Source organism: Tuber melanosporum (assembly GCF_000151645.1).
Source record: "Tuber melanosporum whole genome shotgun sequence assembly, scaffold_72, strain Mel28".
Classification (NCBI taxonomy): Eukaryota; Fungi; Ascomycota; class Pezizomycetes; order Pezizales; family Tuberaceae; genus Tuber; species Tuber melanosporum.
In genome coordinates this window covers 362427-428214 of record NW_003299120.1, presented here as the reverse complement: position 1 = coordinate 428214, position 65788 = coordinate 362427, and the positions used below count along the sequence as shown (strand labels likewise).

The window sequence follows — 65788 nt, the reverse complement described above, 5'->3', positions numbered from 1 at the left end:
CCCAGCAAGCAAGACCCAAACCAGTCCAACCAGGTGGTTGCAACCCACTATCTGCACAGGTGGCCATCGACCATCCGGGTCATCGAGGAGCTTTGCAGCACTCAGCAGCTTCACCCAACAGCCCCATCAGGCTGGAAACACTTAATTAGACATTGCCCAACCTGATGCATGCCTGACTGGTACTCACAAGCGCCTCTCCCCCCCCAATCAGCCCCTCCCAAGCACCATACACCAGGTGCCACAGAGCCCATCCAGCCCCCTCAGCCCCTCAGACAGATCAACCATCCGATAGCCACCGGACAGCGTATATCCAGCCCCGCCAGGCAGCTATTGGTCTTGGCCACACTAACAGAGCCCCAACCCTCAGCACAGTATAGCCGAGGGAGGCCCACCAGCCACAGCCTGGAGCCACAAAGGAGGCAGCACCAATACTCAAAGGCACCAGCACCAGCCACACCACCCAACCCAGCCGAACTGAAGTCTAACCAAGCCGAGAACAGGTAAGCAGAGCCAGCCAAAGCCAGCCTCACAGGTCCGGCAACAAATACGGACCAAACAACGGGCAAGAGGCATCCCCAACTGACGCAACAAGAAGGGGGAGGGCAAATGAACAGAAGCAGACAAACGGAAGGTAGGCCCCACTTGCAATGGGTGAAGCCGCCAACTACAGACCACAACCGAACCACCCAGATGCACAGACAACGCGAGTGCCTTGCAGCCAATTGTCCCACACCACCCCAGGCGGCAATAATAACCATACCAGGGGGCAAGAGTTTTCAGGGTCAAAGTCATCCCCACAAATGCGAGGAGAAGATGCCTGACTGAATCGCCGTAAATGCCGCAAGGACAAAAACTCCAAGGGAACGGGGAAAAACAACATCGTAAGATTCCGACCATAGAAACGAAAACGTAATGAAGAGGGGCTGGGCGGGTACTGCCCTGCCACCTGAGGAATAATGTGGCCAGTACAACGAGTTGATACTTAGGAAGGTCATCAGTCTAATACAAGGGCGTTTTGTATCACGAGAACTAAGGACTCCATTAAAACCCAACAAACGACATGATCTGGCCCAAAGAACAACACAGGTGATCCCCCCAAACACAATGTTTAATCCCCCCAATCAAATACGAAACCTGCGAGTAGACGATAGACAGCAAGCCGTAGACATTTTACTGAAAGGGGCTCATATGCGACTGTGATGAAGAGCTTAAAGTGACAGCATCATGAGAAACCATCAGGCGACGAAACGAGAAGCAAACAAGTAGTCCGACATGCAACACCGAACAGACCTCAACACCAAAGACCCCAGGAACTACTGAGCAGACTCAGATGTCTCTCCCAGAATCCAAGGCATCAAGGCCCATCATGATAGCGAAAGAAATCCTCAAGGCGAAGCAATGGCAAGGACGAGAAAAAGTACTTAGAACAAAGCGTGAAGAACCTATCTTCCTCGGCGGCATCGGCCTCCTTATAGAGTATTCTTCCCACCCGTAGTCATGTGACCTAAAGTGGTCACATGTGCAAAACCAAATTATAACAAACTAGTCATGTAACCAAAGTGATCACATGCTCAAAACCCATGATCTCATAGCGAGGTTATGTACAGAAACTCATAAACCAATCATAACACAATAAACAAGTCATGTGCGTGAAACCCATGACCTCATAATGAGGTCATGTGCAAAACATAAGTCATATGTACAAGGCTTACCCGCAAGGCATACTCGCCAGGCATACTCGCCAGGCATACTCGCCATGCGCACATCCCATGACTCCTATTTGAGCCATGTGCGAAAGCATCACAAATCCCACACATAACAAATCATATGACCCGAATGAGTCATCTGTGTGAAACAATAACATACCTGTGACTCATAACCATGTGTCACATGAAAACCTCTTTTTATGCCAAGCCACATTCGTGACATTATCCGATCTTTAGAGTCTTTAGACTTGTAGCCCCATTCTCAAGTTGAACTGAGTTGACTCCAATTGTCTTCATTATTAATGAAATGATCAGTTTCATCTGAGGGTTGCATCTGCGAAGGTTGTCATAATCACAAAACTTTTTTAGTCACCTGACTTTGAACCTCTATAACTCCTTATCCAATAAATGAATGTCTTCCAAAAAACTTCCTACTAATTCGCAGAAAGCTATTCTACCGGATTGATAAATATTCCCATAGTCGGCAATTTTTACTTGCTCTGGGTAATAGGATTTCAATCACTATTGTAGTATTGAAAGTTGTCTTCAAACTATAACCTATACCGAAACCTAGTTACAACACTTCGTGAAGTCTAATAACTTCTATAGTAGTGTTTCTCTAAGTTCTAAACACTTCTAAACCTTGTAGGGTAGGTGTGAATATATTGGTCTCTTGCTGAGATTCTTTACTATTCAATACCATCTTTTTGTGCAAAAATGTCCTGTTACCTACAGCCCATGCCAAAGGTATCATATTCTTGAAGCCTAGTAACCTTCTGAGTAGTTGATAGATTTACTCTGTTCCACTTCTCAGACCTAGCCGAAGGTCTCCTCTCACATATTCTGTGAGCAGGATCCGGTCAGACAGATAGTGAGGACCTATACGGTATTATTCTGATACCTTCAATTCTGAGGTATTATAGTCACAGGATGCTACTGAGATTGATATGGATAATGACATGTGGGTCCCATAAGGGGGCCAGAGGTAGGTATTGGAGACCAGAGATTCCAATTCCAGGTGAGGTTACTCTACTTAGGGTGACTTCTGGGTATCGGATCCCAGTATTCCTAACAGTTTTACAGTCAATATCGCTGTAAAGGAATAAACTTTTTTATATCTTATTAACTGAGTTTATATCCACATTGTACTGATATGCTTAGGAGTATTCTGACTGATTCAAGGTGAGCTACTGAAGTGTATACTTCTTTGAAGTCTTCCCCTGGTACCTGGTTGAATCCTCTTACACGGTATCTCACTTTCCGTTTTTTAATAATTCTGTTCTTTTTAACTTTAGTTTTTTAGACCTAAAATTCCGATATTACTCGTCTTCTACTAGGTTTCTCAACTTCTTCCTCAGCTCTATATTTGTTCAGAACTTCCATTTCCTCATCTATAGCCTTTTCTGTTCTTCTTTTTTTAGTGAACTCATCGCCTACCTATATGTATTAGGATCAGGTATATGGTACATCAATCCCGCGAACTCGTCTGCTTCTTGCATTTTCTTTTTGAGACATTCATATCCTTCCATTAGTCTTTGGTGTTGATCTTGAATACCTTGTAGTTCATCATCATCAAGGTCACTAATTTCAAGTTCTTTTTTAGTTTCTTGAACTGCTTTGTTAAACTTGTAGTTTCTATCGCTTAGCTCTTGTAGTCGTTGCTATGTATTAGCTTTAGTTTTCTTGGTAGATTTACGAACTCTTAATAATCGTCTTGACTTTGATGGTTGGTGAAGTGTTTTGAATAGTCTCTTTTGTTCGGATGATTGTTGAAATTAGCCAGGTATAGTCATGATTGGTTTAGGAGATTTTGGGTTTTAAGGTGCATTTTTGGGTGTGTCTTCATCCTCTGAGTCTGTTGTCCTATCCGCTAGTAGTTGATGATATTCGAATAATACTCCTTTCATTTTGGCAAATTTTACGTCTCTTACTTCGGTTACTGTATGCTGTTCTGGTATGTAGATTCAGTATATTATTGGAATTGAAGTGTATCCAATCAGGTAATCCTCTTCAGATGTTTGGTCAAATTTTCTGCTTTTCTCAGCTGGAAAGTATATCAAAACATTCGTGTGAACCAAGGATGTAAGTCACTAATTATAGGTTTCATTCCATATAATTGCTCAAAAGGTATTGTTTTTATTTTTGAATACCAGTATCTGTTGTATAGGTAGGCAACAGTGGAGTAGACTTCCCCCCATAAAGACTTTCAATCTTCTGACATCATACACCATATCATTATTATCAGGACTCAATTTATCCTTTCTGTATCTCCGTTAGATTCAGGATTATAAGCAGAAGGGGTGGTATGAATGGTTTTTTTTTAATTCAAAGAATTGGGTAACATTTTGGTTGACATATTCAGTGCCTTAATCACTGTGTAGTCATTTGATCCTTTTACTAAATTGTATATTTATCAGTTTCTAAAAGATCTGTATTGCTGTGGCAGCTCCATCTTTAGACTTCAGTAAGTATATTCAATAGTATCTAGTATAATCGTCAACAAATATCATATAGTACTCATTCTTGCCAAGAGTAGGTACTAACATATGACCACTCAAATCGGAATGCACTTTTTCAAATTGTGATTTCGTGCTTATTTCTATAGTCTTTAGTACCCTATGAGTTGATTTATACTTATTGCACATGTTGCAATCAAAGTATTAAGGTGTGTCAATAGGAGAGGTATCCTGGTAATTATTCTTAATTACTTTCTGATGTCCAAGGGCCTGGTGACTTTCTTCATAGGAGGAAATCATAATGCTTTCTTTTTTTATTCTTATATACTATAGTCCTTCTTTCTTATCTACTATTATGAATATTTTCCCTTTTTTTTCAAACAATTTCTTCTCCATTTCCAACACTATCCTAACTTCAACATCATCCATTCAAGATTCTGATACTAATGAGTATCAAAAGAAGGAAATATACAGTCTCCGTTTAAGGATGACTGTGTGTTAATGTCTATCCAATAGGTGTATGTTGATTCTTGCATCTCCTTATACTGTTACCTGATAAATTCTTCTGTCAGTGGTTACTATAGTTTCAGAGGAAGGTGTAAAATTGAGGAAATTACCTGAGTTTGGCGAAAGGTGACTTGTAGTACCTGAGCTGCATAACCAATTCATAGAGTTTTTACCCTCTACTATTTCCAAATTTAATGGTATATTTTGAGTCCTCAATATCATAACATTTGTATCAGTTGTCGCAGTCATTTGTGTTTGTTTTCTGTTTTTTTTTTTTTTTTTTCCCTTTGTAGACTTCGACATTTCACTATCGTGTAGTTGTCACTTGTTTTTTCTCTCTTTACACAATCACTGTAATTCTTTTTCTAACTTCTAGGTATACTCAGTATCTTTTCTTCTTCTTTTCCTTCTGACTTCTCAGCAGCCCTTACAATAAAGTAGTCTCTAACATCCATATAGTGAATAGTTTTTCATGCTGTTAACATGTTACATATGTCAGGATGTAGGTCACTTATGGATAACATGAACACTATTCCTTTTACTGACTCAGATTGGGTTCACGATCTCATTGCAGTACAGAATTCGTCAATGTTGCCTTCAGTCAGTATCATTAGTATATCATTGGACAAATTAGTTCCAATCGATTTCAAATTCAGTTGTATGATCAGGGATTGATTATCCGGAGGTGAGTTTAATCTTCCAGATAGCTTCCATGAAGATCATGTTGGTTGCAGGGGTTTCTTTGTCAAATCTATCTTTGAAGGCTTGCTAAATGCCTTTGAAGGTTACATTGACAGAAATGTCAGCATAGAAGGTAGTGTCAACAGCTTTCTATAGGAAAAACTTTGCTCTTATGTCTTTCCTTGTCTATTCCTTGACCCGTGTGATTTAAGTTATTGCGCTACCTTCAAAAGGAGGTTCTGGTTTCACAGATTCACCTAATACTACATCTCACAAATCCAGGACTTCAAAAGCTACCTCCTAGGTGTCAGTCCAGGTTTGATAATTTTCTTGACCATGGAGTTTGGTGTAGTCCTTGACAAAAATGCTAAAGCCAGATTTTGTGTTGATTTCAGATGACATCATGATGTAAACCATTTAGTTTTTTTCTTATGTTAGGAAGTCATTTGTATCGATTGATATCCTTGAGATAATCTAACATGTAACCTATAATATTTTCATAGTAAAGTTCACAGTATACAGGAAACAAATTATCAAAGTCTAGCAGTTAAATTTGATTGCAGCATTTGCAGTGGTGAAGGCCGTGTTTAGAAAGAGTACATAGGCACTAGTGTAGATCTTAAAAGAAAGCTTTCATCACAATGAAATAGAGGATTGATTGAGGGTAGGAAACGGTAATGTATTCACTTAGAGTGCTCCAGAAATCTTCTGGTTTATGGTGGGAATGTGAAAGTATTTCACAAACTAGAGCTCATAACCTGAAAATATTTGTATCTATTGTACTAATTGTTGTGATAATGAAGTAACAATGATAATGACAATAAAATCTGAAGACCAAAAGATTAATCCAAGCTTGTACGCTCTCTCTGAGAACAGGACTAAACCTGCTCTTTATATACCAGTTTATCATTACACAAATACTACCTCATACTAAGGAAATCTCTAAAAGATGCTAGAATACAATAGCATATATACTCAGCCATGTGGCTGTGTCACATGACCAACACAGCCCCATGACTAGATAGGAAAGGAATAACGTAATTTCCAATACTAGCTCGCGTATGTACTAGTACTAGGTGGTCCTAAATCTCATTGCAGTTCTAGCATTGTAACAGGGGCTCCCTCTGGGAAGATGGATCCCAAGGTTGTGACCACACTGAAATGAATTCTTCCGTAAAGTGAACAAATATAATAAATATCAAATGTCTCAACAGTAGAGTTTGAAGAAACAAAACAGTAAAACTCAATATCGTTAAGCCACAGCTTTTTACTCAATTAAGTCCTGATCTCGAGAGGTAGTTAATTGTCAGAGTAGAGGAGAACTCACATATACTTAAGTAGATTTCATATACTGCCAGTTGCTCCCCATCACTACTCTGTATTTGTGAGCACCCAACTCCCTTGGGCTGCCTAGCTAACCTCCACAAGTCAGACTAAAGATCCCCGGTAGCAAACTAGACTACTCTTGTAGTTTGCTAACACCTACGCGACAGAAGTATTTTAGTCGCTGCATCTACAATACAACCGCAGGAGTAAAAACTCTTCATATCGCAGACATATCAGTGGTGAGCTGTCATGCCCGAGTAGATACAATATCAACTATAGAACTCTATACCCATATACACTTAGTTTTCTACAAGCATCCGCAGCCCCTGAACATCTATCCAGTTCTACTCAATTCCATATCATTCCAGATGATGGCCACGTAGCTCCCCCGATAGACTCCTTCGAATGTTAACTACCAATAGGCGCTACTCACAGGCAACCCTCCTAGAAACAGGTCTTATCATGATCTTAGACTAGTGTCTCAGAGTCCCTAACGATTCACCAATACTATTACACTTTTAGGGCAACGGACTTCGCTTACCTTGCCTACTGGCCTTTAGTAACCTCACATACTACCTTAGACTTCAAAGTAGTATTACTCCGTCAGTTCTAGTCCGTTTTACACGAAACTACCTGGAGACCATTCTCCAAGTTCACCTCTACACCCTCATATATCCTGCGGACAGCTTCCAGATGAACAGACGGCTGGAACATATACAGTGTTGCAGGAGCATCTCCACCTGAAGACATTTACTAGGCTTACAGCAACTCTCCAAGCTGTAGCCCATAACGCCAGGGACTTATAGTGGGGCCGGAGGGGGGTGTTAACCACCACACCTTCAAGTTACAACTTGTTCAGAGCTCAACTGGTTGTGCCGAAGTGATCCGTACAACTTGAGATTCGAATATCCTATGTAGTTTCGCATGACAAACAATCTATTAACTTCCCCCGAAGTCCTGTGTAACAAGTTACTTTCATGGTAGGGTAACTTGGCTCCATAACAGGGTAACCCATAGCCCAAGGCATGGTTACTTTAGTCCAAAGATAGGGTAACTCTACTCAGACTCACCGTCGAGTAATTCAGGGTAACTCCTAAATTGACTACTTAAGTTATCCTACTGAGTAGGGTAACTACCGCTCCTTACTAGTATCCGTATACTTCTTAGTATGGTATTGTATGCCCAATCGAGGTACCTAACCAACAGTACCTCTAGCCAGTAGACTCTAGTCTACCACCATTCCTACCACGGTAGTCTCTTGATACTAGTATGGGTATAGGTTTGATTAACTATAATAGTACTCCGTGGAGTCTCATTACAAGCATACAATAGAGTCAGCCTACTGAAACTCCAATTTCACTTGAATGATCGAGTCTTAGGCTAAGATGTTCAAAATTCCCTCTCTTGTGTAGGGGCGAAAAAAAGAAAAAAAGTGTCAGACCTTACTAACAAAGGCAACTCCAATATCCAGTACGAACTTCAGTTATATAAGTTCCTACCTATACATTCTTGCTCATATCTATGGTACCGTATCATGTCTCCGGGCCTAATCTACGTAGCAGTTCCATTTGTAGCTTATTCCAGAAGCTGCTCAGTCGTGCTTGGAATTCGCTTAGTCAATCAGATGGTTGCTGCACTATGCTAATCTTTGACCGACCATTGATCCTAAAGTCACCAGTGGCATTATCGTAGGAACTTTAGCCCTATTCCAAGAAGGTTTCAGGAAGTGAAGAATTTTTAATCTGACAGATTAACCCAATTTGGGGAACACTTCATGTAATCATATACCTACCTACAATCAATGGACTGCTAAGGTGTTGACACCTTTTGTCTATTATTTGGCTTTTGCTGTCCTCTTGACGATCATGAAATTCGAGTTTTCTTAGCTCACAGCTACAGATGTCATAGGTGACCTAGCCAAGAGGCCTACGAGTGCTCGTAACTTTAGATAATTACAAAAGAAGCCTTGTATCTGGCATGTTGACATATACAGTACTCATATAATAGGGTAAATGAAAGAACCGGTAGGGAGTACAGTCGTGTCTGAAAAGTCAACATACCCCTGCTTGGCAATACTGCAACCAATGATCACCTCAATATCACTCTCTACCATGACACCACCACACTCCCAAATTCCCAGAGAAGACCAGAAAAGGGAAATCTATTCCCTCTATAAATATACTGATATGGGGTATGGTAAATTTTCAAAGCTTATGAACCTCTCCAAGTCAACTGTTTCAACAGTAGTCAAAAATGCAAAATCCAGAAATGGAAATACCCATGATGCTCCCAGATCTGACTGACCAACCAAGATTACTGAAGCTAAAAGGCAAGTAATTTGTGATATTATTGATGCTGAGCCTTATTTATCCCTAAGAGATATTACTTAAAAAGTCAATATTAGACTTGGCGAAGATACTATTAGCAAGATATTCAAAGAAGCTAGATTTAAGCTCAGGATACTTAGGAAAAAGCCTTTTTGGAGAAAAGGACAGAAGGAGAAGAGAAAGGAGTTTGCTAAAGTGATGAGGAACTAGACAAGAGCTTGGAAATAGGTGGTTTTTGTGGATGAAGTTACAATTGAATATGATCCAAATCCAGTGAGAAGAAAGGTCAGACTTAAACCAGGTAAAGAGTTAGAAGAAAAAAATATAAAGCCTAGCTTTAAGTCAAGGTACACCAACATAGGTGTATATACTGTAATGATACATAGTGGGAGGACTGAGCTCATTCTTGTGAGGAAGAGGACTGAGGAGGAAAGGACCAGTAAAAGAGACAGACTTGGTCTCAATTCCCACCAATATGCAACTGAGATTCACCAACCCTACCTCATCTCTTTCATAGAAGCCATAGACAGAGCTCCTCAAACCATCTATATGGCTGCTGAAAATGCATCATGGCATAATGGAGCAGAAAACAAAAAATTGCAAGAGGACTGTGGATATCAAAGATTGGCTTGGCCTCCCAACTCACCAGATCTCAATCCTATTGAGAATGCCTGGGAAATTCTCAAAAGAGTCCTCAGAAAGCGATTCTCCAAGGTTGAGAGCAGGACCCATAGTGCTGCTGAATTATTTCAGGCAGCAAAGAAAGAGTGGAACCTCATTCCCCAGGGGACATTTGATGGATGGATTTGAAGGGTGCCTGAGAGACTTCAGGCTGTATTAGATGCAGATGGAAGCCATACAAAATGGTAGCATTGGGAAACTGTTTTTTTCTATTTCTACTATTATCTATTTTAAAATTGTACTCATATCTTTTTTTTTGTTGTAGTCAATATCATTATTTGTAGTGGTAGTGCCGTTGCCATGAGGGGTACGTAGACTTTTCAGACACGACTGTACAAACAGAAATTGCGAGCCAAAAACCCAATTGTGATTTGCTAAGTACTGTCCCAAAGCAGAGAACTACTCGAGTATCAAATTTGCCGGATAAATCCTTTCTAGTGGTGACTTTGCCCAAGTTGGCATTTGCTGGCTAATTTTGCGGTACTGAATATACCCTACATAATATAATGCTCGTATCATACAGTGTATCATATGTACTTGTATGATACAAGCATGGTATCATGCCGGCACTGTAAGGAACAAGTATGCTCCCTCCCGGTAAGTGCCGCTTCAAGGTTACCCCACATCGTCGTTGGTCGCCCCACTGCAAGAAGGGAGAAAAGCTTCTCCCTTCCATCCCCTTCCTTCCTCACCCAACCGACAGTTTCCAAGCCTACCAAACGAATTATGTCTACCTTTGGATCCCAGTTTCGTGTTACTACGTGGGTGCTCCATTCTACTTTTCCCTTCCCCGTTCCCTTTTTTTTTTTTCATAAATTTTCCTATAGAGACTGCTCTGTTTTATGGTTTTCGTGGGTGATGAGCCAAAGACTAACACCGCACTAGCTACGGTGAATCCCACTGCCGTTCGGTCGGCTGTATTGTCGATGGCGTTCCTCCTGGAATGCCACTGAGCGAAGCCGATATTCAGACACAGCTCTCTCGTCGCCGTCCCGGCCAGTCGGCACTAACTACCCCCCGTAACGAAAAGGATAACGTGCAGATTCAGTCTGGGACTGAGTTCGGATATACACTTGGGACGCCAATTGGTTTGATGGTGCAGAACCAGGACCAGAGACCACACGACTATTCGGAAATGGACTTGTATCCGAGACCTAGTCATGCCGATTTCACCTATCTCATGAAGTACGGAGTCAAGGCTAGCTCGGGAGGTGGTAGAAGTAGCGCTAGGGAAACCATTGGTAAGCTGCCCTATGAAGGAGTTCCCTTGAGCGCGCTCCAGGGCTACGTCCAAGTGACCTTTTGTACAGGTGCTAACGCGCTTTTCCCGCAGGTCGCGTTGCTGCTGGCGCCATTGCTGAAAAGTATCTTGGTTTGGCTTATAAGATCGAAATTGTGGCTTTTGTGTCAAGCGTCGGACCCATCCATATTCCAGGGTCGTTAGATCATACCTCTCCTCAATACATCGCCTTCCTTTCGGGCCTCACTCGCGAGAAGGTGGATACTTTTCTACCAGTCCGATGCCCTCACACCGAATCCAACGACAAAATGGCCAAGTTGATTGCGGAATATCGTGATAAGAGCGACTCCATCGGGGGAACCGTCACCTGTATAATCAAGAACGTTCCCATCGGCCTTGGTGAGCCATGTTTCGACAAGCTCGAGGCAAAACTTGCACACGCTATGCTCTCAATCCCCGCAACTAAAGGCTTTGAAGTTGGCTCGGGGTTCAAGGGCACTGAGATGCCGGGATCTATCCACAATGATCCCTTCGCTTCTGCTCCCGATACGAATGGAAGGTTGGGCACCACGACCAATAACTCGGGTGGCATCCAGGGTGGTATTAGCAACGGAGAGAATATTTACTTTAAGGTTGCTTTTAAGTCGCCCGCTACAATTGGTATCGACCAGCCCACCAGCAAATACGATGGAACTTCTGGTGTATTGGCCGCTAAAGGAAGACATGACCCATGTGTTGTTCCTAGAGCGGTCCCCATCGTTGAGGCTATGGCGGCTTTGGTCATCATGGATGCCGTTCTTATTCAGCAGGTGAGTGTTTCCGACTCCATCCATACTTTCGAACATCGGCCTCTAATGCCATTGCAGCAACGCGAGACGTCTAGATCTCTCCTCCCACCCATGCCCCAACCCATTGGATTGAAAACCCCAGCCGTAGTTGATGGCAGCGAGAAAAGGGTCGACCCATCTAATGTTCCAGAGGCTGAAAGAACCAAGTTGGTTTCTGACCCCAAGGGAGGTCAGGTAGTTGGCGGTCAAGGAGAGGTATTTGGCGATGAGTAACGCTATTGAACTAGTATACTATCTTCTATCGTGCGGGGTTTCTTAGACAGTGGGGGATATTCGGCATAAATATAAAGGCAAGACACTAAACTCTACCCTGTTTTCCAGTAATCACAATTGATCTCGCATGGTCGGTATGATATGATACGATATCATACGGTAGCCTTCTCCAACCTTACCAGCCCCCGTATCAACCTTCTAAGCCCCTTGTACTGTACAGTACCTATGACTCATAACGCCCATGGTGGAATAGGGACCAAAGGTACAGTACCCTCTCCCCCGTAAAAGCAAATTCGGTAGCAATAGCTGTGATTTCTTATTGGACGGGTAAGTTCGGCAAAATCGGTCATATGAGGTATGTGATGGTCTAGAGCTCGAAAGCTTGTTTTTTTGCACTTTATCCACAGTTGAACTCCACGAGCCTGTGATATCTTTCCCCTGAAGGCCTTTTCGCAAGGTTCTAAACTTAAAGAAATGAGTCATATTCAAGGTCTAGAAGGGCAAATCCATCAGAGCCCCGAACGAGTGATGAATGGTGAATCCAGACTTCACATCCGGAGCCCCATGACCCTAGCCTCTCTCCCGAGGAGGAAAAGCAAAGAGGAAATCAAATTCAACCCAGCGGCTCTGCGGTTAGTCATTGGTTGGTCGCGTCACTACGCGTTTTCCCTACTGGAAGCTCCTCCAAATTTAACCACAACCGTTTCCTCTCTCTGCATATATAATATATATATCCTGACAATTCTTCACTCAACGCATCCTCCCCACTGTTACAGCGAACGGCCGTTGCCATGTCTTACTTTACAAATAGTTCCGGGTCTGCTTCCACCGGATCCGCTACCACCTCCAGTAGTCTGGGAGATATTAGTGCCGATATAACGCTGTCCTCACCCCCGGAAGACAGTATCTCTGACCTAGAGTTCTCCACGAAGTCAGACCTTTTGGCAGTCGCTAGTTGGGACAAGAGAGTTCGCATTTATGATGTTTCTCAGACCGGGGCGAACTCCGGTAAAGCGATTTACGCACATGAAGGGCCCGTTCTCAGTGTGGCTTGGTCAATAGTATTTAAACCAACCCACTATTTTCTTTCGGAATCGAGACTAACCTGTTTCTCGATCGCAGGATGGTGATAAACTCGTCTCAGGAGGTACCGATAACGCTGCAAGACTGTGGGATGTTGCTACAGGTCAAAGCACTCAGGTCGCCGCCCATGATGATCCAATCCGCTCTGTTCGTTGGTTTACTCCGCCAGGAGCTAACGCCCAAATGGTGGTCACAGGATCATGGGATAAAACAATCAAGTACTGGGACCTAAGGCAGCAGCAACCTGTTTGTTTGGTGAAATTGCCCGAGCGGGTTTATACGATGGATGTTTCTCGGGACTTACTGGTCGTAGGGACTGCAGAGAAGCATCTCCAAATCATCAACCTGAAAAATCCGGAAACCGTTTTCGAATCAAGGATTAGTCCGCTCAAGTGGCAGACCCGCGTAGTTGCCTGTTTCCCAGATGCGTCGGGCTTCGCAGTCGGTGGTATCGAGGGGAGGTGCGCTTTTGTCTATCTTGACCCCAAAAATACCAAGTGAGTTTCCCCCTTTTCCCTTTTTTCTCCCTGGATCACTTCATCACCAACGAGGGACGGACCCGTGCTAAGTTTTCTCCCTTATCAGGTTGGATTTCTCGTTTAAATGCCATAGAACAGCTAGAACTAGAGGCGCCGGCGCTGATGTTTATGGAGTGAATGCTATCTCCTTTCATCCTGTGCATGGAACTTTCTCCACTGCTGGCGCTGATGGAACCTTCCACTATTGGGACAAAGATTCCAGAAGCAGAACCAAAGGGTTTCCTCCTGTCGGTGGAATAATCTCCGCCACCGGCTTCAATAGAAATGGCTCGATCTTCGCCTACGCGGTTAGCTACGACTGGAGCAAAGGCCACCAACACAACACTCCAACATACCCGAATAAGATAATGCTGCATAGGGTGGGCGATGAGGAAGCAAAGCGAAAGGTTACCTCGAAATACTAACAATATTTCACTCTCTATTTTATCCTTTGTCGTCGTTAAACAGTATATCTCATGACGCTTGAACGATGTACTGTACCGGCTTTTCACCCGGTTGCTATAGAAGGGAATTTGTATTTCAAGTATAAAGTTTGGGCGCGGTAGTTTCGGTGGATCTGGTGTGAAGCGTATTTTCTATATTATTGTAAAGTCCTCTGCCGGTAGAAAGTGCGTTATGAGCGCTGTATCATACCAGCACAGGCTGTACCGTACAGCAGAAATGTTTGAGGCGTGAGCATTGAGCTCGAGGCTCGAAAAAGGTAGACTGTCATATCACATAAATCAAACTCAGCTGCGCAACGTCCGGCATCCAAATGCGACCCCCCAGCGAATCCCCTGTTACCTCAAAGCTACCCCGCCAGCGCTTGAATCAGCAACCGTCGACCACTTTCCCATCCTCAGAAGTCTCCTTGCAATCCGGCTCCACACAAACCGAGCAGCTGTCAGAACTTGCAAAAATGACAATAGCTGACTCCCCAAAATGGTAACAATTCGCTCCCCTACCGGAGATTTGAATGAAAGTTAACATTCTGTAGGAAGTACCTGGATAGGATCCTCAGTCGGAAGGGACCCTTCACCGATGAGGACTATGACACCGAAATGCAAAAGACATTCCTCGATGATTTTAAAGTCTTGTAAGCTCCATAAATTCGTATTGGCATATACTCGAGGAGCTAATGTTATTATCAATTAGAGTCATGTTTGTACCATACCCTCCAGTGGGAGAACAAACAATTACGCTAACAATAGAATAGCGGAGCGGGAGGTCTAGGCTGCGAAATCCTGAAAAATCTCGCCCTCTCTGGCTTTAAAGATATTCATGTAATAGACATGGACACGATCGATGTCTCGAACCTTAACCGACAATTTCTCTTTCGAGCCTCCGATGTCGGAAAACCGAAAGCTACGGTGGCAGCCTCGTTCGTAATGTCCCGTGTCAAGGACGTCACCATAACCCCATACTACGGTGCAATTCAGGATAAGGATCAGGAATACTACATGCAGTTTAAGCTCGTTATCTGCGGTCTCGACAGTGTTGAAGCAAGGAGATGGATTAATGCTACCTTGGTCGATATGGTGGATATCGATAACCCGGAAAGTTTGAAGCCACTAATTGATGGTGGGACGGAAGGCTTCAAGGGGCAGTCCAGGGTTATTCTTCCCACGCTCACGAGCTGCTATGAGTGCTCTTTGGATATGCTCACGCCACAGACCGCCGTACCCCTCTGCACGCTTGCTACAATTCCCCGGCAGCCGGCACATTGTGTTGAGTGGGCGAGTATTCTGGAGTGGCCAAGAGTGTTTGAAGGTATTTTTAGCCTTTCCCTAAGGAGTGGGGTAGGAGCGGCGGAAGGCTGACGGGTGGGACAGATAAGAAGTTGGATAATGATGATCCGGAGCATGTCCAGTGGATCTACGAGCAGGCATTGCATAGAGCCCAGGAGTTCAATATTTCCGGCGTCACGTATTCCCTAACCCAGGGCGTAATCAAAAATATCATCCCGGCTATCGCTTCGACAAACGCCATCATCGCCGCTTCTTGTTGCAATGAAGCTCTCAAGATCGCGACAGGGGCCAATCCATATCTTAACAACTATATGATGTATATCGGCAATGAGGGTGTCTACACTCATACCTTTGAGCACGAGAAAAAGGACGATTGTCCGGTTTGTGGAAACTTGGCGACTGATTTCGCGGTTGATCCCGAGTGGACACTTGAAGAGTTCATCGATAGACTTAAGGAGCAGCCGGAAGTGTAAGTCTCCCCCTTACATCCATCTAATCCGTAATTAATACTGTAAGCAGTCAAATCAAGAAACCGACCTTGGTCACCGAGCGACGGAGGCTATATTACCAGGGACCACCACAGTTGAATGAGCAGACGAGGCCAAATCTTGAGAAGAAAATGAGGGATCTTGTGGACAACAGAGAGGAGATAGCAATTACCGACCCTGGGCTACCGTTTAGCTTGCGATTGAATGTTATTTTCTCGTAGATTGCAAGATCATATGGTTATATTTTGTCAAGGTCAATTGTAGCCTAAACCTTATAGCCTTTTCTGGCGGCGCTCTCATTCTACCTGAATCAGTGCTTTAGGAGAAGTCTTGAAGGTTGATTTCCTTGCTTATGATGTGCGCTGGATTTGGGTTTTCGAGTGATGGTTAGTGATGGCGCTACTTAATACCGGAGTCAGCTCATTGCCGTCCAATAGCCTTGATATTGTGATCTTCCAGGAAGGCTCCGGCAGCAGATATCTTTTTAGTTATCAAATTCAAGTTATGTGTGTGGTTTAAGTTCTCAGCAAACTGTGTTCTCCGTTTCAAATTTGTGCTCGAGCCATCCGGCGCCTTCCTATCGCCAAGCCGGACCACATCTTAGACTACCGTATGCTTCCAAATGGCAACACCATGACTTGATGCCCGTTGTCAACAACTCGTTTCCGCCGACTCCCCTATCCCTCAAAAATGTCTGAAAGATTGGGGCCCAACGTCGTGGCAACAATTGCCAGCGCTGCTTCGGCGGTAGCTGCGGAATCGAAAATACCCCCCGAGTCCGCCGCTTCTGTTTATCGGAAGAAAAAGCCACCTCCTCCCGACACCCCCGAAGGCACACGCACCCGATCACTGGTGATCCTGTCATTCTGGATTGTGGTCATAACGGTCGGATTACCGTTATGGTGGATTACGACAGCAATATACCGTGCCCCGCTGCCGTTGAAAGAGATGCAGAGCTGGGCTGATGGGAGGGTGGGTGTTTCTTTCCTGTTGCCTTCAACCCCCTGTTTTTTTTCTTGCTGACAGCTTCGAAGGCTTGCAGGGCGGAGTTTCCATTACTTATCGAGGTTGAAGCACCTACACTGCCTGATCCGGAGAATCTATTAAAGACGGTCCAACATGCTCTTGACGACGCGAACGATTTCTCCGCCCACCATTTACGGCTACGGCTTTCCACGAATTCCTCCCAGGTTGAAGATGGGGAAGAGAGCGTTGCGGCGACCCTGCGACTATCTCAGGGAGCTACGGGATCTCCGCATTCTTATGTTTTGAGTCCTTCGTCTAGGGCTATCGATTTGTTCTATTCGCCGTCTTACAACCCTACTAGTTTGTCGGCTTTCGTGGCCAGTACACTCCAGGAGATCTTTGCGGAGGAACAGCAGATGATTTCGTATTTGCTGGCTTCGTCTGCCCCTGCACCTTCGCCGTCACCTTCTTCCGGGGGTGGAAATGGCGGGAATGGGGTTAAAGTTGTTAATAAAGTTAACACTGTTGAGATTGCTAGGAAGATGAGTCGAATTGTCAAGTACTCGCCTATGTACCACTTGACATTTTCGCTGTTCACCGCTGCTGGAGATCCAAGTAGCTGGGAGATTAAGGAGGCGGTTTCGGAGTACCTGCAACCACTGCTTGATGCTCTAGGCGGGATTAGTGGGTTTACGGTGGACTCGCAGATACAGTTCTACGCCTCGTTGTCTTCTAGTGTTGTTCCGACTTGGGTACCGGATTCGGAGGAGGAAGGTTCTAGCGGGAAATATTCCTTGAAGAAAGAGGACCTGAGTAGCTTTATAAACAGTGCTGAGTGGCCATTGGTCAGCATTACAAGCTATCCTACTATCAACTTTATCATTTATATCCCGGCGACCGACCAGTCGCCGCTCATGATCCCGACGAGCTCAACCAACGCGTTCTTGTTACCACAGTGGGGTGGTGTTATGATCCACAATCCACCGGCTGAAACTGATAATACGCATTTGACCAAGGAGGCACTCAAGCCGGCCTTGGATATCTTTGCGACACAACTTCTTTCACTCCTCGGAGCTCCTACGCATCCTGCCTCGCTGCCTATCCGTCTAGATTCCCTTACCCGTCAGCGCTCTGCCGAGCTGTTGGTTTCCGCTTCCTCTACCTTGGGATCGCTGTACCGCCTAACGCTCGCCCTCCCATCCATCTCGATCCCTTCATCTGTGTCTACATCTGTCTCATCAACGCTCACATCTCTCACTGCGGCTTGCCAGGAGCTCCGCCACGGCCGTTTCGGCGACGCTCTAGAAGAAGGAAGGAATGCCGAAGAACAAGCTGAGAAGGCTTTCTTTGAAAAGAGTATGGTTGGGCAGGTATACTTTCCCGAGGAGCACAAGGTGGCTGTGTACCTGCCACTGATGGGCCCGGTAGGGGCTCCACTGCTCATGGCTGCTCTGAAGGAAATTTCGAGACTGGTTCGGGCTTGGAAGGCTAGTAAACTTAAGAAGTAATCGGCTGCGCTAAGGGGAAAATGGGTGGATTTCTTGTAAACTATGATTTATGGAGTTTTTAGTTTTTCGTTACTTTTTTCTCTTTCTTTTTATGGTCCTCTTATTTTGATACACTCGATACCGCTTCTTGCCCTTGCTAGTGCATGCATTACATTCACCTAGGGAAGGGCATGGTATATCACAGCAGACAGGGTGGCCCAACTGGGAGGGTTTGTGCTAGGTCTGACAAGTGTTAGGAGTTGAGGGCCTAGGGGTGCGGTACTCGAGTAGACTGCCGGTATGATTACCATGGGCCTCACCAAAGGAGAGGTGGAAAAAATTAGCTTGGCAGTTGACGGGTGAACCGTTGATTAGGACCCTTTTTTCAACACACTTACCCGCACACCAACCAATCACCCTTGACGTCAGTGCCTAGGTTGTTTCCACGAATATAAACTTTTCCCTTGGAATCAATCGCTCGGCCACATAAGTTATTTACTCCTTTTCAACCATGGGCCCCTTTAAGAGAAAAATACCAGCACTCAGGGCGGCACGAGTATCTACCAGCGCGGGAATACAAAGCAAACAGCAGGTTCATCCACTACATGGTTATTACAAGCGTGCTCCCCCACCTCTTCCCACTATTCACTCCCGCCCCACCACAAAAGCTAACAGATAACTCCAGTACTCCTCGAAAACCCGATAACACCCGCGAACACCCTCCCGCCCACATCTCCCGCTGCCTCCGACATATCCTCCAAATCTCGTGTAATATTCGGGACCCGCCTCGCCGGCCCAACTGAGCGGCGCGAGGCAAAGCGCTCGGGCGGGCGGGTCGTAGCCGGCGTGTGGATACCGCCAAAGCCAGTGGAGCCGGATAATTGCTGTATGAGCGGGTGCGTTAATTGTACTTGGGAGGTGTTTCGCGAGGATTTGGAGGAGTGGAGGGGTGCTGAGGGGAGGGCTAGGGCTGCTCTTGCTAAATTGGAAGGTAGGGGTGGGGGAGGCGGGAATGAGGGGGGGCTTTGGGAGGGGTTTGAGGATATTCCGGTTGGGATAAGGGCTTTCATGGAGATGGAGAAGAGGTTAAAGGAAGGAAAGAAGGTTTAGATTCGGTGCTGGGGATAAATGGGTTTTGTCTGTTTGTTTGGGATCGGAGTTTTTGGTTGGTTGGGTATATATTTTGCTTGGTTTGTCTTGTCATGATTGTATCATAACTATAACCGCACTAGACTACCCCCTTTGAAAATCCATGATATTACTTTAAGCGGTATTTCATGTCCTTTCCGACTTTCTCCCTGACCCAGTCCTTCATCAATTCTCCGACCTCCAGACACTTCTTCCTCCCCACCTCCGAGGCCGCCACGAATCCCTTCTCGTCAAATACCCCATCACTCTCCACAAATACCAATCCCTCCTTAATACCTCCCCATCCTCCGCCACCGCCCGTAATCGCATACCCGAAAACATGCGCCGCACTCCCATCACCCTCCTCCACGAAGGCCGCAGCCAGCATCCCCCTCATCGGGACCCCCGCATCGACGAGCGCGAGCATGACAACCACTATAGCCGAAGTCAACAAAGTATGTAATGCGTACGCCATGGACGCCTGCTCATGCTGGATAACCTGTAAGGTGATTTGCAAAAGCGTGCGGGGGTAGGCAGTACGTATTATGAGTGGGGATATGGCGGAGCGAAGGAGGGCTTCTAGGTGTTTTTCGCGAACAGCTTTCAGGAGGATCATTAGTTAGGCCGGCCGGCCGGATTTGGAGCGGAAAAGGGGGGGTGACAAACAGGTAACTCCGGCGGAGGGCCTAATTGTTATCTCTAGGTAAGCTTCTAGCGGGATTTCGTCTCTGGGCTTTACCTCTATCGGGCCGTTGATTGATGCTAGGAGGGTTGTTGGGCCGTCCGTGTATTGCGCGGAACCGTCGGCCATTGGGAGGGGTGAGAGGAGGGCTGTTGGGGCGGACATTGTCTTTTTTGGGGGGGTGTGTGTTGTGTTGTGATTGTGGTGATGGTGGTGGTGGTGGTAGTGACGATGAAGAGAAAGCTACGAGTACAGTATCATAGACTACTGGCAGACTACTTCGCGAATGTGTGGGTTACATTCACAAGCAAATAAACGTCCCTTGCTTAAATGCCCAAAAGTGGTTTAGGGATGCTGGTTGCCGTGGTGATATAAATTTGAAGAACGCAAGCTGGTGCTTACTGTAACCTCAGACCTCAATACCGGAACCCAAAAAACATTGCATCAAGCAACTTACCCTGAGCACATCGCCTAAGTATGATACACTGAGTATGCTGAATAAGAAATTACACCAAGGATAACATCACAACTGAATGACTTGAACACATTGTAGCCTGCTGCTACCCCTGCGGGAGCAAATCCCAAGGCTCGAGGTCTCGAGTGGCCAACGTGGGTGGGGACTTCTAGTTTAAGTATGATATAATACAGTACGAGTAGACTACCGGTACATCTCTCTTTCCCTCGAATGCCCCTCTGCTCCCCCGCCCACCCCATCAGTTCACAGCCTCAAGTTTTTTCTTTTTTTCTTTTTTTCTTTTTTTCTTTTTTTTTTTTCCTTCCTACCTTTTCACCTGCCCGCCTTACTGTAACCTATCCCCTTTCCAATCTTACCCTCTTTATTTTCCTTCCTTCCTTCCTACCTTCCTCCTCTCCTTCCCGCCTCACGCTTGTTCACAACGACAAACTGGGTCTTGTCTCTCTTTTCCTTCCTTTCCTTTTGAGAAAATTCTTACCAAATTTGAAACGAAGGTTGGAAAGATGAAGTACGTACTAGTTTCTGGAGGTTAGCATTTTATTCTCCCTCCCATACTTTCGGGTTCGGTAATGGGAGACTGATTGTGGCGATCGAGTTCTAGGTGTGATTAGTGGGATTGGGAAGGGCGTTATTGGTGAGTGGGATTGTTTCATTCTCTACTGCAGTGTGAGATACAGTCTGTGCTGATACATTTTATTAGCCTCTTCGACGGGTCTATTGTTGAAGACCATTGGTCTTAAGATTTGTCTCCTCACTCCAGGTTTTATTGTATCCCTCTCGCTAAACCGTAGCTTTACGTCTCGGCCATTAAGATCGATCCGTACATGAATGTCGATGCAGGAACTATGGCTCCCACCGAGTATGTTTCTCCCTCCTTTTTCTCTCGAGAGTCGGGGAGTTGGGGAGTCATTCGTTGGTTGCTGATTGGCAGCGGTCAGACACGGTGAGGTGTTTGTCCTCAATGATGGTGGTGAAGTCGACCTGGACCTTGGCAATTACGAGAGGTACCTTAATATCACGCTTACTCGGGAGAATAATATCACTACCGGAAAGATTTATCAGCATGTCATTGAACGGGAGGTCTGTTCTCCCTCTCAGCCATTAATGTTGCGGGCGAGTTTTTTTATTTTTTTTTGTTAAAATTGGAGGAAAAATAGAGACGTGGTGATTACCTTGGGAAGACTGTCCAGGTCGTTCCTCACCTCACAGATGCCATCCAGGATTGGATCGAACGTGTGGCTCGCATTCCCGTCGACGAGACTTCTGAGGAGCCGGACACTTGTATAATAGAGTTGGGAGGGACTGTGGGAGATATTGAATCTGCGCCCTTCATTGAGGCAATGAGACAGCTTAGACGTCGTGTTGGGAAAGGGAACTTTCTACAGATTCACGTTTCTTTGGTTCCAGTCGTGAATGGGGAGCAGAAGACGAAGCCCACTCAACAGGCCATTAGAGACGTTAGGTCTGCGGGCCTCGCACCTGATCTTGTATGTCTAACTTACGTGCACCAGGGATGCAATACCGAGGCTAATCCAGAACAGATTGCATGTCGCTGCCAGGAGCCGCTGAGTAAAGCTACTGTTGAGAAGGTTGCAGCATTCTGCGATGTTGCGCATGAACAGGTGGTTGCAGTTCATGACGTTAACTCCACATACCATGTCCCGCTACTCCTTGAGCAACAAAAGTTAATTCATCTCCTCACATCCGTGTTGGAGTTAGAGAAACTCAGTATTGCGCCAGCGCTTATCCAGAAGGGTATCGATATCTGGAATGAGTGGAAGACTCTTACCCTTGCACAGGACAGACTTTTCGATAAAGTCGATATCGCGCTCGTAGGAAAGTATACTGATCTACACGATTCGTATTTGAGTGTCGTCAAGAGTTTAGAGCATGCTTCTATGAGGTGTGGGCGTAAGTTGAACTTGGTTTGGGTTGAGGCCGAGGCTTTGGAGGATCACATGAAGCAGGAGAATCCGGCCAAGTTTCATAAGGCGTGGCACGATGTTTGTACTGCTGGGTATTTTCCATCCACCTCTGCATTTAGGTCGGGGGATGCTAACGAATGGGCTGAGTCTAGCGGTATCCTAGTTCCTGGCGGATTTGGAGCTAGGGGTACTGAAGGGATGATCGCAGCGGCAAAGTGGGCTCGTACTAACAAGATACCCTACCTTGGTATTTGCCTCGGGATGCAGATTGCAGTGATTGAGTATGCTCGTCATGTCGTTGGTCTCGAAGGTCTGTTTAGGATGATTTATTCGGATAGTAGCATCAATCACTGACATATTCATAGATGCTCACTCGGTTGAAATTTCCGCTAGCTCCACTAACCCGGTTGTCATCTTCATGCCTGAGGGCAGTAAAACTCATCTTGGCGGAACTATGCGTCTTGGTATTCGCCCAACCATTTGGCAGCCTAACAGTGAGTGGAGTAAGCTCCGCCGGCTGTACGGTGAGAAGGAGGCCATATTGGAACGCCATAGACATCGCTACGAAGTCAATCCCGAGTATATCGAGAGATTGTCTGGGTTGAACTTTGTCGGGAAGGACGACAAGGGTGAGAGAATGGAGATTGTTGAGTTGAAGGACCACCCTTACTACGTTGGCGTTCAGTTCCATCCTGAATACTTGTCCAGGGTGCTGAGTCCTAGCAAGCCGTATTTAGGTTTTGTGGCTGCTAGCGCTGGGTATTTGCCCCTTTCCTCATTGGCATGTAGGAAGAAATTTTAACAATCATAGTGTTCTCGACCAAATGCTTGAGAAACTCCAGAAAATCCAGCCCACGGTGGCACCTGCCGCCGCTCTAGTCGAACTTAATGGAACTCTAGAATAAAAGACGTTTTGTTTTTGCTTTGCTTTCAACTATCTACTTTGTCTCTGATCCCTGTCGAAAAACATTCTTAGGTGGCCACTGCACGTTGAATAGTGTTTTTCTGTGTGATGATTGTGGAACTCAATGTTGAATAGATACCTGGTTCAATGAATGCCCTTACGCGGAAAATAAAATAAAAAATATGGCAGTAGTAATGGATGTTATATCAGAGAGAGTGGAGTGCGAGGTGGGATTTATTGTTCCTCCTGCCTTTCCTCCTGCCTTTCCTCCTGCCTCTTCTCCCGCCTCTTCTCTTCTTCCATCCGACTTAGCTCTTGTAATATCTCCGTCCCATACACTCCTATCTCCCCTGACATGTTCGCCGCCTTCTGTGCCCAAGTCCTAGCATTCGATATGCGCCCCTTCTCCATTAAAAGCTGAGCGAGAGCAACAATACTCTCCACATGGCGCTGCGAGGCAGCAACGAGAAACCACTCCTCAGCAAACCTTGCCTCCCTTCCCCGCCAATAAGACCCAAGTTCGTAGGCCGCCTCAACAACCCCACCAGCCCCAGCTCTAGCCAGTAATCCCAACCTCTTCCCTCCAACCCCCTCAATCTCTTCCCCCTCCCCCTCCTCCATCACCTGCGCAAGAAAATAGCACCCCCTAGCACTCCCCATCTCCGCCGCTTTCTCAAAAACCTCTCTAGCCCCTTGCAAATCTCCCCTATCCTTTCTCAGTACGCCCAACCTGACCCACCCCTCCATGACCTCCCCCCGGCCCGCCCTCTCGAACCACTCCTCCGCCTCGGCAAGTTTCCCCTCCACCTCCGCCGTCTCACCCATCCTGAACGCTGCACCCGCATGCTCCGGTGCGACCCTAGCCAGGCGCTTGGCCATCGCGGCTAGATCCGCCTGTGCCATTTCCAACGCCTTCCCGCGGAGGACCTGTGCCGTGAGGAGGGAGTGCAGATGCACCACCGCGCTGGGCACATTCATGTGCGCGCAGGTGGTCAGTAAATGCCTTAACAGCGGGGCGCTACCGCGGGCATTAAGTCGGAGGAGGAGACGGGCTAGGATGGTTAAATCCTCCGGCGTTACTCCATGGTCTTTTTCCTCCCTCTCGTTGATTAGTTTTTACTTTATCCTATTTTTACCCCCATCACGAATCGGGGTGTTGGAGGGAGGAAGGGGGGGATGGAATAAACAAACCGCTGCAGAATTTCTCGCCCAGAGCTTCCGACGGTGGAGACGTGGTTCTCCCCGCGTAGTCGTTTATGAGCGCCTGTGCTGTACCTGGGGATATTGGGCTCGCACCGGATTTGTAAGCTGAGAGGAGAACTGAGGGTGGGATTGTCATTGTCTCCGCTGCTCGTCGGGATACGGCAGGTCTTGGGGAATATTTGCCGCGGAAAAGGGCTACTGTGCGGATTTGCGGCAGCGAGAGAGAGGTGACGATCCTTGGGTAGAGGTTGAGGTTTGGGCATGGGCGCTGGAGGGGCAAGGGTGCGACTGCTCGGATCACCATCGTGGAGGAAGGTCGCTGAGGAGAAATCATTTGAAAACAGATGCTAGAAAAGAGAGTGTTCATCAAAAGGTGCAGTGCTTTTGGATGACGAATGGTAGTTGCGGATACCGGCCGTGCTTGGAAAAGAAAAGAAAAAAAAAGAAAAGAAAAAAGCTTAATTCATAATATATTATTAGCATGAGATGATGATCCGATAACCGCAGTGGCTAAAGTAGGTGGTATCCAATGGGGATGGCACAAAAAGAAAGCATTCGACACCGACGGGACTCGAACCCACAATCTTTGCCAGACAGTTATTTTCTTTAGAAGAACCGGAAAGCAATGCGTTAGCCATTACGCTACGGTGCCGGAGTTATAGAATTCAGTGAATTTTTGCACCTTGTCTGTTGGCCCCAGGAGGAGAGAGGTGATGGGGGCCCACTTGCGCGTTCTTACCGGCTGTGGCTTCTTCCATTTATTTATCATGAACGCTTTGCATTGTGTGGGGGCAGGCTTCAGATGAAATGTGGGTGGGCTTGGATTGTATGCGCGAGTGAGGGCTTGTGATGCTTGGGTAGGCATCAGGTCATGTGCTTTGGCTGTTTGTGATGCGTTGCATGCTTGAATTCTTATAATGGGAGCTCCTTTAGGGGTCCTGGGATTCTATCCTTAGAAGAGATATTGGAGGGTATTGGAGGTTCGGGTTTCACACCGACCGGATGATAAGGTAAAGTTGCTCGGACAAAAAGATCTTGGATCAACCAAGCATTGCGGCTTAAAATGTCCGCTCATCTTGGCACAAACAAAAACATTTAAAGAAATCTCTAGCATCACCTAACATCACCGTCCCGAAGGGTATCATCCAATCTCCTGGACATCAACCTCCCACCCCCGACTCTACTCACCCGAGAGCAAACAGAAGCGAAACATGCCACCCCGCCTGGGAATCCCCCGCCCAAAAATCCACCACCCCATCACCAAAAAACTCCTAATACCCCACCGCCACTTCTTCCCTCTCCCGACCGCTACCCCACCCCCACAGCGCTTCACGACCAGCAAATCCCTCCCATACCCACCACGCAGCCTTTTCAGCCTAGTGGCCGACATAAATGCCTACCACAAATTCCTCCCGTACTGTGCCGGCTCGCGTGTCACCCGAACCTGTCCGCACACGCACCTGCCAACAGAAGCAGAGCTCCGTGTGGCTTGGGGCTCATTCGATGAGACTTTTTCCAGTGTCGTTACGTGTTCGGCCGAGGCCGGCACTGTTGAGGCGAATGGGGACCGGAATGGGATTTTTGAGAGGTTGATTACCAGGTGGGTTGTGAAGGGTGAGGAGGGGGAGGGGGGGAGTGTGGTGTCGTTGTCCTTGGAGTTTGGGTTCAAGAATCCGGTTTATGCGGCTGTCAGTGCGGCGGTTGCTCCGAAGGTTGCCGTCGTCATGATTGAAGCGTTTGAGAGGAGGGCCGGGGAGGTTTTGGGAGTCGAGGGGGAGGGGGCCGTGTCGCGGGCACAGGCGCCGGAGGGGGAGAGGGCCGCGGGGTGAGGGTTGGTTGGTGGGGGAGGGGTTATGCTTGAGGAAAGCTGGGTTTCGCTTATACAGAGATAGAGGGATATCGATAGAGTGGTGTCGGTATGTTTGACCATTTGGCGTGTTTGTGAGGCTTCTTGTAGTATATTTGCTGGGTGTGCTGGATTTCGTTGGTGTAGGATAGAGTGGTCTTTGGGATTAATCATCTGGCGGCGGGATATTGGGGTGTTCTGCAGTGCGTAAATTTTTTATACTCTGAGGGAATCTAACTGAGTGAGCATTTTATATGGTCATACATGTTTTATGTCCATCACTGAAACTACTGACACGATGCCAATATATCACCAAGTATCGTAGATCACTCTTTTCCGCCGGCGGTCTCCTTGAAACAAACCTTTGACGCGGAAGCAGGAATGGTCTAGGAGTGAGTGATACTTTGTGACGGTGAAATAGTGCTAGAACAATGTCTAAGCTTTGGGTCTAAATTCTATTGATGGGGATATGACAACAGCTTACCGTCAAAGGCACTATAATTTTTCTCTTGAAGCATTATGTGGGCGTTCTCTACTCGAGTATATGAAATCAACACTTCAAGATTTGGGTAATTATCATACCGACCTGCAGATCCTGGACTGGGTATTGAAGGCCGGTCGGTACAAGGGTTTTTATCTCTATTTTAGAAGAAGTTTCTCGGCCGCGATATTTGCACCCTTATGGTTTGTCGCTTTCCACTCCTAGTGCGGATCATTCCAGAATCGACGATACAAATCTCACGTTCTAGCAGTAAATCTTGGCACCCGATCAGTTTGTCGATAAACTATCCCACCACCACCACCACTACCCCACTTCAGTACCTCCACTGCTACCATACCACCGCAGCCAGGGGTGCTCTAGCGTCAGAAGCCATGACGCAGGACACTTTGGCAGAGATCCCCCCGCCAAAGGATCCAAAGGATCCCAAGGACCCCACACCGTTCAAGTTTGGCACTCGCCTGCTCACCGATCCATCCAGCGTCTTCGAGCACAACGCCTGGGATCACGTCGAAACCGACGAAGCCTACCGCGCCACCTCGGCCGCGCAGATATCCTTCCAACGCTCGCGGCCGGTGGATCCCTTCAACAAGCAGCGCTTCAACAGCGACCCGGCCAAGTGGTGGGACGCCTTCTATAAGAACAACACGACCAACTTCTTCAAGGACCGGAAGTGGCTGCACCAGGAGTTCCCGCTGCTGGAGGCACTGACGAGCCAGGGCGCTGGCAGGGCCACCATCGTAGAGTTGGGATGCGGGGCCGGGAATACCTTTTTCCCGGTGCTGAGGCTCAACGGGAATGAGGAGCTGTGTCTACATGGGTGCGACTTCAGCCGCAAGGCAGTGGAGTTGGTGCGCGGGCAGGAGGAGTTTAGGAAGGAGGTGGAGAGGGGGGTCAGGGTTTGTGCTTCTGTCTACGACCTCTCGCAGAGGGACACTTTACCCGAAGGGGTGGCGGAGGGGAGCGTGGATGCGGTTATTATGGTGTTTGTGTTTTCCGCGCTGAGTCCCGAGCAGTGGGCCGATGCGCTCGCCAACGTTCGCAGGATGCTGAAGATAGGTGGGAAAGTCCTGTTCAGGGATTACGGGCGTGGGGATTTGGCACAGGTCAGGTTTAAAGCTGGCCGCTACCTCGAGGAGAACTTTTATGTGCGCGGGGATGGGACCAGGGTGTACTTTTTCGACGAGGACGAGTTGAGGTGGATATTCACCGGCGAGGAGAAGAAAGTGAAGGTTGAGGACCCGGGCGCAGGGGATAAGCCGCAGGGAGATGATGATGATGGAGAACGAAGTACATTTCCCAAAGGTGACTTTGGTGGCTTCAAAATCAACAACATTGGCGTCGACCGGAGAATGCTGGTTAATAGAAAGACACAGGTGAAGATGTACAGGTGCTGGATGCAGGCGGTTCTAGAAAAGCTGTAGAGCTCGTTATCATTGTTGATATCCAGTTATAATCATCCAATGATTCATTCATTGACAAGCCGGTTGAGGTCTTTTTATTTTTTATTTTTAGAAAATCTAGAGTTCTTTTCACACCGCTTTGTCCTGGTTCCAGCATATTATGATATGTGTTTTGTGTATCTTCTATGACCGGAAATGTGTCTATCATATGTTCGATATACATGCTAGAGAAGGAGGTGTATTGTGCCTGGTCGCTATGCGTTCCTACAGCCCGAATAACAAGAATGATTACTGCAAAGCTCTCCGTGGATGATGGCTATCATTGACAAACCACCCACCCACCTTTACCACCCCATCATGCCGCGAGCTCATTTCTAAACGCAGATAGTAAGTTTCCAGTGAAGGGTACCGCAATACTAGCAATGAAGCTCAAAAAACCTCCCTAGCAAGCTAGTCTCGTCCCAGAATTTCACCATTAAATTTTCGAAAGTGTACCAGGTGTTTTCTCCACTTTGATTGCTCGGGAACAACGGTTCCTTCCCTATATCATATATAAGCCCTTGTTGCCGGTTTCTTTCATCTCAAAATACATAAAAAAATGCCTTTGGCGAATCAGGAGCTGGGAGTCTCTTTAGAGTTGTCAGTACAAGTACTAGATATCCTGTTGTCAGCTGCTCATAGGTAAGGGATGTTTATGTGGGAGACATCCCTATATATACTGGGACTTTGCCTTAGGCATGTTATGTTAGCGGCTGCTACACCATGTCTATCGGTTTCTTATCGCATAATAGTCTGGTCAGATGCTTGTATAACGACTGTCACGTTCAGTTCTACGACAATTTCTACAGTAAAAAGAATACATTTTCATTGCCGTGCTGATCCCTTGCTGTCCCTGTCTCCAAGAACAAGGGCACTGTGTGGACTGCTAGCCATTGATGATGATGTTCCCTAAGGTGTCACATCGGCCAAAGGCGTCCGACCCGCAAACCCTTCAAGATAGTGTTGATGGTACAAGTACTATGAATCAAACATAGGCCTTATTGGAAGTTGTGTTTCCATAACAAGGTGTGCTAACCAGTATTTCCGTAGATGGCTCACTATGATCGGTAATTACTAGGGCATAGAATACATTATACTTAACTTTGTACGATAGAAAACACCTTCAGGCTTCATGATGTCTATGATATGATAGAAATGGGAAAATAGCTCAGTTGAGACGAAGGTGATAATGGATACAGACTCAGACACAAAGTGGAGCACAGAGATGTAATTACAGTCAAGGAGTGAATGAAAACTTAACATTTGAAGAGTGGAGCTTGGCCTATATATATATATACAGGTGTAGACATGTCAAGCTGCCATTTACAAACCAACACTTAGAACTATGCCTACTCACTTACATAATATATAGTAACCTTTATACTTTCACATGCCGACCAACATGCTCCCCTACACTTCCAATACATCAACTCTCTGCTGCTGGGATTTCTATACCATTTGTCTAGACCTGTCTAACACCCACACCCCTCCTACTTTACCTCTACTCCACTCCACCTCTCTCAACCTTTAGTAAGCTCATACAGGACTCGGAGACTATTGATTTGTATTTTGATACAAGCATCATATACTTTAATTGTTTTTTTGAGAGAGGACTCTTCTTCCCATCAAGGGTTTTCATAATCTGTGCCTTAGAATCTTGAATGGTAGAAAAAGCTGTTGGCGAGCTGGATGTTCTGTCTCTCGCCAACAGTGCCAATTTTCTTATCAGGATTCTGGATCTCCCTGTCTATTTTATCAATATTCTCACTTGTCTTTTTATCCATGTTATTAAAATGCTTACTTGTCTCTTTATCCATCTTATCAAAATGTCCACTTATCTCTTTACCCATCTTATCAGAATGCTTCACCAGCTCTCCATATTTATGATTCTCATCAATGCGATTGTTTACTATGCTGGTTCCAAATTCAGCAAGGGTAATAGTAGAGGTAATAATTAACATGCCAATCTGAGTACCAGCAAATTGCAGAAAGCCTAAACATATGTTTAGCTACCTCTCTTCTTCTCCAGGCAGGATACAATTTACCTGAGAAAGACATTATTAGATTTCAACTACTGCTCTCATTAGTTTAATCTCATAATTGTTGCTTTTACTAGGATATATGGGTGTAGTTATGCAAAAAAGGTATGGTTCGTGCCATCCAAAACGTGCACCAGAAATTACAAGAACTGGAGCAGGTTGAAAACTACAAGCTTTTGCCAACATTCCCACTTTTCCATTGGATTATAGTTTATCCTCATGTTCACCGTCAACTCCTCAGTCTAGCGAATAGGCAGGTGACTTTTCCTCATTAGTCGGAACATAGATGATACCTGAATACCAATGAAGTAAAACTATAATCAAATTGGTTTGATAATATGAGCTCTTATACTCACAAATGATGCCCCAAGCTGCCACCCCCCACGGAGGATACTATTAATGTCTGTGAATAAACAGACAACTTCCGCTGTTGGATAGGGGATCACTAGACAGAATTTTCCCTAAACCCTTATTGCCGTTCGCCACTAGCCGCAATTTAAATCCTGTTCAACAATCCGTGACGTCTCTCAGAAAGCGGTATTCTGTTCTTGGTATTCTTGATAACGTGACATCCCCCAAGCTAGCTATTTTCCCCCTCGTTGGGGAGAATGGAGAAGTCAATGGCACTAGAGTGGGGTTAGGACGTTGTGTGCGACTGCGGGCAATGTAGTTGCGAGTGATAGTGTGTGAGTAATCGCTTTAAAGCCACTCACAAGGACTGGATTCTAAATCATGATACAGAAAGCTTCGCTCCAGTGAGAAACCCACCAAGTATTTTTCAACGATATTACAGGAGGGGGGGGGGCATCTTGCTAATTTGGTAAGATACCCCGGACAACTTTTGCTACTACCATGGGTGTTTTTAAGTGACGCGTGCCTGCGCTTCATTCACAGCATTTCGGTGGAAAGTCACAGGCGGTATGGGTGTGCAGGACTTGGAAGCCTCTTGTAGATGCAAGTGCGAGTGTAGTAGGTAAGAAACGGCATTTTATACTAACTCGGTATTGTGTTCCAGTTTGCTTTGCCCCCCCCGCCTGCTCTCCGCTGATACTCCGAGAACTTGATCTCTGATGGCCCCGACTCTTAGGTGGAATATGGAACAACTTGAGCGGGGGAGTAGTGAGCCTCAGCACCATTTCGTTTTGGATTAATTTAGATATGTACTCGTATTTGTGTGTACTGGAGTACTTGTAGTCTAGGATGCGAGTATCTTGTGCAATTAACTGACGCAAATAGTCGTTATGTCCAATCCCTCGCTTTGCTCCCATAGGCAATGACAGCATCAGCTAAACTCACTCCCGCTGCCGGTATGGTACAGTGACCGTATACGCAGAAGCGTAGCTGCGGAGTTATGAAGCTAAGTTACAGCCAACTCGATCGTATCGAAATTGTGAAACTAAATGCTCCGGGAATCAACTCCCCCCCCTCGTGCCGTTCAGGATATTTCACCTAAAATCACACCTACCAAATAGTTCAACTCTCGTAACTCTAGTTTAGGCGCAAATAGTAATTATGTTCAAGGTACTTGGCTACTGTGGGCTGAAGATGTGTGTGCCACCATCTGTCACTAGCTGCGATATTAGCTCATGGCCTGAGGGGTACTACTGCGTTTGAGAATACTCCGGAAAACGAACACCTAAATCATCGGTTACGTGCGTACTAAACACACGTTTAGAAGTACACTGGGGAAGATAGGTAGTTAGTGAATGTGCAGTTCGTGACTTGGGGTAGCGACCCGGGAGAACACTTTTGCGCAGTGGTGGAGTATGGAGAGGTTCGAGGTCTGATAGAGCTAGAACTTTACTGTAGAGTGTATTGAACACGTAAGCTACGTTTGTGGTTGTTTTTTTTTTCCCCGAGTACCACCGGTACAGGAACCACTCGAGTATACTCTCACGGTACGTATGGCACTTGTGTTGAGGTATAGGCCGCAAGCGACTACGCACTGCACTGCATCACCCACCACCCCTTCACTTAAACGTGGTGAAGGCTGTCCCTGCACTCGGAAGATGGATTCCCAACTATCTACCGGTACACTCGAGTACATAATGCCAACACCGTGCACCACATGGATTGGTAAGACAATTGGCTAAAGTGAATATTGGAGGAGGGAAAATAAAATAGGGAAGCAACGAGGCGATGAAACTTGTGCTAAATGAAAAATAAATGTTATAACAACCCTATCCGTGGCCGGCGTGGGAAATGGAGGATGAAGGAAAGCTAAAGATTCTCTCAAGAGCCCCCGCAAGCTACCATTTGGGCGCAGTGCCACCTCAATGCGAAAAGAACACTAACCAAGTGAGTTGCAGGCAACCATACATGCAGAGTGCACCTGGGGAGATTTGCAGCTTACCGTTACAAGAGCTGGATCTCTGGGATGAAACTAGCAGCGTTCCTCCTCCCTCTGACTCAGTCGATCTTCCAGCAACTCCACTATCACGTCATGTCCATACTTGATTGCATGATGGAGCGGTGTCCGGCCAGAGTCATTGACTGGATCCAAATCAATATCTGTTCGGTCCAGCAGCATCTGGACTATTCGTGCGTTCCCCCCCGAGCAGCCCAATGGAGTGGCGCTTGGCCATCTTCGTCTACCGGATTGGGATCAACCTGAGAGTGAGCGAGGAGAAGCCTTGTCAGCTCCTCCCAGTTACGCCTCACAGCCCAATGGAGTGGTGTGGTGTGATGGCCATCTGCTCTGTTCGGGTCGATATCTTCCCTGCACAGCAGTAGCCTCACGATTCCCTCATGCCCCCCCCGAACAGATATATGAAGCGGGGTTTGGCCACCTTTGAGGGCTGTATTTGGGTCAACGTCGCTTCTATCAAGAAGTAATTTCACAATCTCCTCGTTTGCGCTCATAGTAGCTCGATAGAGTGGTGACCGGCCGTCCAAGTCGGTCGGGTTGGGAACGATGTCCTCCCGGCTCAGAAGAAGCTTCATCACACCCACGTGACCACTCTCTGCGGCTCGATAGAGCGGGGTTCGGTGATAACTATCTGATAGGTTGGGATTGACATCGCTCCGACTGAGAAATAACTGCACTAGCCTCCCATTTCCCTTCTCAGCTGCCAAGTATAGAGGCACTTGGTTCTTTAAATCTGCTAGGTTGGGATTAACAGAGATTTTATTTAGAAGTAGTCTTACTACTCTCTCGTATTCGTTCGCGGTTGCCCGGGAGAGTGGTGTTTGGTTATTATGGTCTGCTGCGTTAGGGTTCACATCTTCTCGAGCAAGAAGCAACTTGACAACCTCCTCATGGCCACCCCAAGCAGCCCAATATAGGGGGGCCTGATTGCCATCCTCTGCAAGATCTGGGCTGATGTTAATACTCCCTAGTAGCAATTTCACCACTCTCGCATACCCCTTCTTATACTCCCGTCGACTGTGTTGGGATTGAGGTCTCTCCGGCGTACCAGCTGTTCAACGATCTCATCATACCCATCCCTAGCAGCCCAACAGAGCGGTGTTCTATTTTCACAATCGCACAGGTCAGATTTGACATCTTGCCGGTCCAGTAATGCTTTCACTATGCCTGTTCTTCCACACATGACTGCCCGAGAGAGAGCTGTTTGACCGCTAGCATTCGCTATGTTGGGGTCTAAATCTCCTCGGCGTAGAAGCAGCTCTGCGACCCTCAAGCGGCAGCTCCGAGCAGCCCAGTAGAGCGAGGTTTGCCCCTGGCCGTCCACCGTATTAGGGCTAACATCCTTCCGTTCCAGGAGCACCTTCACTGCTCCATCATGGCCATATTGAGAAGCCCGAAAGAGCGGTGTCTGGCCGTAATAACCCGCGGCGTTGGGGTCCACATCCTTCCTATCCAATAACAGCTTCACAACTTCCTCATGGCCACTCATAGCAGCGCAGCAGAGTGGCGTTAAGCCCCATTGGCCCCTTAGGTTAGTTAGCCTTGGGGCCGTGACTACTGAAAAGCATCTTTGCTAACCCTTTTTTCCCGCTATTTTCAGCCAAAAGGATCTTCGCTATTCCTTTGTTCCCACTATTCGCAGCATAATGGAGCGCTGTCTGGCCATGTATATCTGCTGAATTGGGGTCGAGATCATTCCTGCAGACCAGAAGCCTCACCACTCCCTCAGAGTCACTACAAACAGCCCAGTGAAGTGGTGTTCGCCCGGAGCCATCTCGATGATTGATTCTGGCACCCTTCCGATCCAGCGACACTTTTAATACCTGCTCGTGTCCGTTCGCTGCAGCGTAAGTGAGCGGCGTGCGGCCTAGCCAGTCCTCCTTGTTTACATCGGTAACACCCACTGCCGCTAGAAGTTCACTAATACCAAAAGCTGCAACACAGTGCAGCGCTGTGAATTTGTGGCGGGCAAAATTTGACCGGAACGCACCCCTCACCTGACCATGGCAAAATAATACTTCTGAGGCTATATGATTCTCAAAATGTTTGAGGAGTATGAGAGCAAGTGACATCACTGGCTCTGTGATTTCCTTCTTGGCATGAATTCCCCAGTGGCAGGAAGCATACCCCACCAAGCTCAATTTTGAGGGAATTCTGAGGGGATTAAGTGGAATATTCTTGACAGATTCGAAGTTTAGATACGTTAAACAAACCTCTGCCATAGTAGCATGAGCGTTATAGAAGGGTTCAGGATGGCCGCGCAGATAATCCTGCAGGGTAGCATGCAGCAGACGGACCGTTGAGGTTTTCTTGTCGACAATTACCAGCCCAAGACAGCATCCCAGCAAGGTCTGAATTAGAGGAACATTTTCGCGATCAAGATCAGCGGACCTTGATGGGCCAACCCTCACGGCTAGGGCATGGCAAAGCTCACCGACGCTCAGAGGTCGCTCCGCCAAAGCAATCCACATTAAGACTGCCATTCCTAGTCCTGGTCGGTCACTGCGTTGCTCTCTTATTCTATCCAAATTCGCCGCATACGCGTCACCTAGGCCGTTTCCCATCCGGCGGAGCTTTTCTCTTCTCCCCGAGATAGTCGTCCGTCCCAAGATCACTTCAATTTGCAAAGCAACGAGCAGAAATCTTCATACCGTCAGTGAATTTCTAGGTTCTCACTCTACCAGCTCAACAACTCACATTTCGAAAAATGCCTGAGGAATGGTTGTTATTATTTCGGCCCTCAGCTTATCATCCATTACTTCAGGATGAGGATCGTCATCCAACTTCTGAGCTAGATATTTTGTGATATCGTCCTGACTAGGTCGAACATTCAGAATAACAGTAGGGATGGTGAGATACTGTTTGACCTCCTCCGAGATGTGCGGTCTCCCCGTTAGGAATAGGCGAGTCCCTTTTGAAATCTGTATAATTTTGCGAAGAGAGCGGAGAAGCTCGATTCGATGCTCTACCAGACACTCATCCAACGCATCAATGCACATAAAAATCCGATCGAAGGATGGAAGCACCACCTGAAACAGTTCAATCAATTCTGGAAGCCGGAGTCCTCGACCCCCAAGTTGGCCCATCTAGCTCCGGAATGCTTGGTGAACCTCTTCGGGAATATCCTGCGACGCTCGAAGGAGCTGCTTTAGAAGCCCCCCGATCATATTGGCAGCAACGTGCTCCCTCTGGTGAAGATGATCACAGTGAAAACACGCAATACCGACGCTCCCCCCCACATTTCTATCGCACAAGGTGTCGATTACAAGAGAACTAAATTAACACAAGGGCCGTAAGTGATGGTTACATATAAAGAGGGTCTTGCCGCCTTGAGCCCAACGCTACCTAATAAATGTCTTTCCAGTCCCGGGGTTTCCAGAACACAGTAAAATAGAAGAATCAGGATCGCTGTTGTACCATGCCTGAAATTCTGGAAGTTCTAGAAGCCAGTCCCCAATATTGTCAAGCCGGCGCGTGCGAACATCTTGATGTCTGGTTTGAGGCTCGAGGGGTGATATCCATGACAGAATTCGCGACCTCTCGTCGTCAGCAATGGTAAACAGAATATTGGTATGGTGGCTATGCGAGGTGTTGTAATTGTTTACGGTGTTAAAGCTATGGCTATTGTGGTTAAAGTAATCGGAAGTGTCCTTAGAGCTCATCCTTGAGGGGCCGAGGGGTTATTGGCTCGGTGGATGGACTTTATATAATGAGGGAAGACTCGGTGTTCGCCTTTGGGGAAGGGAACGATGTTTTCTAAGGCAAGTGAGGCAATGCGGGGTTGTGGTAGTAGACTCTGAAGCATGTCTGACAGAACCAGTGCCAACCGAAACCCCCAACTCAGGCCAAGGCTATGATGCCCGAGTATGGCATAACCACGGTAGCATCATACGAGTACGAGTACAGTACAGCACTCCCCCATCAGCGACTCTCGCGAACAAGAGTGCATGATAAGGTATCATAGGTATGATACAAGGAATTTTCACACCGACATGCCAAGCCTATTGTGGCTGGATTCATATCAGAGAACGGTGGACTATCGTACCGCACAAGTGTCCATCCTATTATACGATAGAATTGCTCTGTCAAGATTCGAGAGCCATTGGCTCAACCCCTCAGCAGTTACAGTACGAGTACATTTTATTACCAGGTCCGCATCGCATAGCTTCCCGGGCGCATTGATCAGCACAGCTGTCCATATTCTCTTCACCGGGAAGCTCTTTTTTCCGGCCACCATCGTGGTCCTTCGTTTCTCGAGCCTGGGATTACCCTGAGTGAGCGACTATGACGCTGGCAGTTCCTGGTGTATTGAGAAGCGAGACACATTATGAGGCAAAACTTCTACCAAGTCGAGATCCAAGATACCCCCTCAAGACCCTGCAGGTGGGAAATTCCTCTAATGGGGTATATGGAGTTGAGACAGTATGGCACTACCATGTAAACTATTATTTAAAAAGGGGATTGGTTGCTCACGTCTTTTTGCTCACACTTTCAACCTCTCTGCATACATGTAGGCCCCATAAATTTACATTTATTCCCGGCATATAGTCTACAGAAGTCTACCTTCCCGAGCCGCAATAAAACCTACTTGGCACGGGAAAAATGCAAAGGCGTAGGCTATTAGAAGTTAATTTATTATAACTACTAACTTCATCCTTTAAATAGAGCAGAGGATCTATGGTTATACAATCTCTGCATTCACAAATTCCGATTGCCTATTCGCCTTTAGGCGACTCATCAATTTGAACCCTCTTATCCTCTCCACCACTAACAATACCCAAACTGCTCCATTCAACATCAAAAACCTTTTCCTTCCCACTAAGTCCTTCCCCTTCCCTCTTTATTGTCCATATGCTCCCACTCTCAGTTGCTCGAACATCCCAAATCCTCAGTGTTCCATCATGGCTTGCGGAAACCATCTGCCATTCACTATTCTTGTTGGGGCTCAATGCGACAACAGCATTCGTATGCCCACGTAAGGTGCTGGTAGTAACTGTTGAAGCAGAAACTCTTGGGTCGTGTAGGGTGATGTGACGAGCAGAGCTTCCACAAGCAAGTAAGGATAGGGTGGGCAGCACACAGACTGATAATAACGGGTGTTGCGTCGTCCTTGAATCGGCCAGAGAGCACGTGGCAAGATCCCAAGTGCGGATGGTGTGGTCCCAGGAGACGGAATATCCGACTGTCGAATCTTTAGGGTCAAAAGCGACGCCCGAGACCGGGGATGTGTGACCTTCTAACATCCGTAAAGATCCATAGCGGGGTGGGCCTGCTGAGGATTCCTTTCTCCTTTTTGCCTTCGGCACCGGAGCTTCCTTTGGCGCTTTAGGGGCCTCGGATATATTTGTTGTCCAAAGCCCAACCAGCGAATCCATTCCGGCAGACAGTACTCTGCCAGAGCTAGAATCCACGCTAATTTTTTCCACCGTACTTCTATGACCCACAAACTCTGCCAAAGCAGAAACCTCAGATATCTCCCCAATGTATTCCCCATCAACCTCCCATATCCTAAGTCCCCGGTCCATACCGGCGGAAACTATTTTCGTAGCAGACATCCATTTCGTAGTCTTGACAGCGTCGGTGTGGCCGACACCAGTGTACAGACACTGCGCGCTCTCATTCCAGACTCTCACAATCCCGTCATACGAGCCGGATAATATTCGTCTGTTCTCCCCCTCGACAGAAACCGAAGAAACCCAATCATCGTGCTGGAAGGCTGCTTGGAACTTTGGTGGGAGGATAGCGCGGACGTACTCGAGGGTGAGAACTGATTCTGATGAAAGACCATTGTCGGAAAGATATTTCTCAATGGAGGTTCTCAGAAAGCTGCCATTAATCAAGAATTCAAACGGCGTGGCGGTAGAGGTATCAAGTAAATGATTGATAATCTGCGACAGCCCATAGCGTTTTAGATTTGCAGGGACGAGAATCGGCGCAGTCGGTACAGCGATTTCAGGATGTCTAGTTGTGAATTTAACTTGAATCTGATGTGTAGATTGGGGGTCAGTTCCACCCATTGGCGAATCTTCCGCCGAAGTCATTGTAGACTGTGGTGGAGTGAAAAATGATTTTTTATGGTTCGAAATATTTGAGAAAAAGAAATTGTCTCGGGGAAATAATGTTTGTCTTGGCATGCGCGAGGTTGTCGGTCGGGTAACAAGTGACAAAATAATTGCGGACAGCCAAGTCTTTGACGAAACTCACATCCTCTCTAACTCACCAATTCTACCACAATCGCCCACCATGCCTCCAAAACGCATGACCGCAAATCCCGCAAAGCCCCTGCGTTACCGGCCAGGTAAACCAATTGCGTCAGAAGAATCGGATTCCGAAGAATCAGAAGACTCTGAAGCTGAAGGGTCCGAAGAAGATCCTCGACAACCCAGCAAGAAAGCCGCCGCCGAAGCTCCCGCAAAGGTCTCTACCGCTCTCCGAAAGGTTGACCTTAGCAAGCGATTCGAAGAAGGCCGCAAAGAAGAAGAACAACGAGCAGCTGAAGAGGCTAGGAAGCGCGCCGAGGAAGAGAGCAGCGAATATTCAACAGCTGACGAGGACGAGGAAGAGGAATCTGAGGAAGAAGAATCTGAGGAAGAGGAAGAGGAAGTTCCGAAAAGAGTTCTTTTAAGGCCTACATTTATTCCGAAGGGGAAGCGCGGCGTTGTCGCCTCCCCCGCTCTAGACCCGGAGGTAGAGGCAAAGAAGAAAGCTGAAGAGGAAGCCCGGAAGAAAGCTGAGGCGGCGGCGCTTCTTGAAGAACACATCCGTCGCGATGCAGCAGCCAAAGCTGCTGGAAGAAAGGGGTGGGACGACGATGAAGATGATGGGGAGGGCCTAGATGACACAGACGACCTCGATCCAACCGCCGAACGTGCCGCCTGGAAGCTAAGGGAACTAGTTCGCGTCAAGCGGGAACGGGAAGAGCTAGAGAAGATAGAAAAGGAGCGGGAAGAGATCGAACGTCGAAGAGCAATGGATCCCGAATTGCGAAAAAAGGAGGACATGGAGTACGTCAAGAAGCAGCGCGAAGAAAAAATGGAGAATAGGGGCAAAATGGGTTTTATGCAGAAATATTATCACAAAGGTGCATTTTATCAGGACGATTCGGAGATCTTAAAAAAGGACTACGCAACTACTGCTGTGGAGGACGAAGTCAAGAATCGGGATGTGTTGCCAAAATACATGCAAGTTCGAGGCGACGAGGTTGGGAAACGTGGAAGGACTAGATGGACACACCTAACGGCAGAGGACACGAGCATGCAAAACGGAGGAAGTCCTTGGTTCGACAAGAATGGTATCAACAAGCGGGCTTCCGGGAAACTCGGCGGGATGCAGGACGATGAGAGATTTCAACCAGACGACAGGAAAGACCGAAGTGGCAATGGTGACTACCGTGAACGTGCACCCAAAGGAAGAGACGACCGAGACCGAGATCCCCGTGATAGAAGGCCTCCCGGAGGCCCGCGGGGTTCTCGTGGGAGTGATAGTGGGGGGGGCAGATATCAAGATCGTTTTGTTCCGGGTGCTGGGGGTTCACACCGGGACCGCTCCAGATCCCCTTACGATAGGGACCGTCGGGATCACGGTAGATATAATAGGGAATGGAGTGAGGAGCGACACGATCGGGATCACGACAGGGGCAGGGAGAGGGGCAGGGAGAAGGGCAGGGGCAGAAACGGAGACGGAGACACAGACATAGATCGCAAGAGACCATACTCCCCTCCAGGGCAACGGAGAGATGGCGATGGTGAGAAAAGGCGGAGGACGGAAGCGCGATAAGGGAGGTATATGGAAATAATATCATGTATTATAGCAATTTTAGCATACTACCGCATAACTCACACGTTCCCCTTCTTTCCTTTCTCTTGACCTTCTAATAGTGACAGGATACAGTACTCGAGCTTCTCCCTAGGACCTCAGAGTCAATTTCAAAGGACTCCGGAGATCTAAATCAATGCATTCAATTTAAATTTCTTCCCCACTACCGGCACCAGACTCCCCATCTAAGAGACCATTTGAGGCAATGTTCCAGGCCAGCTAACCCACAAACAGTTAATCTGTACGCAAGTGTTTTATACTTCGCAACACACTTAAACGATCAATAATCCTCTCACGAAGCTAGATGCTCAAGAACCCCATACCCCATACCCCACGCCAGCTAAAACCATCGAGATTAAGACACCTCAACCCACACGGCAATTCTCATTCCTTCACGCAAACTCCGCCAAACCAGACCCCCCAGTATGACGCTGGGACGGCCCTATAAGCCATAGGTTTGCACAACAAGTTAAGAGCGGGCCAGAAGTGAAGAGGAGATTGAGTATGAGATTAGGAAATCTGCTAATAATCTAACTCTTCCTAGCGTATCTACCATCACTCACTGCTCAAGAACTAACTCAGTTCCCACGCACGCTTCCTCCTGCCGCTTCTCCCCTCCTCGCGGAAACACCACCAGATTGTCCGCCTGCCCAACCCAGGTGCTACCCCAATCCACAGGTAATCCAGAATCATCTAGCAAAAATCGTGTTTACGTTCTCTGGTGGGGGTATTAGTTTGAGCGTCTCCGCACGCTTTCAGATACTTCGTTGACCTCTCCAATTCCCGTCTCGAATCAATATGATGGGCACGGTGGCCACTTGAACGACCCCCTATGGGCTTTCCTGAGTTCTGCTATGTTGACAAATAAATACCAGTCCATCTTCCCTCCTTCCTAGCATTTGTCAGTAGTTTCGCACACAGGTAGATGGTAGGAATAAGTGGTCGCGAATAGCCATTACTAAGCCCTGATTTTTACTATCGATTCATCACGGGTATTACTGTGCCGTTAAGCGGGTCCGAGTGAGAGTGCGTGATCACTCTCACGGCTGTCAAAAAAATATATATATATATATATATATAGTCCTAGCTATGATATCCAAACCTTTTTTCCCCTAATTGGTTTTAGCATAGGACGCAAATTTTCTTCCATGCGTGTTTTGAAGTATCACTAACAACCGTTATCCTCCCTATATCCCTTGTACGAGTATACACCTCAACGTTTGTTCCCTTATTCCACTCCAACTTACAGACAAGAAATAGTTCAAGCAGAAATGCCACTCAAGAGAGGTTTCGGTGGAACGGCAACTTATAGTCTACTCGGGGCTTGTCCTGATGTGTTCTAGAAGAGTATAAATAAACATAATAGTTCCATGTGAGGATTAATCTTATATCAGTGCCATGGCACAAACAGTGCTGCCAATCGGATACTTTATTATTGTATCTCATTACCCCCGTGTGGTCGACGACGCCGAGCCTCCCTATATGTTTTAAATACTGCCTACCGGTACCTAGCAGTAGCAACGGTACCAATACTCTAGTAGTAATGCATCGCTCCAGACAGCATGAATTCATGCACTCTGGGAAATTTCAGAAGCACTGACCCAAGCTGTCAAGGTCGGGGCTATCAACTGGAGAAAATGAAGGTAGTAAAGCTAGTCGACTTTACTGCTGCATACTTTTCAGGCTCTCAGGATACTCTGCTTTGCCAAACTAATCCACCTTGTAATCCCTTCAGCTTGAGACCAATAGTCTACCGCTAACTGTTATTTATCAGATGTGAGCGAATTCGGTACTGTTAATGCTGTCTAGAGCACTGGTACATATATAACTCCTCCCTTGTACATGCGCATAAGAGTTTAAATGCTCGCACTCAAAGAACAGAGACTGTGCTAGTGCTTCTTTCTTTCTCCTTTTTGTCGGAAAAAATGATTATCAGAGGGCGAAACGTTGTCAACTGTCGAGTCAAACTTGTTCAGGCTTTTTCGACCAAGGGCTGTGTACTTAAGGTACGGGCACTATCTGCGCTTGCCCGCATTGCTCTAGTCCCTAAAGAGTGAATGGTATAGTATCTAAGTCTTCATGTAACTTATGGTACTAGTATCAACTTTGTCTCCCGTCGAGTCGCCTCCCAGTAACAATACGATATATTGACCACCTTGCTGCTAATAAACAGTGGATGATACCAATCTACAACCTACTTGAGCTACCTACACCCCCCCCCCTCCCCCTCTTACTTATCGGAGCCAAAAGCAGGGCTCTGCCAGAAGGCCCTTCCTAGAGTCCGAGAATTTATCCAAACCAAACCGTAGTTCACACAAATTCAAACAATAAGTGCGCGTAGATATGAGATATAAATCCTCACAGAAAAAAGTCAACTCCAGCCAGTAGTATTCCTTCCTTGTCGTTAGAGTGCTACAGAGTAAGCTAAATTGCGCAAGTGCACGAACTGAGCCCACAAATCGAAATTCCACAGCTTCCTATCGGTCAACCGATCAATCCCCCACAAGGCTAGGAACTAAAAATAAAATTAGATGTTAGGCTAATAGTTATGGGGAAATGTCACGTTGTAAGACAGGTAAACGCAAAGACGCGCATCCAGGTCTCGGATTCAGGGAACGGTATCATATCATTTCGTAACAGCTACCATGGCACATAGAAAGGACGTATGAAAACCGATCTTCGGCATGGGGTGCAAGCAACAAGGTATGAGCTCCCTGACAGCTTACCAGGGAGTTCAGGGAGAAAAAGGGGTCAATTAAGAGAAATTTTGTGTGGAAACAACCCAGCTAATAAAACACCAGTACTCTCCAGAAAACGCCACAAGGATATAGATACATGTAAGAGTCTAAAGAAGGGAAACATTATCCTTTGCTGCCGGATCGTATTAATGTTCATCCATTTCGTCGAAATGGGAGCTACTATTGGATTGATGATCATTAGGAATGTCCCTATCCATGCCTTGGTACTCGTCCATATCTTGGTCCCCGTAATAATCACCATCATCGCCTTCCAAATCGTGCCAATCCATGTTTTGATCACCGTCATCATCAACATGCTGCGAAACACTCCCATCGTCGGGATCTATATCCGGTATAATTCCAGACATGTCGACAGAGAATTCGGCAAGTGCTTCACCCTGGCGGGCGTCCATAGAGAAGAGAGTAGCCTTCCCAGAAGCCGATCCAATGAAGAGCTTGTCAAACTCTGGTGAAAACTCACCAGACATTATTTGAGCGTCTAAGGCCGGGAGATTACGGACTAAAGGGTTGGCGCCCGTAACGTCCCAAACTTTCACCACACCATCACTCCCTCCGGTATACAAGTATCCGTCATGGGGACACCATTGCGCAAAGGTAGTTCCCGTATCTTCCGCTTCGAGATTAGTATCAGGTGTTACTGGCATTAAGGTATCTGGAAATATACGTTAGAAGGTATTCTTAAATCTGTTAAAATTGAACAAACCTCCATGCCAGAGTTGAGTAAGAGGCTCGACCAAGTTTCTTGAGTCCCATACTACGGTTGAGTTATCTGTGCCACTAGAAGTGATAAAACGTGCGCATGGACTAATAATAGCCAATCAGAATGGGTAGAAGAATCCCGGAAGAGAAGAACTTACGACATGGTAACCACATTAATGTCCCTCTGTGGACAATTCGCCATACCAGTTAGATTGGATTGAGGACCACGGCCGCTTTGCGACGATAAGGTTATATCGTACATGCGTATAAGAGAAGTCGCGGAACTCGAAACACCAGTGACAAGAATGCCTGCTTCTTGGTGCAGAAACATGTCAAAATGGCGGCCAGCAGAAGGACGGATCGTACTGAGCTTTTTCTTAGTAGAGGCATCATAAACAGCGCATAATCCTTTACCAGGTCGATTTTCAGCCCTAGTGTCATAAGCAGCTAAAAGCCAATTTGGGTTTATCCTATCAGCCCAGATCAAAGTTGATGCATAAAGCTGCTCGTTTTCCTGAAATTTGGCAATGTGTGTATCTCCATTTATATCAGTACGGAATAATTCCAACCATCCATTATCAGTGCTGCCAGCGATAACGTTGTGGGGTTTAGAAAGAGACATTTTAACAACCGGACCATTAAGATCGACCGAATCGAAGAGAAAGCCATCTTCGGTATCCCAGATTTTGATAGTCGCATCGTAACCACTTGAGTAGAGAAGAGAGCCATCATTTGAGAAGGCTACACCTGTAACAGTTGATCTCATTTGGTTGTCTAAAGTAGGATTGCGCTGCTCGATAGGCCTCGGAGTTTTATGTCCGTCAAGTAGCTTTACCTCCATTTTTTCTACAGTACCGAGCATAAGATTCCCGGGTCGGTTGTAGATATCATTTAGTGTCGCAGAGCTTAGGGCAAACCGTCTTCCATTGGGCGACCAGCGGATATCTATGATATCTGAACTTCCACCAGTGAAGGATGCTTGTGGTTGCAAATATTCCATACAAGCGGCTTTTGCCTTCCTAATAGTGGAATCAAGATTCCACCTCCCGGCTCTTACACCATACCCCAGCTCCTGCCTAAGTCTTCTCAATGGTGCTGACGACGAAATACGCTTAGCAGCTTCTCGTGCAGACTTCGTGCTGAGACCGATGTAACTATCATCAGGCTCAGGGTAGATACAGTCTTGAAAGAATAACAGTAGCTCCTTTGCAGTTCTTCCCTTAATAATTATTTTAGGAATAACTTTAGCTTCCAAGAACTTTACAAACTTCTCGGCTTCGGGGCCCTTAAGTTTGGCATTCAAAACACCAAACCAGGTACTTGCTGAAACTGCGGAGAGGTCTCCAAGAATGAATGACAAAGGGTCTTCAGAGAACTCCTCGGAGAGAGCTTTAAAGACAATATCGACTTCACTTGAAGTGAAGCTAACATGAATAATTCGACCATCTATGTAACAGTTAATATAAGACCCGTAAACTATATTACTCAGGTGTGTAGATACCATATCCAGAAAAACCATCCCAATTTCCCATATGTCTAATAAAGTCCCGAGCACGCTTAGACATATAAGGTCTCCTCTGATTACTGAGGCGCGAAGCCAGATAGAGTTCTTCTCTCTCCTTTTTATCTGGCACAACTTCCGGATCATTGGAGATGGTCGGCCCAAGGTTGCTGGCATTTGACTCGTCATCGACCCTCCTCCTTGCGCTATTTTTTAGAGCCAGTTCAATTTCCGGTTGGTACCAATCATGCACAGGGTCATATTTCTCAAAAGCATTGCTTGAGTGGGGATCCTTGGCGTCTTCGTAGGCACCGTCTTCGATAAAACTTGCGCATTGGTCCGGACGAGGAGGATTGGGGGTTGCTCGTTTCCTTGTCTCCTCCATTGGCAGTTGAATGAAGTTTTCTTTGAGAAAAAAATGTGTTAGAAGGAGCTCAATGAAATGGCAAGTGTTGAAGATATGTCTTACCAATTTTGCCGCGTGTCCCAGTTCCTTGGTCCAGAGAAGTAACAGGAATCTTGCCGCTAAGTTCGAAAGGCACAGCAACCCAGACGTCGGGGGGGTGGGTGTCGATAGATTCGGTCATTGTGAGGGGGGGAGCTTAAGCAGGGGTTCTTCAGGTAGCGACTGTAAAATTGTTTTAGACGATGGGGTAGGGAAAGAAGGGTTTGTCCATCCCGTAAAGGAGGTATGAGAACGGAGTAGATCGCGGGGGGAGGATGGTAGGGGGCTCGACTTGTAGGTCAAAGGAATGAGAACGACGGTGGTTGGAGAGGTATGATAGAGTAAGGAGAACGAGACAAGTCCGAGAGCAGCGTATCTAGACGAGAGTGACTGTTCTTCCCTCCAAGGATTGAGGGAGAAAAACGTAGGGAGGTTGTTGTTGTTGTTCCTAAATAGTAGAATTTTTCGTGAAATACTGTACAAGGGCAAAGCGAGGAGAACGCGTTTTCTCCAGCTGCAGTGATAACCCTGCGGGTACGTGATCTGCCAAGCCCCGGACACTCAATGCACGGAGCATAACCTCGCCAAGAAGAAAACAAAGGATTTTAACTTACTCGAGTGCCCGTACCATGTACTCGTATTTGCGTTGGAGAACTGCCGGCAGCACGGGTATACAGTACTCGAGTAAGTATAATATTTCTACCAGTACGAGTTACGGTGCAGCACTGCACGGGTACGGTAACATATTTGATGCGAAGAATGATAGTACTCTGTACAGTAATAACATTTATTACTCGTATTTGTATCATGCATAATACCGGTATTGCCGCTGGTACAAGTACAGCACGTGTACAGTACTCGAGTACAGTACTGTACAAGACATGCGGCTTTAGTGCCCCGCGTGTATTAGTCCTGAGGCCTGGCCACTGGCAATTCTCTCTGCCCACAGCAAATCTTCCCCCGCACCTAATAACAGCTTCATTTAGCCACAGGAAATCCTTTGTGTTATATATATATACTCGATTCTCTCGATTTCACAAACCATCCCTTCAAGCTACCTTGCGGGCGTTCTAGTCTTCTTCCTATTTTTCGCCTCACCTGAATCGAATTGAAGAGAAAAAGTGAAGGAAAAAAACCATGTCTTCGTCCGTTCCTGCAAAAAAAGCCGGTATGATTCTCAACTTTACTCCTTAGGATTTTTTAGTTACCCATTGAAGTTTTTACTCATATCTTACCTTCGTCCAGGTGTTTTGGGATGCACTGGTTCGGTTGGCCAAAGATTTATTCTCCTACTCTCCCAGCACCCGTACTTGGCCCTTCATGCTGTAGGGGCTTCAAGTCGCTCAGCTGGCAAAAAGTATTCCGAAGCAACAAAATGGAAGCAGGACCAACTCATGCCAAATCGTGTCCGGGACATGATTGTTAAGGACTGTAAAGCTGCTGAATTCCGGGACTGTGACGTTGTCTTTTCTGGCCTTGATGCTGAGGTTGCGGGAGAAATTGGTATGTTTGGCTTGAACCCACCACCGCACCCCGTCTATCACCTCCCAGCAACTATACAAAAGAATTCAATTCCATATCTGCACGTTTGACATCCCTAAGCTAACTAGCTTACCGTGTCTCGCAGAAATGGAGTTTATCAAAAATGATCTCGTCGTCTTTTCCAACTCCAAAAACTATCGAAGGGACCCTATCACCCCCCTCATCGTCCCCCTCGTCAATACATCTCACTTCTCCATCATCCCACATCAGAGAAGCCAGAATTACCTGAAGAAGGGCTTTTTGGTTACCAATGCCAATTGTTCCACTACCGGCCTTGTTGTACCACTCAAAGCCTTGCAGGATGCTTTTGGCGGTATTGAGTTTGTTACTGTTACAACTTTGCAGGCTATCTCTGGTGGAGGTTATCCTGGTGTCCCATCAATGGACATTCTTGATAACACCGTCCCCCTCATTGGGGGTGAGGAGGAGAAGATCGAATGGGAGACTGGCAAGATTCTTGGCTCAGTCAACCCCACCTCTTCTGGATTCGATATGCTTTCTACTATCAAGGTGTCAGCGCAATGTAATCGGGTGGCTGTCATGGACGGTCACACTGCTTGTGTTTCTCTTCGATTCGCCAAGAGGCCCCCACCATCCATTGAACAGGTTAAGGCTGCGTTAAGGGACTATGTCTCTGAGCCCCAACAATTGGGTTGCCCTAGCGCTCCCAGGAACGCTATTGTGGTTATGGAGGAGGAGGACCGGCCTCAACCAAGGCTCGATAGAAACACCGATGGTGGTTATGCTGTTAGTGTGGGCAGGATAAGGCCGGACAATATTTTTGATATCAAATTTGTGACCCTTTCACATAATACTGTCATTGGAGCCGCCGGTTCTTCTATCCTCAATGCCGAGGCTGCTGTAGTTAAGGGTCTGATTTAGATAGGATATACCATGCAAGATGGCCGAGGAGTTGAAATAGATGCTCTCAATGTTGTCATGATATCAAAAGTTGGAAATGTTACTTCATAAAATAGCCCATTGCATATAGATTCCAGTCCCTTCCCCCCAAACTTCGTATTGTAAACTAGACTTCACATGCTTGAAATTCGAAACGCAACTTTTCGTCAAGTTATTAGATTGCGCCAGCCGAGAGACCCTAACTAATGAAATCGAAAAAATGAAAAAAAAAACAGGGTGTTGTATGATACAGCAAAGGGCTACCAAGCGATAATCTCCACATACTCTCTAATCTCTAATCACTATCGCTGCCATAGTCAGCAGCTAGAGCCAATCCTGCAGAAACATTTGATCCCTTCATTGTGACCCTTGGCGGCCCATTCGATCCCCTATTTAAGCCTCGTAACGCCTCCAAAGTTTGACTGGAAAATATGCCCACTTGCTCCTTTGTTTGTCTGTCTGCTACCTCATCACCGACACCATTACTCCCGACCGCCCGCTCTATCATCAGCCCATCGACTTGTCCTTCCACCCCTCGTCCAGCTGGGTTAACAGCATTGGGCCCTCTAGCATACCATATTTCTTCCGGAACCTCATATCCCTTCAGCCCAAAACTACCTTCGATCCTTCTCTTTTTCGAAGCATCCTTATTCTTCCCCTCCAACTCAGCAACGAACTCCTCGGGGAGAGCCTGCCGAATAGCAGCAGCAGCCTGTTCTTCTATGCGTCGCTTCTCACGTGCTTGCGCCATAGGGTTGGGATCTGTTGTGGCCCAGCGAACGTTCAGGATCTCATTATGGTCCAAAGACTGATGTGCCATTGCTTCTTTCGCGAATTGAGCGTTTGCTTCGTTGGAGTATGTGACGAATCCAACACCACGAGAATTGAGCACTCGAACTAGAAATTTAGTCAGCAATAGTGTCCCATGAGATAAATGATATTAGAAGGAGAGAAAAAAGCATGTGATAGTATGGGGATTGTACTCCTCTCGATTTGCCCCCATTCTGCGAAATGCCTTGCGACAATCTCCTCTATCTCATCACTGACGTGAATCCTACCAACGTAAAGGGTATGATTCTGTCTCATGAAGCTTCCTACACCACCCATGTCATCCCTGTAATCGGAATGCTTGTCCCGACCAAAGCAGTCCACGTTTGGGTTGAAAAGATCCGTAACCGTCGGCAATCGATGAAGGTACTCACAATCGGCACCCCTAGGGCACAATCCCCTCGCGAAGAATAGACAAAAGTAGCTTCCAGGGACTTTATCGGCCTTTGTGTATCCTGAGTCGCGAGCAATGTTGCAGCGGCCCTCAGCGTGGCTCTTGGATATGTACTTGTCCTCGCGATCGCCGCCAGACCATTTGTTGTACCAAATATTGAACACCGTACCCGTTTGAGCAGGGATTTCGCCGCCTTTGAAGGTTGACGGGTCAACTTGCGGACGGGCTGGACGGCGTTTCTTTTTGGTGCTTTTCTTTGGCTTCGTTAGAGCCGTTGGGGCTGCTGCCGAGTCTCCTCCGGCGGTGGTGTTTGCCACGGCGGAATCGGGATTGGTTCCCGCGGCAGGTGCATCGGGGGTAGGTTCACGCATTTCTTCTGCTGTTGAGCCTGGAGACTGAGGAGGTGATTCGGCCATCGGATATCGTGTTTATTTCTTTAAGCAATGACGGCGACTTTAGGGGCTGTGAGCTATCGTTAACTTGAGCGTGGATGTTCCGGGGCAAGGAAAACGGCTCCGGGACTAATTTAAATTAACCTTCCCCATTTCGCCCCTATCCCAAAGTTTCCCGATACCTAGCGCCAAGAACTTGCAAGGAGACGTCACGTGGTTACAGAATTTCAGATATCACCTTCACCGCCTTTCTTTTCTCCCACGAGATGCCTTAGGCTTAGAACTCCTCACAAACAATTACAACTACAACAAGAACTCCCTCCAACCCCACAAACGCATCCGGATAGTCGCTCCATAGTCTTGTATTCCTCTCACTCCCCTTCACCTTTGTCCTCAGGCCCCCCTTCTCTCCACAAATCGGCACAAAGGTACACTTGCCTCCCGCCTCCTCACCAGACAATGTCGACAACTGAAGATAGAAAACGCAAGAAGCCCCAAGAAAAGGAATCGCAGACCAATTCGCCCAAGCGGCACAAAAGCGAACCTGTCTCTCCTCCCTCTGGGAACACAAAAAAGCCTGAGATAGACCCATCAAAAAATCCCTATCTCGCTCATACGTACCCCGCGGAAGAGAACAAGAGCGATTGGGGGCCCTTGGCCGGATTCAAGCGACACCGCACGACAACGAAGATGGCGAACATTGCCGAGGATGGCCCTTTTAATCCGTTTAGCGGGAATAAATTGAGCGACCGTTACTTCAACATTTTGGAGGGAAGAAGAGAACTACCTATTGCCGCACAGAGGTAAGCTGACCCCTGTTTATTTTTTTGCTTTGGAGATTACTTGTATTAACCAAATTACTTCCATCGTACAGGGATGAATTTTTGAACATGTTTCACAAGTCCCAGACCATGGTTTTAGTCGGAGAGACTGGTTCGGGAAAGACCACCCAAATCCCCCAGTATGTTCTATTCGACGATCTTCCTCACTTAAATGGTTATAAGCAGGTAGCATGTACCCAACCCCGCCGAGTAGCTGCCATGTCTGTGGCAAAACGTGTGGCCGATGAGATGGATGTCGAGTTAGGCCACGAGGTTGGCTATAGTATTCGTTTTGAGGATAAAACCAGCCCAAACACTATCCTCAAGTACATGACAGACGGTATGTTACTTCGGGAAGCCATGCACGACCACCTACTTGAACGCTACTCCTGCATTATTCTCGACGAAGCACACGAGAGAACTCTAGCAACAGATATTCTTATGGGACTACTTAAGAATGTGGTAGAAAGGCGCCCGGATTTAAAGCTCATTATCATGTCTGCTACTCTCGACGCCCAGAAGTTTCAACATTATTTCAATGACGCTCCATTGTTGGCAGTTCCTGGTCGCACTCACCCTGTCGAAATTTATTACACTCCGGAACCTGAGCGGGACTACCTGGAAGCTGCCATACGTACCGTGCTCCAGATCCACACGACTGAACCGGAAGGTGATATTCTTCTGTTCCTCACAGGTGAAGAGGAGATCGAGGATGCTTGTCGGAAGATCAATGCAGAGGTTGACTTGCTCGTAAGAGAGGCAGACGTTGGGCCTCTAAAATCTTATGCTCTTTACGGCACTCTCCCCCCCCAACAGCAGCAAAGGATTTTTGAACCTGCCCCGTCTCCATTCAAGCCAGGTGGACCGCCTGGACGCAAGGTTGTTGTATCCACAAATATCGCCGAGACCTCATTGACAATAGACGGAATAGTGTACGTGGTGGACCCAGGATTTAGCAAGCAGAAGGTCTACAACCCGCGTATCCGCGTTGAGTCCTTACTTGTTTCACCTATTTCCAAGGCTTCTGCGCAGCAACGCGCTGGTCGTGCTGGTAGAACTCGACCTGGTAAATGTTTCAGACTTTACACCGAGTCCGCATTCAAGAAGGAACTCATTGATCAAACATACCCCGAAATCCTGCGCAGCAATCTCGCAAATACCGTATTGGAGTTGAAGAAGCTCGGCATCGACGACCTAGTCCACTTCGACTTCATGGATCCTCCTGCCCCAGAAACTATGATGAGAGCCTTGGAAGAACTGAACTACCTCGCCTGTCTCGACGATGACGGAAACCTCACCACCCTCGGTAAACTCGCAGCAGAGTTCCCCCTAGACCCCGCTCTAGCTGTAATGCTCATCAGTTCCCCGGAGTTCTTCTGTTCGAACGAGATACTCTCCCTGACCGCCCTCCTATCAGTCCCACAGCTCTTCGTCCGTCCCTTAAATAATCGCCAGCGCGCCGACGAGATGAAAAAACTATTCGCGCACGAGGACGGCGACCACCTCACAATGCTAAATGTCTATCACGCCTTCAAGCAGCAGGATAGCCAACCAGCCTGGTGCCGCGAGCACTTCCTCAGCTATAGAGCCCTACAGAGCGCAGATAACGTGCGCGCTCAACTACAGCGCATAATGGAAAGACTAGAGATCCCGCTTGTCAGCACGGACTTTTCCGAGAAGTCCTATTACGAGAACATCCGCAGAGCCCTTGTTTCTGGCTTCTTCATGCAAGTCGCCATGAAAAACTCCCCTGGGAAGGCGTACATCACCGTTAAAGACAACCAGGTAGACCCCCATTTCCTCCCTCCACATTTCCGCAATTCCTCCTAGACACAAACGCTGATCTACAGCGAATACAGGACGTCCTAATCCACCCCAGTACAGCCTTGGAAAAAGATTCCCCATGGCTCGTCTACAACGAGTTCGTCCTCACGACAAAGAGCTTTATCCGCACGGTCACCCACATTCGCCCTGAGTGGCTGCTGGAGATTGCGCCGGGCTACTATGATGTCAAGGACTTTCGCGAGGGTCCCGTTAGGACCGGGCTGGAGAGAACAATGGATAAGGTTCGGAAGAGGAATGCTTTGAAGAGGAGATAGACTTATTATATTGCTTGCTTTCTCCACCTTTTTACCACTTACTCCCGCATAGTGTTTCTCATTTTTGCAAAAATGGCCGTTATGTTCCTATTGCTAGTGTTTTCTCTTCTTCTCTGTCTACCACTGCGTGGACATTTATACTTTGAAATGGTGGACGGCTGGAGCATTTGCTATTATTTCCGCGCAGTAACTTACAGTAACTCGGTTGTTTCTAGAGTGTTGATACAATGTCACTCGATAGACATGTTTAACTGAACTCGGGCTCTTTTTGCGAAATATAGGGGTGGCTGTGCTATTTGGTGTTTGTTATGGGGTATCAGAGCTTTTAAGAGTTGCTGTAGGGATGCTGTCTTGAGCAGACTGCCTTGTGGGCTAAATAGACCTTGTTACACAAGAGAGAAATTGAATCATGTCACGTCACAAGCAAGATTGGTCCAGGATGAAATGAAAGGTTTATCGCCCATATCAATTTCACAAACAATTTCACAACCCGAGGGAGCCCCATCAAAAACCGCAGCGGAATATATACTATGATGAAACCTTTTTAATTCAATTTGGACCACATCAGCATTATTACGAAATTAAGCGACTAATGTGGAGGCGGTAGCAGATTCACTGGAGAGAGAACCCTCGTTAGCACTCGAATTCCCGGCAACAGGGTGAGGAGGAATCCAGAAGAAAGGGAAACGCACTATTTCCAGGTAGGAGGCAAAGCACCAACAGTCTTGTAGTAACGAGACAAGCGGTGAATCCTAGACTCGATGAGAATAAGGCGGAACTTGCTGTCCTTGTCCTTTCGGTTGCGCTCAAGGTGCTTTCTCACGGAGACAGCCTGGTTTTGGTTTTAGAATCGCCAAGGAAGAGAAGGGGGGAAGGGAGGGAGGAGGCAAAAGAACCTTTTTGATAAGCCAATAGAGATCTTCCGGAATCTCTGGTGCGAGGCCTTCTCTCTCTGTCAGCCCATGAACCAAGCAGAGGCTTTGCCTTTTTATCTTCTTTCTCATTTTCTCTCATTCGTATCCAACCCGTAGGGGGATTACAGAATTGACCGATGGATTGGCCTTCCGCGAGTGGAGGGTTTGACTTCACATAAGGAACATACCGTGCGCCTTCAAGATACGGAGGATCTTGTTACCTATATAAAATACTATCATCAGCATCCCCATCCTACAATTTCTTCATTCACCCCCCATCCTTCGAACACTGAAATAAACATACCAGTAACAACCTTAACCTGCGCAATCCCGTGCTGGTCCCTGAGGTAGACGCCAATCTCGGAAGGTTTATCACCCTTCTTAGCCCGCTTGCAGATCATGTCCTCGACTTGCTCGGCGGTGGTCTTGAGCCAGGTTGGGCGGGTGCGAGAGTATGGGATAGCGCTCGCGGATATACCCTTTCCATTGGAATGAAGACGACCCATTTTTTTTTTGCTGTATTTGCTTGTCGATTTAGCGGTTAGTCGGCGTTGGGCGGTTTGCTGGTCTGTTGGTTGGTTATGGGGGGAAAGCTCCTGAGGTTAGAATTTCGCTTACCGGTAAATTTACGTTGAATAGATTGTGGGAAGTGTCAAGGTTAGATGAGGGTTGTGCCCTATGCCAAGAGATTCGCGGGTCACTTGGTGGGTTGACGGCTTTTGTTGGTACCGTACCTCGAGTGAAAATAACGCGTCTTCCCCCTCTCTTCCAAATCCAAAACGTTCGTCATCTTCTAATATCAACGACTTCTATGCACATCGCACCTAACCTACGGGAAAATCGGTGGGGTTTATACTACTTATACCACACGTAAGTATCAAACCCTTTGTGATATTTCTTCCTCATCCCCCCATGCGATCTGAATGATGATCCAACACGTATTACTTTTTCTGGTACCTCTTTATCGAGCCTAGTTTCGGCCAGTCGATGATAGCAACGGACTTCTGACGGCGCTTTGCTTCGCACTTCTTGAACTTTATCTTGTTTGTGTGTGTTCTCTGCTAACGCTACTTGCGCAGGCTAATCCTAGTTTCACAGATTGCATGCGATGGCTATGAGGGGCTGCTAGGATCACTTGGAGGATTTAGACATCTCGTCAGGATACGGAATTCTTTAATTATGTCGAGTCACGTTACGAATTGACTCTCTTTCGATAACTTAGAGAATTGGGCGTTTAAACATTGGTCGATTACTTTATGAATACGAATGAGCCGTCCTCCTGGAGGTACACATGAAAAAACTTTTTTTTTTCCTTTTTCACCTATCATTTATCATACAAGTGCCCGCCCATAGAAAGTGCCCCCAAGTATCGTAAAAAGATGATTCATCGCCATCGAAAAACCCTCCATCAGATCTCACTCGCTTTTGGATTCACGGGTCTACTAGAGGCTCCCATTACCTCCTTCAATCTTGACCTTCGCCTTTTCTTCCATTTCCTTATGCTGCTCCTCTAGGAACTTTGCTAGTGCCAGCAATGGGTCCTTGGGCTGCACTCTTGCTAGCATTTTCATACCCTCAAGTAGCGTCGGTGTAACATTATCATTCAGATATCGCCGTGCTGGTGCGCCTCCGGGAGGAATTTGGTTCACTGGGAGCGGATTGGGCGACGGCTGCTTTTGAGCGCCGCCAGCGGCTGGAGTAGGTATCGATATGGGCGCCGGTTGATCATGTCTGGGCTGTTGCGAGACTTGTGACATTGACACAGAATGTCCATGAGGCTGGTGGGAGCCTGGTGGAGAGGCCCTAGGTTGGGTGGACCCATGCGGCGACTGAACAACAGGGTGTACGGGGGACAGGCTTGGTCGGGGAAGATAATAGCTCTTTAGAAATGTTAGCTTTACTCTCTGTAATATTCTAGACGATTCTCCGACCTGAGGTTGAGTAGGCGACTGAGCTTGGTATTGGTTAGGCTGGGGGAATTGATATGAGAGCTGCATTTTTGACTGTTGCGGAGACTGAGACGGGTACTGTGAACTCATCGAACCAGTCCTATGGTGTTGTTGAGGGTGGTGAAACTGCTGCGTTGGAGAATGAGGTTGACGAAATTGGTCCGCTGCCACAGGGGATTGAGAGTGATGGGAATGCTGGGATGAGGGGCGATATTCCCCGACGGGAGAAACCCGAGGAAGTGCCGGAGACTGGGAAGATTGGTAGGATGAGTACACCGGCGGAAGAGTGGGATGCGGAGGGGGTGGGGAGGATTGATGGTAGAACGGTTGTTGGTATGGATAATGAGGAGCGGTTGGCGTCGGAGGAGGTAAATGGGGTGGTGGAGGGGAAGTGTTTGTTGTGGTGGAGGCAGTGGGCTGCTGCTGTAGTGGTGTCGGTGTGGAAGAGGTGAGAGAAGTCATAGACAGATCGGCGCGAGAGCGGTGAACGGGCACGGTGCCCTGCGGTTGCTGTTGCTGGGGCTCCATGGCCACAGGGGGGTGGGTTTAGGGGAGTGTGGAGCCTGGAAATGGTTATGCTAGTCAAGTGAAGGGTTGTAACTTCCACCGGACGGGAAAAATGGTGACGGCGGATGGGATAGTTTGAAGGGAGTGTACAAGTAGGGGCGAACAGTTTTGTATCAGGCCAACAGTTCCTTGTGGAAATTGTATATCTGTTACCTCCGCAGGGCGCATGAACTCCAGTCGAACGGCCGATGGAATGACGCTCTGTAACGCCCGCTGTTGTTTCGCCTGAGATGCGCCAAGACTGTGAGAGCTCATTTGCTTAATTTTACTGGATGTCAGGGTATAAAATAAATAAAATAATATTATGAATATAGTCAGTTCTGGGCAGACTATTCACTGGATGCTCTCACTGTTTTTTCCTTCGAGAATTCGGACACAGGTTGACCGCTGCGGTTGGTGTGAATCCCGCAGCAAACAAATAAGCCTTTGGGCGTATGATATTATATACAAGTACCGGTGCAGCTTCACATGGATTATAGAAATTTATATATTATGTACAGACGCAGAGCCCTTTGGAAAACCCGACCGAACGGACTCAATCAAGCTTATAATTCTAATCCACGCTTGGCCCCTACTGGCACCCCATCTATCTTCGCGCTCCTGTGCTTTCTCCTTCGCTTCTTCTTTTCTTTGTTGTCCGCCCCATTCGTAGACTCCCCACACCCAACAGGTTTACTAGCTCCAGACTTCGGCGTGCTGGCTTCTGGCTTTGGTGCAGCGGGCTTCGGCATAATTTTTTTCTTCACACTCAAAGGATTGGGTCCTTTAGGACCCTTTCTCTTCTTTTTCTTCTTTTCTTGCCCCCCATCCCCCTCTTCATCCCCCGCCCCCGCTCCCCCCTCACCGCCTCCCCCGCCCTCCTTCTCCGGTAACCTCTTCCTCTTAGCACAAGCCTTGGGCCTCGTATCCACAATACCAGTTCTAAACTTCTCCCTCTCTCCTCGCTCCCTTTTCATAGCAGAAATCGGCGCCATCGGTTCCATAATCATCACTGAACGATTGATGTAGATTAATGGGACTCCTGGGACAGCCCTTAGCATTGTTCTAATGCCCCCTTCTTGAGCAGCAACACAATATCGATGCTTGTTCTCGCCACCGTGAATGATGACTGCTTCCAGGCACTCTTTTTCCGAGAGGGGCTGCTCCAATTCGTGGTGATTGCAGCGACGGCGCTCAAAGCGCTTTGCGAGGTCTATGATTTGATCTTTCTCGGGAAACTCGCTTCCGGACAGGGCGTATAGGTGGCGGATGGAGCATTGGGTTATCACTTTCCAAGTCAGTGGGGTCTTTGGCGTAGAAAAAGTTTGGGGAATACATACTGGGCTTTACTTGGCCCTGAAGTGTTCGCTCGAGACTACCGACAAGATCCATTTTAAATCTGTCAGAATCCTTCAGTATTTCGGCATCCACTACAAACATTAGCATAAAATTGTAAACACATCACGCTAGGTATTCAAATTCTTACCCAGGACTTGGTATGGTTCTCGAAAGCCAAAAGAAATATTGTATTGTGACATCAACTTTCGATAAGCTTTTGAGCGTTTTCCTCTCATGATAGCGACTTATGGTTTCCTCCTAGAGTGATGTTTGACTTCGGCGTTGTGTCTTCGGTGTTGCATGAGTTAACAGCTCGCAACGGGTTGGTATGGAAATCTCAAAATGAGGCTTTGGATCAACTTTTCGGCACCGGCTTGGCATCTCGAGACTAAGATCATTTTGGTTTTCATTCTGTGACTCGTTGCACCATTTCTCCCCCGTTTCGTGCTTTGTTCAACCAACCAGCCTTTCACAGAGATCCCGGCAAACAACAGTAATATCGAGCAATGCCCCCCTCAACTCCAAACCCACGAAAGAGAGGAGCAGCTGCAATGCCGATTTCTGGGCCCGAACGAAAACGAGCCAAACTTCAGGATGCCCGAACCATTGCTGTTCAAAACACTGAACAAGCGTTAAAGACAGGCGAACTGGATGTCCCCGCGTTCATCAAATCCCGAGAATTTGAAATTGAAGCGCTACAGAATGCCATGAAAGCATCTAAGGAGTCCAGTAACAAACGTGCATTTCAAATCGTTCCCAGAGACATGCGACGTCGAACGGCGAGTCACAATGTCAAGCGTGTGCCCAAGCGTCTGCGGCCCAGGGCCACCAGGGAAATGCAAAGCGACAACACCCCTACGGTTTCTGCTCGTCGAAGAAGGCCTTCTGGATGGCTAAGGTTCCGGAAAGAGACGGCTCGGAAACTACAAACTATGGCGAAGAAGAAGGACATCACTGCTCATATATCGGCGAAGATTTCGCGCAGCAGGAGGACGGAAAATGTTTTACGGCAGCCCCCGAGGGCACAGACTAAGTTCCGGAAGAGACAAAAGCATAAAACATGGCTTCCAACTCATGTTTGGCATGCGAAAAGGGCAAAGATGATTGTTCGGTGGAGGTTTGCTGTTGCGGAGACACCAACGGATAAGAGCTATAGAGTTGCGCATAGGGCTAGTGGGATGAGAGGATGTATTGCTTGGGATGAGAGCTACTTTTCAACCATCATGCTGCGAGGGAAGGAGCGGGATGTCAAGGAAGTTATGAAAGCTTTGTGTCCTAGAGACGGAAATCTTATGAGCAGTAAGGTTATTGCAGGAACTAGGGCCTCCGATACATTTATCTATAGAGCTGGTAGATATCCGTTGGACCTGATAGCTCCGGTTAAGGTTATTTGGTGCGTTCCGGAAGACCCAGAAGCTCCTCAGGAAGAGCGCATAAGGAAACTACTTATTAGGGTTCATCCATCTGCCTTCTTAGAGCTATGGGAGGAGCTTCTTCCAACAGCGAAACCCCTCAAGGTCACTGTGGAAGATCTCCGATTTGAGATTGGAAGCATTGAGATTACCGGCCCTGACGCTACAAATTCTCTCCTGGCAGTCCTCAATCCATTTGATGCAACGGATGGGGATTCTCCTTCAGGAATATGGAAGAATCTGAGGGGGCTCACAAACCCCTCCTTCCTTCCCTTAGGCGCTTGTCTATCTTTCGATGTAATTGATCCAAGACTTCGAGATCCCCCCCGCCTACCGGAAGATAAACGGAAGTTTGAAGAAGTACAAGAGACAATTTTTAGAGTTACTTCCACCTGGTCAATCGACAGAACACAACCCCCGTCATCCCTATTCTCGAGGGAAGCCAGAGCTGTTGCTGTCAAGTCACAATCGTCACAAAAGAAGATTAACAAGAGAAAGGGGGAAGCCGTTCCGGGAGAATATCCATCGCCCCTCCCTACAGATCCTAGGATTCCAATTGTGCTTTTAGCCACCCGCCGCTCATCTGCTGAGAAAGGAGTTTCGGGAGCTATTGGATCTTGGACAATTTTATTACCATGGAAGTGGGTGCAACCGGTATGGTATGGTATTGTGCACTCTGGCTCAAGCGTCAAGTTTGGCGGTTTAGACGAATCGCGGCAGATCAACTACGAAAACTCTAACAGGCATTTTCCAGATGATTTTCCCGGAACAAAGGCTGGGATCGTGGAGGAGCTTAGGAAAGGGGTAGAAAGGAAGGAGTGGTGGGATAAGCGGCCAAAGGGGAAGAAGGTAGTGTGGGGTAGTGTGAATATTGGAAATAAGAAGGGAGAGGTTGGAGATGGGTTTGTGTGTGATTGGGCATACTTGCTGAAGGGGAAGAAGATTGATACTACTCAGGGCAACGACTCGATCGAGTTATCTACGGATACTATCGAGTCCACAGAAGACATAGCCCCCACTGGAACTACAGCGTTCATGAGCTCGACAGAGTCCACGGGGGCCACGATATCTATGCCAGCTGTGGAGTCCAATGTTTCGATAGAAAAATCAGAACACCCACAAAAGATGATGTCTTCAATGGATATCGACAAACCCCCTCCAAACCTACCAGTAGTATCTCTCAGTACCCCAACCCTATTCACCGGCACTACCACAACAACTGCCATATCCCCCCCGAAGCCAACACCCCAACAAACACATCCATGGACGATCCCATCCAGCATGATCCGCTACATCCTTGCAGTCCCCAATTCACCACTGCCAAAACCCCTAGCTACCCTTCACCCCAAGATCCTATCGGCGGGCGTTTTCTCGATAAAACTTGTCCTCCCACAACGCAGCACGCCTATGCCCCGAACGCGCATATACTCCCTCCCCACCAACAACCCTACTTTAAAGGCGAAGTGGAAAGCGGTAATGTCTCGGAAATCACAAGGCAAACGTCCCGGAAAAGCGACCGAACTTCCCGATGTGCCTGACGAGGAAGACTTGATTGGGTTTGTAACAACGGGGGATTTCAACCTTAAGGAAGGGAGGGGGACAGGTGTCGGGGCGCTCTCATGGCAAAAGGTGTTTGGTAGGAGGGAGAAACTAGGCGAGGTGGTTGAGAAGGCTTGTATTGTTAGAGATGTCGGAAGCGGTATTGGGAGGCTGGCTTATTGGGAAGTTATTGATTAGCTCGGGCTTCGATGAGTGGGCGGGGTACTGTAGGGAATATGTGGGGGCACTTTCTTGTGTTTTTACCCTACTGGGGAGTATCGCGATTGTCAGTTTTGGGGTTTAGATGTATAATACAGTATTATAATTTAGAATGGTATGATAATTATCATATCAGGCACCTTACAATATCATACCGGTACTTGTACACACATGGCCCGCACTCAAGAAAAAGTGGGCAAAGCTGCACTTTCAAAAACCAATTTGTCCCCTTCACCTGGCCATTTGCGACACCCGACTGTCATACCGGTTCAAGTTCTGGGGGACCCAATACATCCTCAACACACCGAGCCTCACCCACACCGGCGCTCACCAAAGTCCTGTGTGAAACTATGAGCCCAGAGAGAAACCTCGGAATCAGCACCACGAACCCCCACGGAACCCACGAGACCCCAAAGCACATGGTAATCCAAGCAGTGCTCGAGCGGAACTCTCTCATACCGAACCGAAAGAAAAAGAAATGAAAAGAAAAAATGAATCATCCTGACTCCCCCCCGCCCTACCTGCTACCATCACACCTCCCTTATCTTTTTTAGAGCTGGGCGAATAGACGAGCACACCCTTCAATACGCGTCTTCCTTGGATCGTACTACGATACGACACAATGCGTATGGACTCAGTCCTCGTGCTCTTCGGCCCACATACAACAGCCCTATCCGAGTGACAGACAATGAACTCCACCCACCAACCCACCAACCAACCAACCAAACCCCCTCCTCCACCTCCCGCCGCTGCCGCGGCATACCAAGTCGTCATCACGCAACATAATGCGAAACAGCTATCTGGTTGTATACGAGTAAGGGTTTGAAAGAGGGCTGCTGGCCTGATGATGTTGGGTGTGCAGCACCGGCAATCACTCGATCACATGCTAATATCTGTTATTGCCGGAGGGTATTCTTGGCAATACCAAATACCTGGACACCTCGGCTTTGCCGGTGCCTATCCTGGCGCCAATGGCGTCCGGATATTGGAGGTGCGGAGAGTTCCTTTCGTTTCTGTTCGGGGTGTCTGGACGGGTGTGTGTGCTGTGTTGGGGTTTATGGGTGAGGTCCCGCTCCGCCTGTGGTCTGTCGGTGGTGGTTGAATGATGCTGTGCTAGCCGGGGCTTGGTACCGCAGTACTCGGGGGAGTGAGCATGGTAGTGTCGGATGAAGTGGAGATCAACTACCGGGGGGGAGGGGGGGGGTACGGCTACTGTACTCAAGTATTTGGCTGAGTTGTTGTCGCTGCTCCAATGTACTCGAGTAGTCTACGAGTACAATGGAGTTTGGTACTCACGACGCCAGCCGCTGCCCCAACTCCACCGGAGACTCCGGCCCGAACTAGTTTGGATGATGGTGGGGCCTCCCGTTGTTTGGGTAATGGACGGCTGAGCTGGATTAATCGTCAATACCCCCACGAAGACTGAAGCAGCCAAAGAGGTCTCGCGATGCATATGGCTACATCCGGGGGGCTTGTGCGATGGAGGGGGGAAAGTGTAGTAAAAGTTCAGTGCCCTATCAAAATAAAACGAGTTTACATGATGCGGGGTTTTCGCTCACACTGGCATATCTGTGTCATACCCAAAGGATAGGAAGGTGTCCCCTTTTGTTGTTGATTGTGCTCCGGTGTAGTATGCACCTATCGGGCATCGTAGTGCCTCACCCCCAACCGTTAATTACTTAGGTTTCGAACGAAGGAGGGAATGATCTACTGTATCATGGTTTCCCCGTATTCAGCGCCTGATGGTGTTTACTAGACTACTCTCTTTGAGTTTTGTATCATCAACCGGATCAAACCCCCAACATCCTCAGAACACCTCATCATCCTGTGGGACCCCAGAAAATCTCCCATTTCAATTAATACCCGTGCTCCCTTCCCTCCCCCCGCCTTCCCTCTCGCCATCCTCGCTCCACTCTTCCCTATACCTCCCTTTACTCCACTTCCTCTCCCGGAGTATTTCCTTACTGCCGTGCTGGGCATTCAACCTTCACATATACCTTTTTCTACAGTACTCCCACCTCACCTTGCCTCCCCCGCGTCACCGTGCGGTGCTTGAGTTAGCAAAGGAGACACTGTCGTCATGGCTTCCCAGACCAAACAAGTCTTGTGGCCGTGCATGAGCAAACGCCCTCCCTTCAATCTCCAGGTGCCGGGTGTTGAGAAGAAAGAGGGAGAAGGAATTCCCCGACGTCATCCAGGCTCAATTAACGGCCTCAGATCGCGGCTGGAGCCGGATATCGCGACCACCTATGACATCGTTAAGAGAGGGGCTGCGAAGTTCGGTGACGCCAAATGTTTGGGCTCTAGAACACTCGTCAAGCAACATGAGGAGATTAAAATGTTGAAGAAAGCTGTCGATGGCGTTGACCAGGAGGTTCCAAAAACTTGGATTTACTATGAAATGTCCGGTTACAAGTTTTTGAGCTTCAAAGAGTACTTGGAAAGAGTTAACATAATCGGTGCGGGGCTGAAAGCTTTGGGGCTGGGGAAGGGTGAGAAAGTACAAATTTTTGCTGCTACCAGGCAAGTTTCAATATCCCGGGACTTCAGTGGCAAGTGCAGGGGGCCCGAGGGGTAGCTGCTAATTGTAACTTTGGGCAGCGCAAACTGGCTTGGGATGTCGCATGGTAAGCTTTGTGGCTCCGGTCTTGGTAGTTAAATATGGACAATTGTTAACGGTGGCTGTTTGCAGGGTGCGCTTCTCAGTCGCTACCAATTGTCACCGCCTACGATACCCTGGGCGAGTCTGGCCTCACACACTCACTTGTTCAGACGGAAGCGAAGGCCATATTCTTGGATTCACAACTTCTTCCTCGACTCGTCAGCCCACTTAAGGAGGCTACCCGGGTGAGATATGTTATCTACAACAGTGACCAACAGGTCAAGCAGGAGCACATCGATAAACTAAAAGAGGCCCATGAGCGTTTGCGGATCATCAGCATTGATGAACTTGTGAAGCTTGGACAAGAAAATCCTATCGAGCCTGACCCATCTGGGCCCGAGGATCTTTTTGGTATCATGTATACCTCGGGATCCACTGGAACACCCAAGGGCGTCCCTCTTCTCCAGAAGAATGTAATTGCAGGCGGTATGACGTTTCCTAGATAGATGCCTGTCTGAGGCGCAGCTGACCGATCGATGAAGTTACTGGTGTTACCGTTATTACTCAACCATATATCGGTCCTGGTGATTGTCTATTGACTTTCTTACCCCTCGCCCACATCTTTGAGCTTGTATTTGAGAACGCCTGTATTTTCTGGGGAGGAACTATGGGCTATGGAAGCGCCAAGACCATTTCCGATAGATCTGTGAGGAATTGTAAGGGCGACATCCAGGAGTTCAGACCCACTGTTCTAGTTGGTGTGCCGGCTGTGTGGGAGACAATTAAGAAGGGAATTATGGACCAGGTTTCCAAACAGTCTGCGTTGGCTCAAAAGCTCTTTTGGGGGGCTCTAGCCCTGAAGAGCTTCCTGCTCCAGAGCGGCATTCCCGGAACTGCAGTGTTAGATGCGGTTGTCTTTAAGAAGATCAAGGCTGCTACTGGTGGGAGGTTGAAGATATGCATGAGTGGAGGCGGTCCGATTGCCAAGGAAACCCAGCATTTCATCAGTATGGTGCTCTGTCCTATGATTATTGGTTATGGTTTGACCGAGACCTCGGCGTATGTCCTATTTTTGGAGTATAATTTGGATCGTAACTGATTGTCGCAGTATGGGTGCTCTCATGGATCCTGCTGAGTGGAACGTCAATAGTATCGGAACGGTTCCCGCAAGTGTCGAGATCAAGCTTGTTGACTTCCCTGATGCGGGATACTTTACAACCAACGAGCCCGAACAAGGTGAGATTTGGATTCGCGGTGAGTCCGTGGCCACATCCTATTTCAACAATGAGGAGGAGAGTAAAGAGGCTTTTGAGGGCGGATGGTTTAAGACCGGAGACATCGGTGAATGGGACAAAAATGGTCATCTCAAGATTATCGACCGTAAGAAGAATTTGGTCAAGACTTCTAACGGAGAATACATTGCTCTTGAAAAAGTTAGTTTCTTGTTTCGGGGGACTGCATGTATATCTAGCGATGCTGATCCGGTGTTCTTTAGTTGGAATCTGTCTACCGCGCTTGTCCTCTGGTAGCCAACATCTGTGTCTATGCAGACCGGAACAGGACAAAACCAGTCGCGCTTATTGTTCCTGTTGAGGGCCCACTCAGGAGGCTTGCTGCTGAGGCCGGTGTCGATGGCGAGCTTGAGGAGCTTGTTCACAATGATAGGGTTAGGGTGGCTGTTCTGAGAGATCTCATTGCCGTAGGAAGAAGGGGTGGTCTTGCTGGTATTGAGCTGGTCGAGGGAGTGGTCCTCACTGAGGAAGAATGGACGCCCCAAAACGTAAGCCCTGTTTTCTGATTTGCGCTGTGGAATTTTACTAATGGAAAACTGTGATATAGAACTTGGTTACCAGTGCACACAAGTTGAACCGCCGGGGTATCCTAGAGAAGTACAGGGAGGAGGTAGATCGTGCGTATCGAGCAGTATAATTGATTGAGGTTTATTCTGGCTATGGCCGGAGAGGGTGTGTTTCACATTATATGAATAATTGAGGGTTCCTCTATTTGTTTCTCATTTTACTCTTGAAATTTGTGTACTTTGTGTCTGCAGTTTTTGACTCCGGGCTGGGAATACGAACTGGATCTGGTAACGGATGTTGATTTGGACGAATTCTTGCTTTGTTCGTGCATAATTTATCACTCGTGCGGATTAGCGGGTGCGTGTGTGGAGCAAGCAGAGCCTCCCCCAGGTCGGGGTCAAGGTCCATCAGATATTTATAGTAGTCTTGGCGATGTTCGCGAAATCGTTCAAACGCGTCTCCCGCCCAAAACCACACGTGGAGGCTCAA

General features: G+C 47.4%; 20 protein-coding genes; 13 read left to right on the top strand and 7 right to left on the bottom strand.

Moving 5' to 3' along the window:
* Nucleotides 1-10115: 10115 nt before the first annotated feature.
* GSTUM_00010691001 (uncharacterized protein) lies at nt 10116-10360 on the bottom strand (the record flags this gene model as incomplete). XM_002841468.2 has 1 exon in its annotated part: nt 10116-10360. The coding sequence occupies one exon, from the start codon at nt 10358-10360 to the stop codon at nt 10154-10156; it is 207 nt and encodes a 68-aa protein (XP_002841514.1). The 3' UTR covers nt 10116-10153.
* Nucleotides 10360-12080, top strand: GSTUM_00010690001 (uncharacterized protein). XM_002841467.2 has 4 exons: nt 10360-10445; nt 10570-10925; nt 11018-11733; nt 11791-12080. Exons 1-4 carry the CDS (start codon nt 10411-10413, stop codon nt 11983-11985), a joined length of 1302 nt encoding a protein of 433 aa, XP_002841513.1. The 5' UTR covers nt 10360-10410; the 3' UTR covers nt 11986-12080.
* A 554-nt stretch (nt 12081-12634) lies between these two features.
* GSTUM_00010689001 (uncharacterized protein) lies at nt 12635-14011 on the top strand (the record flags this gene model as incomplete). XM_002841466.2 has 3 exons in its annotated part: nt 12635-13046; nt 13108-13565; nt 13654-14011. The coding sequence occupies exons 1-3, from the start codon at nt 12777-12779 to the stop codon at nt 14009-14011; spliced, it is 1086 nt and encodes a 361-aa protein (XP_002841512.1). The 5' UTR covers nt 12635-12776.
* Nucleotides 14012-14627: 616 nt separating this feature from the next.
* Nucleotides 14628-16043, top strand: GSTUM_00010688001 (uncharacterized protein; the record flags this gene model as incomplete). The annotated part of the gene is made up of 4 exons (XM_002841465.1): nt 14628-14726; nt 14798-15356; nt 15419-15803; nt 15854-16043. The coding sequence occupies 4 exons, from the start codon at nt 14628-14630 to the stop codon at nt 16041-16043; spliced, it is 1233 nt and encodes a 410-aa protein (XP_002841511.1).
* Nucleotides 16044-16512: 469 nt separating this feature from the next.
* GSTUM_00010687001 (uncharacterized protein) lies at nt 16513-18368 on the top strand (the record flags this gene model as incomplete). XM_002841464.2 has 2 exons in its annotated part: nt 16513-16794; nt 16857-18368. The coding sequence occupies 2 exons, from the start codon at nt 16513-16515 to the stop codon at nt 18294-18296; spliced, it is 1722 nt and encodes a 573-aa protein (XP_002841510.1). The 3' UTR covers nt 18297-18368.
* A 1165-nt stretch (nt 18369-19533) lies between these two features.
* Nucleotides 19534-20315, bottom strand: GSTUM_00010685001 (uncharacterized protein; the record flags this gene model as incomplete). XM_002841463.2 has 2 exons in its annotated part: nt 20070-20315; nt 19534-20003 (listed from the first exon to the last, which is right to left on the bottom strand). The coding sequence occupies exons 1-2, from the start codon at nt 20212-20214 to the stop codon at nt 19534-19536; spliced, it is 615 nt and encodes a 204-aa protein (XP_002841509.1). The 5' UTR covers nt 20215-20315.
* A 647-nt stretch (nt 20316-20962) lies between these two features.
* GSTUM_00010684001 (uncharacterized protein) lies at nt 20963-21371 on the top strand (the record flags this gene model as incomplete). XM_002841462.2 has 4 exons in its annotated part: nt 20963-21088; nt 21162-21194; nt 21261-21293; nt 21352-21371. The coding sequence occupies exons 1-4, from the start codon at nt 21064-21066 to the stop codon at nt 21369-21371; spliced, it is 111 nt and encodes a 36-aa protein (XP_002841508.1). The 5' UTR covers nt 20963-21063.
* Nucleotides 21372-21384: 13 nt separating this feature from the next.
* Nucleotides 21385-23584, top strand: GSTUM_00010683001 (uncharacterized protein; the record flags this gene model as incomplete). XM_002841461.2 has 8 exons in its annotated part: nt 21385-21419; nt 21499-21640; nt 21718-22047; nt 22102-22434; nt 22528-22577; nt 22638-22795; nt 22851-23244; nt 23297-23584. 8 exons carry the CDS (start codon nt 21385-21387, stop codon nt 23388-23390), a joined length of 1536 nt encoding a protein of 511 aa, XP_002841507.1. The 3' UTR covers nt 23391-23584.
* A 39-nt stretch (nt 23585-23623) lies between these two features.
* Nucleotides 23624-24959, bottom strand: GSTUM_00010682001 (uncharacterized protein; the record flags this gene model as incomplete). The annotated part of the gene is made up of 2 exons (XM_002841460.1): nt 23624-24477; nt 24581-24959. The coding sequence occupies 2 exons, from the start codon at nt 24957-24959 to the stop codon at nt 23624-23626; spliced, it is 1233 nt and encodes a 410-aa protein (XP_002841506.1).
* Nucleotides 24960-27119: 2160 nt separating this feature from the next.
* GSTUM_00010681001 (uncharacterized protein) lies at nt 27120-28361 on the top strand (the record flags this gene model as incomplete). The annotated part of the gene is made up of 2 exons (XM_002841459.1): nt 27120-28135; nt 28229-28361. The coding sequence occupies 2 exons, from the start codon at nt 27120-27122 to the stop codon at nt 28359-28361; spliced, it is 1149 nt and encodes a 382-aa protein (XP_002841505.1).
* A 9140-nt stretch (nt 28362-37501) lies between these two features.
* Nucleotides 37502-38861, bottom strand: GSTUM_00010679001 (uncharacterized protein; the record flags this gene model as incomplete). XM_002841458.2 has 1 exon in its annotated part: nt 37502-38861. The coding sequence occupies exon 1, from the start codon at nt 38825-38827 to the stop codon at nt 37502-37504; it is 1326 nt and encodes a 441-aa protein (XP_002841504.1). The 5' UTR covers nt 38828-38861.
* Nucleotides 38862-38918: 57 nt separating this feature from the next.
* Nucleotides 38919-40620, top strand: GSTUM_00010678001 (uncharacterized protein; the record flags this gene model as incomplete). XM_002841457.2 has 1 exon in its annotated part: nt 38919-40620. One exon carries the CDS (start codon nt 38919-38921, stop codon nt 40560-40562), a length of 1644 nt encoding a protein of 547 aa, XP_002841503.1. The 3' UTR covers nt 40563-40620.
* Nucleotides 40621-46970: 6350 nt separating this feature from the next.
* GSTUM_00010677001 (uncharacterized protein) lies at nt 46971-48618 on the top strand. XM_002841456.2 has 3 exons: nt 46971-47173; nt 47251-47508; nt 47633-48618. Exons 1-3 carry the CDS (start codon nt 47143-47145, stop codon nt 48427-48429), a joined length of 1086 nt encoding a protein of 361 aa, XP_002841502.1. The 5' UTR covers nt 46971-47142; the 3' UTR covers nt 48430-48618.
* Nucleotides 48619-48662: 44 nt separating this feature from the next.
* GSTUM_00010676001 (uncharacterized protein) lies at nt 48663-50149 on the bottom strand. XM_002841455.2 has 2 exons: nt 49431-50149; nt 48663-49344 (listed from the first exon to the last, which is right to left on the bottom strand). The coding sequence occupies exons 1-2, from the start codon at nt 50083-50085 to the stop codon at nt 48743-48745; spliced, it is 1257 nt and encodes a 418-aa protein (XP_002841501.1). The 5' UTR covers nt 50086-50149; the 3' UTR covers nt 48663-48742.
* A 172-nt stretch (nt 50150-50321) lies between these two features.
* Nucleotides 50322-53405, top strand: GSTUM_00010675001 (uncharacterized protein). XM_002841454.2 has 4 exons: nt 50322-50864; nt 50936-50975; nt 51006-52667; nt 52742-53405. The coding sequence occupies exons 1-4, from the start codon at nt 50521-50523 to the stop codon at nt 52979-52981; spliced, it is 2286 nt and encodes a 761-aa protein (XP_002841500.1). The 5' UTR covers nt 50322-50520; the 3' UTR covers nt 52982-53405.
* A 16-nt stretch (nt 53406-53421) lies between these two features.
* On the bottom strand, nt 53422-54507 carry GSTUM_00010674001 (40S ribosomal protein S13). XM_002841453.2 has 5 exons: nt 54200-54507; nt 54084-54116; nt 53878-53924; nt 53674-53813; nt 53422-53596 (listed from the first exon to the last, which is right to left on the bottom strand). The coding sequence occupies exons 1-5, from the start codon at nt 54399-54401 to the stop codon at nt 53563-53565; spliced, it is 456 nt and encodes a 151-aa protein (XP_002841499.1). The 5' UTR covers nt 54402-54507; the 3' UTR covers nt 53422-53562.
* A 678-nt stretch (nt 54508-55185) lies between these two features.
* Nucleotides 55186-57964, bottom strand: GSTUM_00010673001 (uncharacterized protein; the record flags this gene model as incomplete). XM_002841452.2 has 5 exons in its annotated part: nt 55186-55775; nt 55827-57158; nt 57285-57678; nt 57731-57820; nt 57877-57964. The coding sequence occupies 4 exons, from the start codon at nt 57962-57964 to the stop codon at nt 56957-56959; spliced, it is 774 nt and encodes a 257-aa protein (XP_002841498.1). The 3' UTR covers nt 55186-55775; nt 55827-56956.
* Nucleotides 57965-58200: 236 nt separating this feature from the next.
* Nucleotides 58201-60877, top strand: GSTUM_00010672001 (uncharacterized protein; the record flags this gene model as incomplete). XM_002841451.2 has 1 exon in its annotated part: nt 58201-60877. Exon 1 carries the CDS (start codon nt 58235-58237, stop codon nt 60875-60877), a length of 2643 nt encoding a protein of 880 aa, XP_002841497.1. The 5' UTR covers nt 58201-58234.
* Nucleotides 60878-62694: 1817 nt separating this feature from the next.
* Nucleotides 62695-65519, top strand: GSTUM_00010671001 (uncharacterized protein). XM_002841450.2 has 6 exons: nt 62695-63447; nt 63591-63986; nt 64043-64559; nt 64609-64933; nt 64996-65280; nt 65340-65519. The coding sequence occupies exons 1-6, from the start codon at nt 62979-62981 to the stop codon at nt 65427-65429; spliced, it is 2082 nt and encodes a 693-aa protein (XP_002841496.1). The 5' UTR covers nt 62695-62978; the 3' UTR covers nt 65430-65519.
* Nucleotides 65520-65731: 212 nt separating this feature from the next.
* GSTUM_00010670001 (uncharacterized protein) overlaps nt 65732-65788 on the top strand; it is a gene marked incomplete at both ends in the record, with an annotated part of 3121 nt that continues 3064 nt past the window's right edge. Inside the window, one exon of the mRNA XM_002841449.1 lies at nt 65732-65788. This exon is cut by the window's right edge and continues 86 nt beyond it. Within this exon, the coding sequence (XP_002841495.1) occupies nt 65732-65788 (57 nt within the window).

Coding starts and splice junctions, on each gene's coding strand:
- GSTUM_00010690001 (XM_002841467.2), top strand. CDS start 10,411: ATGTCTACCTTTGGATCCCAGTTTCGTGTTACTAC. Junction 10,446..10,569: donor TCCCAGTTTCGTGTTACTAC/GTGGGTGCTCCA, acceptor ACACCGCACTAG/CTACGGTGAATCCCACTGCC. Junction 10,926..11,017: donor TAGCGCTAGGGAAACCATTG/GTAAGCTGCCCT, acceptor CTTTTCCCGCAG/GTCGCGTTGCTGCTGGCGCC.
- GSTUM_00010677001 (XM_002841456.2), top strand. CDS start 47,143: ATGTCTTCGTCCGTTCCTGCAAAAAAAGCCG. Junction 47,174..47,250: donor CGTTCCTGCAAAAAAAGCCG/GTATGATTCTCA, acceptor ACCTTCGTCCAG/GTGTTTTGGGATGCACTGGT. Junction 47,509..47,632: donor TGAGGTTGCGGGAGAAATTG/GTATGTTTGGCT, acceptor CGTGTCTCGCAG/AAATGGAGTTTATCAAAAAT.
- GSTUM_00010674001 (XM_002841453.2), bottom strand. CDS start 54,401: ATGGGTCGTCTTCATTCCAATGGAAAGGGTATATCCGCGAGCGCTATC. Junction 53,925..54,083: donor CCGTATCTTGAAGGCGCACG/GTATGTTCCTTA, acceptor CAGAGAGAGAAG/GCCTCGCACCAGAGATTCCG. Junction 53,597..53,673: donor TTGCCTCCTACCTGGAAATA/GTGCGTTTCCCT, acceptor TTCTCTCTCCAG/TGAATCTGCTACCGCCTCCA.
- GSTUM_00010675001 (XM_002841454.2), top strand. CDS start 50,521: ATGTCGACAACTGAAGATAGAAAACGCAAGAAGCCCCAAGAAAAGGAA. Junction 50,865..50,935: donor CTACCTATTGCCGCACAGAG/GTAAGCTGACCC, acceptor TCCATCGTACAG/GGATGAATTTTTGAACATGT. Junction 50,976..51,005: donor TTCACAAGTCCCAGACCATG/GTTTTAGTCGGA, acceptor GGTTCGGGAAAG/ACCACCCAAATCCCCCAGTA.
- GSTUM_00010671001 (XM_002841450.2), top strand. CDS start 62,979: ATGGCTTCCCAGACCAAACAAGTCTTGTGGCCGTGCATGAGCAAACGC. Junction 63,448..63,590: donor TTCAATATCCCGGGACTTCA/GTGGCAAGTGCA, acceptor GGCTGTTTGCAG/GGTGCGCTTCTCAGTCGCTA. Junction 63,987..64,042: donor GAAGAATGTAATTGCAGGCG/GTATGACGTTTC, acceptor CGATCGATGAAG/TTACTGGTGTTACCGTTATT.
- GSTUM_00010676001 (XM_002841455.2), bottom strand. CDS start 50,085: ATGGCCGAATCACCTCCTCAGTCTCCAGGCTCAACAGCAGAAGAAATG. Junction 49,345..49,430: donor ATGGGGGCAAATCGAGAGGA/GTACAATCCCCA, acceptor CTAAATTTCTAG/TTCGAGTGCTCAATTCTCGT.